This window comes from Gymnodraco acuticeps, unplaced genomic scaffold, assembly GCF_902827175.1.
Source record: "Gymnodraco acuticeps unplaced genomic scaffold, fGymAcu1.1, whole genome shotgun sequence".
NCBI lineage: Eukaryota > Metazoa > Chordata > Actinopteri > Perciformes > Bathydraconidae > Gymnodraco > Gymnodraco acuticeps.
This window is the reverse complement of record NW_022989937.1, coordinates 1,627,211-1,699,299: the sequence shown is the minus strand read 5'-3', so window position 1 is coordinate 1,699,299 and position 72,089 is coordinate 1,627,211. Positions and strand designations below refer to the sequence as shown.

The following is a 72,089-nucleotide window of genomic DNA, read 5'->3' as shown; positions in this document are numbered from 1 at the left end:
CAGTAGCTAGATTTTAATTACAGTTTTAAGAATTCTAGCCAAGCAAATTTGGCTCACCCCATTGGCAGATATTTTTGCTTGATACAGGAAGATCTGACTTGATTCAAGAATATCTTGCTTGTTTTTGGAAGGGCTGTTAATTAGTAATAGGGATTATAACTTGACCTGTGAAAACAGTTCTATAATGTCTTCTTTGAGTCTACTGTAGGTGGACGTTATTACAATTCTGCCATTGTCAGTGTTAACTGGACATACGTACTACACTCAACACACTAAATACCAAGTAGAAACATGTAGTGTGTTCAAGTGAAAACATAAAGTATGCCTGAAACGGTCTGTTTTATAAAACTATTGCTGTTGATGTACTGTACATTATTCTACAGAAGTCTGATCTAACTTGTTTTATGGCCTGTGTTTATGACTGAAGAAACAGGAGAACAAATGTTTAAAGTTGTTTTACTTTGTGAAAGCAGGTGCAAAACTGGATCATTTTATAAGATACTTTCTGCCTGTGAAGAATTATTTTCACTTGTCTTTCAGGGCTTATATATATACACACAACAGAAGGAAGTTGTTTACAGCTGGATATCAAATAGAAAATGGAAGACAGAAGTTCCAGGAACACCCTCAGGAAAACAATGTAAAGTTTCTTGAAACACTTTTTAGTAAGTAATTGTATCTGCAGTTGCAATCGAAGATGTAGTTTGAATGCCTTTGCATGGGTAATGTATTGTGTCATTTCCTGAATGAGTTAATGCATATTCATTATACCACTGTACAGTTTACACTTAGTATGTGCTAATAGGACACAGCACAGTAGTGTGTTAAGCTAAATGCTAACGTGCTTAATTAGCAGGTAAAATATTTACCTTAGTGAATTTAGTTGAGCATGCTAACATTTACTAATAAAAGTTCAGCTCTAATGCGTTTGCAGTTATTTGGACATAAACCAAAGCGTTTGACACCTTTTTGGTTAAATCAATCACATTATATTTATTTATATATATAAATATATATAGCCCAACATCACAAATACACATTTGTGGGGGCTTTACAGTGTAGAACAAAAAAGGACGCTCTCTGTCCAAAGAGTCTCACAGCAAATATGTAAAAACACCCAAAAACCCTATAATTAATGGGCAAACGGTTTAGAAAGCAACAGAGGCGGGACCCTCTGCCCGGATGGACATAAGTGCATTTTGTGGATGTTCTTTGTATTGATTAAAAAGATAATAAGTTTACCACACAGGCAATGCAATGTTAAAATTATCAGGTGAACGCATATGAAAAAGAGGGATCCAGTTGAATGTTAATTATCATCCAGGTGCCACTAAAAATGATAACGTGGGCGTCAGGCAGGACCACAGGCATAGCCACGTCTTGTGATCCAGAACTAGTGTTCATTTTGTCAGCTATTTTTTTATTTAGTTTTAGTCTTAGTCCTGTGTTAAATTTCCTTTTTAGTTTTAGTCATATTTAGTCACCTTCATCCTGTTGTTATTTAGTCAAGTTTTAGTCGACTAAAAGTCTGAGCATTTTAGTCTTATTTTAGTCAAAGAAAACTAATTATTTTAGTCTACTTTTTGTCTTTTTTAGTCATCAGATTATATAGAACATTTCAGTCAAACTAGTCTAGCCAAAACCAATAATTTGTCATTTTAGTATATATAAATAAATAAGGTTATATCTTGTCCTTATTTAATGAAAAACACAGGTTGAATGATTAAGAAGCTTTGCAGAGAGTATCTGGTCAGGTTTGTGGTGTTTTTACCAGCTGTGTTATGGCCACATTGCTTCCCTTCTGATGAAACAATGCATTCGCTTTTTTTCTCCGCCTCATTGTAGCGAAAATGGGCCCAAATATCACATCGTTTCTTTCTCCCAAGCAGTGGTGGCTTTAGTGGCTGTAGTTATGCAATGAATGAAAAACTTGGGTCGCAGGTTCCTAAACAGTGCATTACAAGACATCTATCAATATGTGTGTATACTCCACCATTAAACTGTCATATTCTGCACATTTCTTATACTATCTACATACATCTTAGAGTATAATACATATGTATAATATCAGTTTAATAATAAACAAATAATAAACAAATAAGTGCTTAAACATAGTTAACATAGCAGGAAAGCAATATATTAGACGTTAAGTACTTTGTCAGGCTTAATATTTATCTGTAGATACAAATGTCACTGTGTGTGCTGTGTGCTCTGCATGTGTGTGACCATTAAAGAATCAGAATCAGAATACCTTTATTAGTTCCACAGAGGGGAAATGTGCAGCGTTACAGCAGGAAAGAACCACAGACAGCTTAGTGTTGCATATCTTACATGCGTTAAAAAAGTACTAAGTTAGAATAAAATAAACAATATGCTAAAAAAGTACTAAGTTATAATATAATAAACAATATGCTAAAAAAAAGATCAAAAGTTACATAATTTTCAAAAATACAGATCAAAAACAAAACGGCACATATATTGATTTAGTGGCCAGATATAAATTACACAGTTATTAATGGCATATATATATTGCACATATAGCAAATATTGCACAAAGTTGGTTTGTATTTAGCAGCAAGGGATGTTATAGTCTGTGTTGTCGTGTGTGTAGGAGGGTCTACAAGGGGCAGTGCTGGTTGTAAAGTCTGACCGCTGCAGGAAGGAAGGACCTGCGGTTTCAAGAGGGTTTCATCCCTCCATATTCTTCTTAAAGCTTTTTTCTTATTCAAAATAAGACCTTAACCTAAAGTACTCTTTAATGTTTAAATTAAGCCTTATTAGTTTGTCTGTTTTGCACATCCTCCTATTAATATCTAATAATAAAATAATACAATTCAATAACGTGCTTTGACCACCAGGTGTCCCTTTCTATCAGCTCTGCACCGTTATGGTGTAAATACAGCCCATCTACCAATTGGATCAAATATAAAAGTCAGCCGAATTAGTGTTGATACTGCAAGGAGACGTATTGTGTGAAAATAAATGTAAGATGTTGTATAATTGCTTATATATTTATGATCAACGTCACGTATTCAGTTTTGGCGGCAGTTCTCCTGTTTGTCCAGAAGTCTTCTCATCAGGGCTCTATAAATAGAGAACTACGGCAGATATGTAATATTTAATGCAGCCGAACCGTGTATTACAATGCCGTTATGTGATGACTTTCAAAGAGAAAAGCAAGCACACTCGGAATAAAGTATTATTGTATTTTTAAAAAACGTTTTCAGATTTCACATCACATAAACACCAAATCCCAGCATGCATTGCGGATAACCATCCAATCATCGAGCTGAGGATCTTGCCTACGTCTGTTTCCGGTTTCGTTTAATGACCGATGTATTTTGTTATACACACATTCCTTCACATTTACATTTTAATGTGCATTAAAGTATTTCGTGAGGCCTTCTAACATGTTTTTAAATATAACTACGGTTGTAGTTGAATAGTTTGTAAATTAACATGAACCGAAGCTGTTGCTTGGCAACTCAATCGCACAACGTCACGTCTGTTAATTCCACATCCACACGCATGGATTAACATCGATTTAATACATTAATGTAGCCTTTGTTTATGCTAAAAGAGGTGTCGACCAGCTGGGGCAACAAGAAAATCGCTGTAATCGAGTGTGACTATTAAAAAATAAATCATTACGTCGGGGTAGCATTTGCTTGGTATTTCCGGTTATTTCTCCACTGGTTAACATGGCTTAACAATACCGTGTAGCTGTCACGTTTGAAGGGGACGAAACCGTGACATGTTCACGTCTCCCAGCATGGTAAATCGTCACATGTTCACGTCTTGCCGTGATACCGGGTTGGCTTTAGGAGCTGTAGGTGCGTGTGGTACAGTGTGTAGGTGTGTGTGTGTTGTACACAGTGGCGACTGGTCATTAGGGGCAGGTGGGGCACAGCCCCACCTAGTGTCAGCAGAAAGTATTAAAAAAAATGATTAAGAAAAAATGCAAAAAATTTATTAAAATATATATAAAATATATTTTAAGATCATGTTCAATCATCTGATTCGTCTGTACATTGCTGTTTTAGTCAGTGTTCTTCTAATTAGTGTCTACAGTGTGTGCCTATTGAGCTGTTTAGAGCCATGTGGGACAAAACCCGATCCTGCCCCTCCCTCTCCCTGTTTAAGTCAATGGTGACTGTAAAAACTACACTGCGCATGCTCAGAGTATTGTCCTATTTAATGTGTGTGGCAAAAAAATAATGACCATAGGGGCATAGAGCTGCCATCCCCACCATACGTCATCTCACATAATTCAGAGCTGATTGGCTGTAAGTACGTGTGCCGCGAAAAGTGTGGTGTGTGAAGAGGAGACGAGAGAGCTGCAGTGACGCGTCCTAAAACCAGGAAGTAAACTGCGCATGGCTTCCCTCGACAAAAAAGCAATGATATTTCTCCATAGGAATTTAGAAAATAGCTCAAAATAAGATCTGTGGGAAACAAACCTGTTAGATAAATGCACGTTTTGTTCAGCCGGATAATATCCACATGTCTACCCTACTTTTATAATTTTCGAATCATAAATCTATTGATTAGATAGATTAGATTTATGATAGACTTTTGAAACTACAAGAAGATAAGGAGGACTTTTACAAAAAAGTAATAGAGATTTTTGTCCAGAGGGATAGGCAAATGGACTTCATCTTCATGTCAAGGTAAGACTGCAATTTTATTGAAAATGGGATCTTACTAAGAGAGAACAATTAAATATTTAAATGATAAAATTACATCTTTTGGGTATCCTTTTGTTGAACTGTCTGTTTAAAATTAATTGAAGCATCAGATAAAAAAAAAGCTTTTGAAAATAATATTATATTTTTATTTAGGTCAAAATATAATATTTGTAAACCTGAAGAGTCAGAGTCAGAGCCTCACCAGCCATGAACCTCACTGCAGAAGCTTATATATAGACATCTACGTTTTTTGTGCCCCACCACTTTTGTACATATAAAAACGCCACTGGTTGTACAGGGTGTAGGTGTGTGTGTTGTACAGTGCGTAGGTGTGTGTGTTGTACAGTGCGTAGGTGTGTGTGTGTTGTACAGTGTGTAGGTGTGTGTGTTGTACAGTGCGTAGATGCAGTGGACAGACAGGTCTCAGTTGGTTTGGTTTGTAAATAAAACTTTTGGCCGTAATTTATTTCCCTCATTGTAGCGACCAGAGAGGGGGGGGGGGGGATATATCCAGTCTCTGATAGTGTTGCGTTATTATGAGAGCGCTCTGTTTGATTCTGAAATGGTATATATTTATATAAATAAATATATGTGTGTGTGTGTGTGTGTGTGTGTGTGTGTGTGTGTGTGTGTGTGTGTGTGTGTGTCCCCGCCCGCATCCGCAGCCTGTTATTGTCTCATTATACCGCACTGTGAATGAATCAAAGTAAATATATAAGTCATCATGAACACATCTGTCCATCAGACAGAGGGCTGCTGTCCTGTCATCATTAATGGACGTCTCTTTAAAATGACCGCTCAGAGGAGAGGAGTTCTCATTTCTCTAACCGCCTGCTGCTTCCCCTCCTCTCTCCTCGGTTCCCCTCCTCGCAGGGCCGCCCCTCCCTACAGGCCAATCACGCAGGCTGCAGGGGGCCCCGCCCAGAGGGCCTCAGCTGCTGTGTGCAGTTCTCCCTCAGTTCTCCGCACACCCCCGCCCCCGCAAGAGTGAGAGTGAGAGGTGACAAGGGGATCACGTCTGTAACCCGACACCATTGCAATGAATCAACATCTGACCAATCACGGCTTTGATACGGCCACTAGTGCAGGTGAAGAGATGTCGGTGAAAAGACAGTTTCAGTCCAGCGCAAGCTAGAGGGAAAAAAAACAAAACATGAAGAAACTAGAGCATCACTCGAAGGTGGGTTATTGAGTCAAATGTACAACTTGCGAATGTTGTATAAGTCAAATTGCCAATTGCCATATTAAAACATCAGCTGCATCACGACATGAAGAAGGCAGTCTCTGCAGAGCATACAGGCTAATGGAGATGCAGTTATTTCCAGCATTTTATTTACCATTCATTCAAGTATGTTATGCCTTTTATCTGCTAATGTACAGGAGGAAGAGTGATACACTGTCTGTCTAGTTGGCTTACATAACAGTTAACGTTTACAGCCTAAAAAACATGGAGGATTTTTCCCCCTTTTATTCATTTTTATGTCAATTTGCACATTTCATGGTGACGCTCAGCCTCTCCCCTTAACTCCTAACAGTCATCATCATGTCAACCACAACACAGAGAAATACTGATAGAAATGTGTGTGTAGTTGTTGACACATTGCTGACAGAGGGAACTAGAATACAGATTTAAGAAATATCATTTTTTGAGCATGTCATAAGCATGTTTTGTCTTGACTATTACAACAATATTACAATACAATAATATAGTATTTATATTATTGAATTGATTATTATTATGATTATTATTATTAGTAGAAGTAGTTTATTTGCATTAATTATATTGTAATCTTTTTGAGGCTAGTATTTGGCAGGAAATGCAGACGTATTCACCTGTTAACGCATACTGAACGACATACATGCTGTTAGAGATTAAAAGGGATATCTGATCCGCTTTTCAAATCTCCGCGCGTCCCTATCCAGCTGGTTATAATACAGGAAGGAATCCATATCTACAAAGTAACCGTTAACAATAATCTACTTTAATGGCAATATGACAATGCAATACAATCATTACAATACAACATGATATATTACAGTTATATTGTAATGCTTAAAGAGTAATGCCGGCTTACTCCTGCACTGGTTCGCATACTGCAGAGATACTTTCACCCGGGGCAGCATGTGAAGAAGAGACCGAACGCCAGGGATCCACCGGAGATATACCAGAGCAAGAAGGAGGGGTTAGGGTTTAGGTCAGCTGGTCATCTTTTCAGGTCATCTCATTGGGAGACGCAACGCTGGCCAGCAGGAAACCAAACAGGCTCACTTTCCAACAAAAGGTCTCAAGGCCTGCATACCTACACCTCCCCCACAGAGCAATAAAACCCTGTTTACTCCAACCAGCCCAGAATGTTTATAGCCATTTGTAGTCCTTACATTTATGAAAGGATAAAACAGATAAATCAATATAAAACACAAACACAGGTATTGTTTGAACAGTATTCACTTAACTGCTACTATTGATAACCACCAGAGAAACCCAAGGGACCTCTCTTAATATCACAACCACTGTAGCTCGTTCTAAGTTGAATGCAAATCAGGACATGCTCTCACCTTCCCCCATCTTCCTTTGTCCTCAAAAACACATGTCAACAGGCCCCATATCCAGCTCACAGTTTTACCCAAATTATTCCCATTTTAAGCTTATCCATAGTTTGCTAACATGAATAAATACAAATATAACTCTACAATGCACATTTACCATTTACCTCACTGTATAAAAAAGTAACTGTATTGATAATGATAATAAACAGGAATTATATTTGTAAAGTAGCCTACTTTGTTTCCAAAAACTTTTTTTTTACTCCTATCGGTAGGGGGGGGGGGGCTCATCTCACAATGTCGCTTGGGGCCCCAATTTGGCCAGGGGCGGCCCTGCCTCCTCGGCTCCTCCGCTCGCATCTCCTGTGGGCGGGACTAAGTCTCGAGGATAGGTGTCGAGGAGGGGAGTTAGAGAAATGAGAAATAGGCCATAAGGTGAACCCTGTTATCGTTTCAACCCGCTCCACAGAAGTGAAACTACACAATCTTTAGTTCATAAAAAAGAACGAGTCATGCTTATCCACCAAAAAAAATATCGTCGCTAAAATTCCTGCCAATTCTTCTAGGCACGTAATTATTGGCTGAACTAGTCCCTTCGAAGCGTAATAATATCTTGGTCCAAAGTCGTGCCACGGTTCGTCACGTGATCGTGCTACACCAATTGGGTAGCTGCATATTGTCAACAGAAGTGAAAGATGGCGGCCGCCATGGTTACGCTAAACCAGACCAAATGGATTCTAAACAGTGCTGTATGCTTGTTTTATGTCATGTTTTGTCATATGTCTTAATACATCACTAAGTCCGAGGTATTTGCGTTATATACGCGGTATTTGTGAGAGGTTTTACTATCTGGGAACAGAGTTGACCATCGAATCAACATTGACTAGCAGCGTTTATCAGCCAACTCCAGCTACAAACAATTTCCCCACGGGGATTAATAAAGTATATCAAACTCATATTTATCAAACTATCATTCCTGGACTGCCATGTTCACATCGCTAGGTTCATTGGGATTATTCCATTAGACTGAGGACTTTTTGTCTGTCTGTTGTTACCCTGTACACGTTAAATGCACTCTTAAAATAAACATGACTTGATTTCTGCGTCCAAGAAGAAGGTTAACTTGTTACGTTAAGTAATTTAGATCAATAAAATGCAGTACTTCCAGGCTGAAGACTTTTCTTTTTGTTGCTGCTTTTAATTGAACTATTCATATCTTAGACTGCACTGTAACTTTTATCCATGTATTTTTTCTTTTAATGTTTCTTTTATTAGCTTTTCTTTTGAATGACTGATTTTAAATGCCATTTTCTTAATGTCTTTAATTTTTTGTAAAACACTTTGAATTGCCTTGTGTTGAAAAGTGCTATATAAATAAACTTGCCTTGCCTTACTTATACCAATGTCCATTGATTCATTTATTTACTCATTCATCCCTCCACAAATGAAAACAACACTGATGAACCATAAAAACGAGATTTATTACAAATATAAAAGGTATGACATAGAAAACAGTAGAAGGACATGTAATGTAGTATAATTGATTGGTGTCAGGCTGGGCGGAGCGGCTGATTGGTGCTGTGATTGCCTCAGCTGGTTAAAAGAGTCCTGCTGATTATACTCTGTTCTAGTACCAAAAACAAACGTATCTATGAGTGATGTGTGAGCGCGTCGGCCAGGCACTAAAACCAAAAGAACAGAAAAGAGCTTAAGAAAGATGGAAAGAAGGCTCTTTTATTCCTATTCCTCACTGTCAGTGTCAGGGCAGTCATCGTTCTCTTCCTCTGTTTCTTTTTTATTTGCACAATTTGAGCAACGACATAAGTCTGTGCAACAGAGTCCTGCAGAGAAGCATGAACATCTGCCTTTCTCACAGGCAGACTCTTTGCAGCTGCAGTGTATCACATGCAACACACTGTCAGGGGCAGGATTTCTTGTCATCCAGGTGACGTGTAAGTTCCCATCCTCTATTTCCCAACCATATCCAGCAGGTGATGGAGCATTCATTTCTCTTTTGAGACAGGACCTCATTATTGCTGCCTGGTAATTTGCCCTTTTGCAGTGCTGATGGAGGGCATCATGAGTAGGGGGAATGCTTAATTCTGGCAAGGCCGATGATGCCATACAGAAAGCCTTGTACCTAGCATCATTTACATGTTCGGCTGCTGGCTGATCATACAGGTGACATACATACCGGCAAAGAAGTGCAAATGTTGATTGCTCCAAGTCAAAGTTAGTACCTAAACTTCTGAAAGCCTTAAGGTAGTCATCTTTCTCACATGCAACAGCAAATGACTTTCTTTTGCCTTTGCCATAGAAAGCGCTTGTGGAGTCACACCCAGAGAACGTGTGAATTCCAATCAAGGCTGAACACACACTGGTTCCGAGAGCTGATGACACCATGGCAATGTCAATGATCCGTGTCCTGTTGCCAGTCCCTGTGAACACATATAAGCTGCATGGCAAATCTGCCTGCAGACTTACAGCAATGACTGCCACATCAGTGTCCGAGCTCTTGATGACGACAGCTTTGTGCTCCTGTGCAGCATGTTGGGCATGTAAAAACACCCGTGTGTCACATTCCTCATGATCACACTGCAGGTCTTCAACAACATCAACAGACTGTACACCCTCCATGACAGTTACACAGTGGCATTGATTTTGATGGGCAATGTACAAGCTGAGGTTTTTACCCACTGTTGTGAGGTCTGCATGTGTCCATGCCACATAAAGGAATTCGGCCAGTGCTTCCTTATTTTTTCCGTCAGAGAGAAACTTCTTCCACTAGGTTGGAGTTCTCTGATCTGGGCTGAAGATTGTTATTAGTTGTGACCCTGCATCAGCTCTACGGGACCGTTCTAGGCTTTTGATGCTGATGGGTGGATACCGGTCAGTGACAAAATCAATGCGTGTACACTTGTGATGCAAAGCAAGTTGGAGTATGCTCTGCAGTATGGTCTCTGCAAGCTCTCCAAATGTTGCTGGTCTGGATGGCATGGCCTGCATGACTGCCATGCCATCAAAAAGAATGGCACCACCTATTGGAACTTTGTCAACCAAGCACTCTCCACCTTTGCTCTGCAATAGATCCATGAGAGCTGATTTGTTTGTTTTGGCAAGTGAACCATCAGCACTTGCTAATGGATATGACACAGTTCCCAAGGAATATGACAGAATTTCCCTCATTTCAATTTTCCTGCTCTGGCCAAGGATGAGGAGCCTGGAAAATAACTTCTTGTCAGCACGCAAAATCACTTCCTTGCCTGCTGCAGATTTTTTGGGGGGCTTTTTCTGATCACTGAGAGTCTTGAGTTTTTGTGATATTATGGGGGCAAATATGTCAACTGTTTTGGATAACAGTCTCTGCTCCATAAACTCCTTTACAGCATTTTCACCCTTTTCTGAGGCAACAAGCAAATCCTTTGTGATTTCTCCTGTTGCTACTCTTCCAGAGCTAAGACACACAATGCCGTCTTGGTGTACATCAAAAGGGTTGAGCATGGAATCAATAGTGTCCAAGATTCTACTCACAGCCTTTGCATCAGCAGAGATGCGTGTCTTGTCCAGGTCTTTTCTTGTCCGTAGCTCAGGAGATATCCCTGCCATTGATTCACACTGTCTTGCTATCGCGGCTCTTTCATGCTGTGACAGTATCCAGCGATACACTGCAGACCGATTTTGTGTGATCCCTGTCCAGCCACCTTTGGTCTTGGCATCTCTGTTAAGCGTTTGCTCAATAGCCTGGTCGCAAGCAATGGAGGCAAATCCATGAACACTTTGTCGCTGGACAGTCCACTGGCCTTTCACATTCATGTCACTGTGGTAAGAGGGATGTGTGACAGGCAGATTCATCATTTCCAGCCAGTATGCAGGTAAATATCGAGCATAATTTACTCTATCGTAGGCAAAAAACCATGGCATCATTAACCGGACGGTTGACAGGTGAAGCTGCCAGTTTGATTCTCGCGTTGCTCTCACAAACAGGAGGAGTAGCTGCATCATGTCAATGTATGAGCTCCAGAAAGCAAATGTTGCATTCTCTGTACTCCTCCTCTGCACAAAGTCTGCATATTTCGAGCACATATTATCAAACCTCTGATCTGCACTCAAAACATCCATCAATCTGTCTGGAAAGGCACATTCCATCTCAGTGATGACATCCATGCACGCAGCTCTCTCTTGGGGTGGCAAGGAGTCCATGAAGGTGATAAACCGGATGCGCTGCAGACTCTCATATAGAAGTTTATGAGCCCTCATGCTGCGATTGTAGTGATGGCCATTGAGTACCCCATTGATGGATCCTGGGGCAACAACTTCAGATTCAATGAGGATATCTTGCAGACAACACTTTCAAATGTACGTCATCATCAATGTTGACATAATGATCCAGTGTTGGCTCCTCAGTGGAACCTATAATCCAGCTGAGCAGATTGTATAGTCCAATGGGGACAACAGTTTGAGATTCAGTGACATTTACATTTTCAGAAGTGGGAGGCCATGGGCATGACATGCCAGGAGTGTCACTAAGCAGTCTTTTCAAAAACAACGCTGCTGTATACAGTGTCCTTGTGTCCTCATGTGTTGTTTGGCACTTTGTTCTCCCTGTTTCATTGTCGCTGTCTGTCTGGCTCAATTCACTGGACTGTGTTGTTTCCGTACCGGATGGATCTGGTAGCATGTCCACGAGTGCATCCTTTGACAGAGTCTCAGCAAAAACCAGTTCGCAGACGTTGCGCTTGGTGGGCATGTGAAACGCTAGCTGAGGGAAATCTTGAGCCAGCCTCTTCTTCAACAGATCCTGTCTGTAACACAACAAAACAGTGACAATTACGAGTCACAGGAGTACCATCAAAAGCAGAGTGGTGGAGGTGATACAAGACATTACAGACTAGAACCTATCTGCCATACAGCACATTTAACACCAAAGAAGCCAAATAAAGGCCCACATCATCACAAACAACACTACACACTACACATCATGGGGGTTTCTCCAAACAGGCCTGTCATACACATTTTGTTTAAAGCTGGCCTTGCACATGATAAATAATAAGACTTTAGTTTGAAGCATCAACACCTTCGTTTGCTTTCACCATGTCAATGAAGGCCTGCCTCAGCTGGCCCATTCTAAGCACCTCATTGTTGACAAGCAGCCTCTGGCGGATGATCCTCTCACAGAACAGCTTGTAACTGGCATCAAACATTGCCTCATCCCTACAACACATGAATGAGAAGTAAATAAATGGATAAATGAATAAGTGTTGTGATTGTGTGCACATATAACAGAAGGAAATTGGATGTTTACTTATAATGTTAAGTATGTGTATGTGTATATATATATATAGCCATCGCCGACACACACCTGGACTTCAGTCTGGTGGTAGTGCAAATAGGTAAAGCAATCCAAGGAGAAATAACTTACTGTTCTGTCTCTGGTTTGTCAGGTCTCAGCAAAAACATGGTGTACTGACTGTAACAGCTTTTGTGGTACCGCACCTCCAGAGCCACACAGTCTTTGTCTTTTATATGTAAAAGAACACTTTGGTCATCTTTCTTCTCAGCAGCTTTCTGCAATTTGCCTAAACGGGAAAAAAGGACAACTCAATGAGTTTGTTGACGTATCTCTCACACATAATTGTACCTTTCAGTTATTCAACTACAGAGAATGTGTGTGTGTGTGTGTGTGTGTGTGTGGTGTGTGTGTAGTGTGTGTGTGGTGTGTGGGTGGGGGAGGGGGTTTGCTTACCTGCTTTTAATGTTTCAGCCTTACACAGTTGATCCCTTTGTCGCTTGCCTGCTTTGATGATCATTTTCTCCTTCATCTTGCATATAATGCACAGGGCAGGAAGGACGGGGCCAGAGCCTGCGATTGGCAGGCCTGACCTTGATCGTAGCTTCTCTGTTTGGCTTCGGTACGTGCTGCGAGACGTCGATGGGATGGGCTCGACCTCAAGGTCCTCCCTAACGTCTTGATCTCCCTCACGTGCGAGCCGTCTTTCCACCTTCGTCATGGCCTTTGTGTCGGTAAACCTTATGTAGCATGTGTGGTGGAAGCCAGCGTCCTCAGGAATATCTTCGAACTCGAAATCAAGACAGTGCTTGTGGTTTTCAGCCACCACGTTCCGAGAGTCTCCCTTCAAGCCGAGCGACCGTTGTAAGCTTGTCCTGTACGTATTCCATCTTGTATTGGTAAAACAATCAACCTTTTCGTGCTTCACAGACGTAATATGCATGTAACAATGTTTGTGTGTTGACAATTTTGACTTTTTGAGACTTTCTGGTGCGTTTTCCTCGTCTCCGCTACTCGATGAAACCATGGCGGCCGCCATCTTTCACTTCTGTTGACAATATGCAGCTACCCAATTGGTGTAGCACGATCACGTGATGAACCGTGGCACGACTTTGGACCAAGATATTATTACGCTTCGAAGGGACTAGTTCAGCCAATAATTACGTGCCTAGAAGAATTGGCCGGAATTTTAGCGACGACATTTTTTTTGGTGGATAAGCATGAATCGTTCTTTTTTATGAACTAAAGATTGTGTAGTTTCACTTCTGTGGAGCGGGATTTCTTTTCTAAAGGACTTTTCGAGGTTCACCTTGCGGCCTAAAAGGGCCCCGGTGTAATTCAAATGTACCGCCACGCGCAGCACAGACACACAGCTGCTGCCCTGCCGCAGCACCGGAAATGGATCAGAGATGTAACGTTATCTTTGATAATATTTTGTCTCCTCATTTTTCGTCAACGAAAGTAAAGAGAGATTTTGGCATAGTTTTTATTTAGTAAACTACATTTTCGTCTCGTCACTTTTCGTCAACGACATTGCATGATGATTTTGTTGCAGTTATTGTTTACTGCCGTCGGTGCCGTCTCGTCATCGTCTCGTTTTCGTCATGGAAAAAAAGGTCGTTGACGAACATATTTCGTCATTGTTTTAGTCAACGAAATGTAACACTATCCAGAAGCGATCTTTAATACAGGAACCTGCAAGGTGAGGGACACAAAACCTCCAAGGATGATGCCCCGGATGTCAAGTTAGTAACATGCATGTATGGGACATAAAGTAAGTCCATACAGATGAAGAGAGAGATAGCCGCTTGATAGAGCCAGAGCCAGCCCTAACATACTGTACCTATTTACCACTCAGAACTGTTATTTGTTGTATTATCCAACATTGTTGTACTAAGGATTAAAAATCAAGGTACCTACTTTCTGTACTCTGCTTTATTTTAATGCTGGTTTAATAAAGTGCCATTTACTTTCATTTGTTCTGCATCAAACCAACCTCAGAAATGTGCTAACCTGTCAGGAATATTCATGCAGGAGCTGGTGCAGAGGGGGAGTGAGCCTTACTTCACTGTGGGCTGTGAGCTTAACTGCACATCTTAAAATCTGTACAGCAAGTCATTACATGGCCTTGCACTCTATTACCCGACCAATTTACTTCAACTTTACACTCAGATCCGTCGAGGCCAGGCTCTTAACTGTCGCTGTCATTTCTGACAATGTGAGCAGGTGGTAGGTCATTCCATTTTGTGGAAACAGTCTGCCTTGCCATGTTTAAGGTATTAGGAGCAGAGGAGTTTCTATTTTTAAAACCAAAAGGCAAAACCCATTTCCACACCGTGTCCTGTATCTGACCCACACACACATCAGGCCTATGCGTCATTATCATTAATGTCTCAGTGAGTGTGAGGGTTTAGCTATGCCATCTAACTGGTCATTAAAAAACCAACAGTGTGCATATGAGTAGGAGTGTATAGAGGGAAATAATAGAAATGAACAATAATAATACTCAATCATTAGCTATGTTTATTCAAGTTGAATTTCTGATAGTTTGGGTTTGCACCTGCATGTATGAGCTGGTGAGCCAAAAAGCAGCAGGATTTGAAAATAATGAGCGCATAATGGGACATAAAATTAGTTAAAATGCTGAATAGATGGAGCAGGAAAACAGATGGCAGAAATTGTCCTCTTGTCTGTCTACGGATTATTTAGCAACGCAATGACTCGAGGAAATTAAGCCAAGTGACTACGCTTGGAGCTTTACATTGATATTAACAGGCAAAAACTAATTAACAGTTGTCTAATAATGTGGAAACTTCTGTAGTGATCATAGCGGAGGGTGAAGGCTGGTCATTGTGGATAGTCGTGTACTCTAGGTTTTTTTCACAAACCACAATAGCATTAACAGTGTTTAATTGCCTAACTTCACCCTTACATTAACAGTACTGAAAATTAAGAAACATTATATGGATACTGAACAAATACATAAGAACAAATGCTCAAGCCAAAGATCGAAGTGTCAGCTATTTAAGTGTAAGTTGTCTTTTTTAAATTAACTTCTGTGTTAAAGAGGACATACAGTATCATGCTCATTTTCAGGTTCATATTAGTATTAAGTGTCTCTACTGTGATATGTTTAAATGCTTTATTGTTCAAAAAGCTCTTTATTTGTCTCATACTGCCTGTGCTGCAGCACCTCTTTTCACCCTCTGTCTGAAACCAGAGCCCAGTCTGCTCTGATTGGTTAGCTGGCCGGCTCTGTTGTGATTGGTTAACTGCTTAGAGATGTCCCGTCCCTTAGCCTAGGGGGGGGGGGGGAGTGTTTTGGAGAGAAACTTCCTCTGGAGGGAACACAGGGATTGTAGTCTTTGCAGACCATTTAAATTCACAAAAACCTATAGAACACACTACAGGAGGGGACACCAAAAAAAGCATAATCGGGAAATAAAAAGTGACATTTAAGAAAGGGTTAGGGGTTAGGGTTATATAACCAAAACACATCACATATTACAGGTTTTCTGGATATTTGGTGCCTTTTATTGCAACATAGCTTGCCTTTTTGTTGTGAGTTTGAAAAATATCTTATTTAAGTAATATCCAGGTAAAGGAGCAAAGTTCCATTAATTTACGAAACATATTGCTCAAAACAAATTAATCAAAGTCATAAGCAGCAGAGGCTTATATTATCACCATATGTATCAAGGAAGGGTCAAGATCAAAGCACTACATTTCCCATAATGCAACCAATTACATTGTTTTATCCTGCAAGAAAAAAATCACAATTGCATCGTTAGGAATTTAGACAGATCCACAGAAGACATTATACCACTGTATCAGAGACCTTTGTTTAATTCCAGCACACCTGTTAGCGCTCTCTGATGCAAAGAGACTGTTAGTGAGTTTATTATTGATGAGCATCTGAAACACTGTTCTGCCTGCAGCATGCCACCTGTCTGAGAGAGCTGATCATTACTGCAACATCATTGAAGGCAAGAAAATGATCTTGATTAAAAATCATCCTTGACTGGATAATCACTCATCATAGACATGCAGAGGCTGTCAGTCCCCTGAGTTCATCTCTTCCGCTCACAACTTTGCCAACTATCTTATTGCTGTACGTGGTTCGACTAATGAAAACGTTATGCAGCGTTCACAGCTATAGACGGTTCAAGTATTACGCTGTTAGTCTGAAGATCTAAAGCACTGAGGGCTTTGGATTCTTTATAACAAAGGAGACGTCTGGAGGGTATGATCGGGGGAAATTAGCTGCTCTTAGGCCCACATAGAACATGTTCTGGCAGGAAGGCGCAGGCAGGGCCTCCTCCCAGTGTTTAATAAAAAAAGAAGAAGCTCCAAGCACTTTTGAAAATGTGCTTTCTGACTGGGTTTGCACCCTCGCCTTTTATTATCTATTTCTGCTTCTTTATAATTGTTTGACATTGTTTTCTCCCAATGATAACCAAATGGATGTTTATTGCCATCAACAATGTGTATGATTGATCTTTGTTATCATAGTTTCCATCTAAAAGAAATGGCAAATACAAGCTTCTTCTCCAATTTATATAGTGACGTTATTTGCTATTTTTCTGAAAAGTTGAAAAATATTAATCTTGGAGTGCTCGGAGCGGCTGCACAAAAAAAGCCAAGTGTTAAAAAAAAAACCTGGATGCAGCACTTTTTCTGGAGAAGGCATATCCTCATTGAAAACAATTGAAAAAAGACGTTGGCTTTCACAACAAGGCGCTATGTGCGCAGAGTCCCGAGGCACTACAGCCAGCATGGCAGAATAAACTTTGTGAGGGTTCATCGCTGCAGGGGAAGGCTGACTGGACCCGGCCATAGAGATGAGGAGGAAGAGAGCGCTCTGAAGAGTCAGCACTCACAAGGAGGCGAGGCAGTGCAGTGTGTGCCCGCTAACAGGAAGGCTGCATATTCTCACTCATCAGCACTGCGGGGGGGCTTGTTCTCTGTGCTGGTTATGGCGGATAGGGTCTGGAAATGGTGATCATCTGACATGTACAGTGCATGTATGAGATAAGCAGTTAGTAATCCTCACAGGGAAATGGAGGTGTCATGGCAGCAACAGCAATGATGATGAAACAACCCAAAAAAAGATCATTTACACTTTTATCTATCTACTTAAAATGCCTGTATGCCTAGAAGAGCAATTCAAAAAGTAAGCTATCTTGTTGACTACTGAGGTTTATCAATGAATTAATGAATCAAATGTATATCATGTATTGTTATAATATTCATAATAATTCACATCTGTATTATATGTACAGGTACTATTGTGTTTTTTTTTTCTTTTTTACTGTAACCTAGATTCTTAATTTGTTTTTTTAATCTTATTACCCTCTGATTTCAATACTGACATTTCGTATTTTCTTACCTTTTCTTTCCTTGGTTTCCATCCTATTCCGGCGCCGTCTTAACACCTGGATTTATCTAAGGGGTAAATAAAGATTTATCTTATTTTAATATAAATATGTCATTTAATAGTTGCATCCAAATATATAAATGTGCTTACACAATGGAAATAGAACGACGTGATTTTAAGTACAAGTGCACCAGATTCCAATTAAGTAATTATACAAAGATGTGTTTATATAACACATTAACAAGATTGTTAGCAAACTAAGGGAAATAATAACTGTGAAGACGAGCAGTTTGGAAGAGAAGATAACAGAGAAAATTGATCAAAGGATGTAATGAGAAGAAATGGCTTAATTTAAGAGTAGAAAGGGGAGAAAGGAGCGTTTGGCATGAGAGTAGAAAAAGAGAAGATAAAAAAGAGAACATTCACAAAGGGACAATGAGATGAAGATTGAAAGAGTGAGTAGGGGAAATATGGGCTGAACGAACGCTATCCATCTCAGTTCCTGTCCAGCTGCTTAGGAGGGACTGCAGTGCCACACACACACACACACACACACACACACACACACACACACACACACACACACACACACACACACACACACACACACACACACACACAAGCACACACACACACACACACACACACACACACACACACACACACACACACCACACACACACACACACACAGGCACACACACACACACACAAGCACACACACACACACAGGCACACACACAAGCACACACACACACGCACACACACACACACACACACACACACACACACAGGCACACACCAGACTGCCTATTCTGCCGATGGCTGACAGAGATACTGCAATGCAGAGAGAGATGAGGGGAGGGAGCGTGAAAGGGAGGGAGGCAGCGAACAAGGAAGCAGGGGGGAAAAAGCAAAGAGAGGAGGAGACGGGAGAGCGATGGAGGGAAAACATGAAGGAGAAGAGAAGGGCGACTGAGAAGGTGAAAAGAGGAGAGGAAGAGTTGTGAAAACATTAGGATGAAAAGATAGAGAATTAGGGAGGGGCCGGCATATGAAGAAGAGGCGAGAACTGAACGAGAGACAGAGAGATGCTGACACGGAATAAATGTGCTCCGTTAATTCAAAAGCAAACATATGGTAAAGTAAGATCACTGCCAGAGAATACCATTTAAGAAGAACTGCATGTTTTTTTTTGGTGTCACGTTAATCTATCCACATATTACGTGAACAAAAAAACTCAAGTGGACTGTACGACTCTGTTGACTTCTATTGCCCCTTTTCTACCCAACCAGTTCTAGCTCTGTGCTTGTGCTTTTCTGGTTCCGAACTGGTTCTTCTTTTTAGCCCCCTTGTGTTTCCACCGCCCAGATCCTGATTGGTGCTGCGTCATGACATCACCGTTTACGAAGCCGATTTTCTCCCCAACGCCGCTCACAACAACAATAATGGGGGTCTGCGTCAGGTCGATGAATGTGTTGCTTTTTTAAGCAACTACTTAGATAAAGATTACTTGTGGTTTCTGATTCTAAATTAGAATCCGTTTGGCATAGACTGTAGTGTGCATAAATACATTGGTCTTTGAATGGAAGTATTGTAGTCAAACATTTGCATTTATTCATAAACTTTGGTGTACATTGATACACTGTGTATTTTAATCTTTCATAATTAATATACTTAATATTTGTATTTTCAGATTGTAATGTTAAAAGCATTACACATAATATTGTTTCATAAACACTAGTGTACATTAATACACTGTTTATTTTTGGATTTTCATTATTCGTATTTTCAGATTTAAAAAAAAGTTAAAAGCATTACACATAATATTGTTTCATTAACACTGGTGTATATTAATACACTGTGTATTTAGATTCTACATCATTAATACATTATTCATTATTCATATTTTTCTAACTCAACTCAGATTTTAAAGTTAAAATTCATTACACATGGTATTATTTCATAAACTTTAGTGTGTATAAACACACTGGTGTTTGATTTAATGTATCACATTTAATACATTCTGGAAAGCTAGAAAAGTTACATTTCAATTCATAGTTTTTCGTAAAATACATTGCCCATCATATTATTTCAGAGACTCTAGAATACATTTGATACACTGTTGTTTGAACTCATGTATTACAATTAATGCGTTTTTACCAAGCGGCAAACTGTGGGGTAGAGCCGGGAAGCCAATACGGAAGTGCCACACACTGCAGTTCATATATTGGCCAATAGGCGATGGCTGCAGAAAGGAGCAATTTCCATAGACCCCATGTTAAAATGCCCAACTTTACAGCAAAAAAAAACATGTTTCTACCCCTGGCTCCATACATTTTATAATCGATATAGTTAGATTCCACCTTCATGATTATGGATCTGTGAGTGAATTGTTTTCTAACGCGACCCTTTTATTTATATTAGGTCTTAAAGTTTGTGCATAGATTAGGGCGTGGTCACATTGAGTGACGGCTCTGTCAAGTGCCTGCCACTGTTAGCTTCTTGTCTCTCTGCTAGCTGCTCCGTGAAGCTAGCTACAGGGACTCTGCCTGCTCAGCTCATCCAGGAAACAAAACTTGTAGCCGGCCGTGGTTGTTTGTTCTTCATGCTTATATATCGGACTATTGTGACTCGCTCTGCGGTTAAAACAGACGGTGCATGAATGCGGTTTTGCGGTAAGTGAAATTCGAGTGCTTTATTTATGTGTTAATGATTTTAATCGGCTACGTAATGAATGGTAAGGCTTGGGTTAGTTAGTGGCTAGTGGTAGCTACATCGGTGCTAACGATTGTAATCGTAGCCTCCAAGTTAAAATCATAGACTGTATATATATAAAGGTTAAAACTAAATAGACAAGTGTTAAGTGGGATAATACTGTTGAACAAACGGCTTCCGTTTGAGTTTGATAAAATAAGGTTACATCCTTGTAACTTAGACATATTTTATTATATAGGTAGAACTGTATGCATCTAAGGTTAATTTAAATTGGCTATGCTCAAGTATGTAGACAAGCTAATGTCGAAGTAGTGTATGTGAAATCAACCTCACAATAAGATGTGTGTATATTACAATTATTAATGTCATATTTCAAGATGATTACTTAGATATTACAATATGGTTGGTTGAGCTGCAGTTCATTATTGAGCTTACACGTTAATGTCACAGTCATCTGAAGAACGAACCCAAACCTTGTTGTTTTTATTAATTGCATTACCAAATGGGTATCAAATAAACAGTAAGCCTTGGTAACACAATTTCCAAAGTTACAGTAAAATAAAAAGGACCCTGACTCGGACAATACACAATCCAACATGTTCAACAGAAGAGAATCAGTGATATTGTTTGTACACATGGTACTTTACATATATATCTGTTTGTTTAAGGTGTCCAGGTGATGCAGACAGGCTGGACCAGAGAGTGAGAGACAGAACTGGACTCCTCACAGCAGTGAACTTCAGCACAGGTACAAAGACTCTTTTTTCATACTGTACAAAGAATCAAGAAAGATATTGGTTTAAATGAATGAAGTATTGACTTGAATACACTGATATACATTCCATTAAACAATACTAAATACTAGATCACCTACACATCAGTTAAGTTGAGGGTTTTTTTCCATGCAAAAAGTTACATTTAGATATTTAGCAATATGACTTTGTCAGCTTTCTAATTTAATGTATTGAAGGCAAAGATATTTAACACATAGTGAGAACTGCTACTATTTATCTCTCAATATTGTCTGTAAAAACGTGGTAAAAGTGATTCTTTCAGTGAGACAACAGAGCAAGCTTCTATAGCTGCACTACGTTTTGATAACAGTTAAATATTATTTTGATAATAACATATATTTCAATGTTGATGAACTTCATACTGTTCATTCATAATCTGATTGTCTTTGTAGCTCACTGTTGAAATAAAATAAAAACATTACAATTACAAAATAATTATATCTACAGCCCCTAAACACACAAACACACTGCTTTCATAAATAACACACTTGTTCTGCAATAATATGTTTTATGTTTCCTGTCATTTTTGTTAGGAAAGGACATGCCTGACAGACAGGACATTTTCTCCTTCTCTGAGGGTCAAGAAGAACATCCAAGAGGAACATTAAAAGCTTGATGTTATGAGATTATAAGACCAGTACAGGACATTCACTAAGAAACTACTTTTATTGTAAAAACAGTCAGCTGATCGAATGCAGCTATTTCCACATCTACACTCCATCAGCTGATTATTTCTATTTGCCTCACTTTATGAGCTTCACAACATGTACCTTGTTTTGCAACGTCACAAATAAATGGGGCCAATCTTCAGTCAGATGTGAATGTGTAATCTAACATTTTCAGTAAGAATAATGGACAAAAGGAGTGCAAATACATATACAATTTATTGAAATGTGAACCAAAAGCACATATGGACAGAAGGTGTAAACCTATTAAATATATAAGTAAACACATTTTGTCAAATAAAGTGACCGACTAGGCCTGTGCAGTTGGTATCAGCTGTGCCCAGCATGGGCTCCTCCATCAGGCCTGGTCCTCCTCGCAGAGGAAAGACCCTCAGTCCTCCTCGCAGAGGAAAGACCCTCAGTCCTCTCCAAACCAACAGACAGGACGTCCATCACACAGAGGTTTCTCCCTGAAGTCTCTGCAGCTCTCTGGACACCAGACTGTCTCAATCCGTCCACACTGAATATGAGAGGGGGAAAATGAAAATAATAAATGCTTTAGACAATAAGAAACATAAAGTTGACTGTTGAGTTGCTCAGTTTTTTTAGATTGTCAATACTATTACTGTATAACTAATATCTCAGGTTAAGAGGCACATTCAAATAAAGATTGGTCTTTAAATACATTTTGTCTTTTGAATTGTTTGTCTAAAGTCAAGGATCTATAACTGGTACTTAGTTTTAATGATACAGTCTGGTTATTATGCTGTTTGGAGGAGGCCTCACAGGTAAGAGCACTAACTAGCTACCATCACATGTACCTTAGCTTGACTTAAATGTATTAAACGTGTAATTAAGTGATATCAAAATATAAATAACTAATGTCATGCAAACATATTAATATTTGCTTGATTCCAGTGTTGAATTTAGCACAATTGCATACAAACGTTAAGGGGTTTTAAGATTCTGAAGTATTATGCTAAAAGCTCAATAACTTAGATTATTATTTATAGTTTCATGTCCGCTTACCTTAGAAACGTAAAATGCGACGGCAGCGTGCAGATGGGGAGCATGTTAGCTTAGCTTGGTAGCTTTAGCTAGCTCTGGAACTTTCAGCTCGGTGGCAGGGGGTCCCGCCTCGGCTCCGCCTCTTTGCCCTTATTTGGAGCGGGCTGGAACAGGCGGGAGTTGAACTCTGACGTCACTGTCGAGCCGTTAGTGGCCGACTCCGCCTACTAAGGGCTTCACGGCAACTCTGCAGAATCCTATGGGTGACGTCACGGACCCTACGTCCATTTATATATACAGTCTATGGTTTTTACATTATAAATTCCATTTGATTTCTAACAGTTAAAAGCACACACATAAACATTTTCAGAAAACTCTAGTGGACACATTGAAGCATTACACATATCATATTTTCTATAAGGAGTACAAAGGTACTATTCAATGGTTTAGTAATTCATCTTTGATAACTTAATAATTCCATCCAAGTATTTAAGAAATATGCTGTTAACAGATTCCAAGTCAAGAGCATTCTCAGTACCAGGCTCAACTGCAGATATTAAGGAAAGGATAAACATAAGATCAGTTGCTATAACAAAGCCCAGTGAAAGACAGAAGGCATGGAATCAAATAGAGGAACTGTGAAATCAGTGGCAAACGAGAGGATTGATTCCAGCAGATGATCAACCAGGACCAACGAAAGCCCATAGAAAAGCTGTAATTGAATATGAGAATGGAGAATACCCAAGAAAATGCAAGGATGAAAGCCGGACGACCCTCTTGGTATGGATCTGCAAAAAACGCTATGAACAAAGCTGAAACAAGAAAAACAAGAGTTACAAGTCTACTACTCCATCTAAAATAGTTTAGCTAGTTTAGGATTGACAAGCAGCATATATGTGGTTTAAGAAGCAGATCTACCAGTAAAGGAAGACAGTAGAAAAAGAGGCTGCAGTTATCCAAACTCCGAAGCTGTATCCAAGCCTGACCGAAGCGCCACCTCCCTACATGTCAGAGAACAACCCTTTTTCCCAACCTTCAATTCAAGCCCCAACTTTTGGTGTTCTGGGAGGAATATTGGATTTGGAGGGAATCCCCACAGCTAGAAGTGTCAAATAATTGGAGTATGAGGTGAGAATCCTAACCCGTAAATCCAACCAGCTGATTGAGGAAAACAAACGCAACAAAGAAATGAATGATTTGGCAGCATCCATGAGAGACTCCCAATTTCGACAAGTGGGTTTAGGAGCGTTAGAAACACCCATGTCATTCCAGTTACCCAGGAGGAACATGCCCATTAGAGATGCAGGACCACTGACAACTCATGCAAATCAAGCCGAGCCATCTTTTCTTGATCTCCAGCAAAAAGAAGACCAATAACTCAATAAAAGTACAGAAGAGTGACACATGGAAGAGAGACACAAGGAGGAACAAGAACTCATGAGAGAAATAGAAGAGAGACGCAAACAAGTGCATTAACACTGAATGTAGTATAAGAACGATTTCTGTGAAAGGAGGGAGTAAGAAATGTTCTAATACCAAGCTAATTGCTGCTATTTTTAAGAATGACATTGAAGGTTTAAACTAGAAGTTATGCACAATGAAAATACTTTTGTTTGATGATGAACCAATGTTTTTTCTGTATTTTTGACGAAGGTTATGCATTTTTCCATTTTTGATTGTATATTTTTTTATATGAATTATGTACTATGCAATGTTCAGATGAAGAACACATTGATTTCAGTATTATTTTACATACCTTGAAAGGTATGTAAGGAGGGATTGTAAGAAATTAAAATCAATATGATACTTGAATATTGAATGGATCTACCTTTTATTTTGAAAAGCTTTATTTTGAAGGACAACCTTGTTGTTTACATGATGTCACTTCCAGTTTTACATGATGTCACTTCCGGCCACACGTAACCTATGTTTTCAGCTTTTTAGAATGTATCAAATAAAAAGTCATGAATGAGAATATGAGGAGAAAAGGCATGTGGGGTTATACAACAAACACACAAAGTCTAAATCCTCTATTTTTGCGATATTAATCACAGAGGAACAAAGGGGAGGAATACCCGCCCATCGTCGAACATATACACACGCAGCACGGAGACTCGGCTTCTCTTCTTCTAGTCTAGTTTCCACCTAGTTTTACAATTTGTACCTAGTTTACCACCTACAGTAGTTGTTGAAAAGTTATTGAAATAAACATTTCAATGTGATTCAATGAGTGAGTCCGTAGTTTAGACATTGCGACAGAAATGTCAATGTGAAGGACTCACTAGCCGACTAGCTAACTATCGCTAAAAACCCTCAAAGAAACTTGGCGGCAAAGATATTAGCATTCCCAAAGTTGAATGAGTTTGGTGAAATTGTATGCACAATACAGACATAGTTAACATAGTTGAGACAGTTACTGTCAATCTGCTACACAAGCAAAATATATAATTAAATACCATGTGCTATGGAACGTATAGTTGATTACATTAGCTTAGTTGCTCGGAAGTAATGCTGCTGCTAACTTCAAAAATAAACATAATACAAAAGTAGTTATACAGTTTGTCTGACGATGATAGGATCAGACAATGCATTAACTGGCAGGAAAAACAATGCACATGCTGACGTATATAAATAACACAAATAAACCTGGCTGTGCTACCAAATATATTAACTAGCAAAGTTTGGTGACACAGGAAGTGGATACGTAACGGAAATATGTTCATTCTCACAACACAAGGTGGTGCTACCACAGCTTAACAATAGAACATACAGTATATGATAAATTAACTATGAGGGCCAGAACAGTCAATACCAACTCGGTAATATCCACAACAGCGAGAAACTATCCATCCTCTTATTTTAATGTCCACTGTGTTTGTTTTGGCTATTACTGAAAGACAACATTAGCAAACGCATTTCTTTGTGTTCGTCCCTAGACAGAAGAACAACAGTTGCCAACACAAGTTGACACTGTTATATAAATAGTTGCTCAAACATTACCTTTAATTAAAATAACTAATTAATAAACTCTGACTGGAGCAGATGCGCACATAAACACAATCGCAGTCACTTAAAACCAGAGCTAGGTCAACGACGCAGCAATTAGCGATTTCACACACCATCACCTTAATTAGAGTGGAGAATAGGGACACAAAAAAGTGAACACACACATTGATGCCCTCACAATGACGCAGAACAAAACATTAGTATCTGTTTTATATGACCAAAGATGATAAAATTATGTTGGGAAAACTGGGTGGAATAAAAAGAGAGCACAACAAAACATGGGAAACAGGAATGGAGGGAGGGGGGTGAGCTGTGAGCTATAATAAAGGTGCCCACACCAGGCACAGGAAGTCACAAACCTACACGGTAATGAGGGTCTGTGTTAATTGAGGGTAGTAATTAATCAGTCCTGCTGCTAAATAATCCATTTCAAGCCTCTGTGTCATTCTGTCATAATATAGGCTTTACAGTCACCCACCCACACCCTTCACACACACTGCAGAGAAACACAAAAGCGAATAAATGTTGAGTCGCAATGACACATCTTTTCATAATTAAATAAAGAAGAAGCTATTAGTCCCCAACACACAACTTAGTGGACACTCTGCATTTTGTCAGAAACAACTTTTAAATTGTAGCAACTCTTGGAATTAGCAAGTCTTCATCTATTCTTTAATTTCTTACAAAACTAACTCTCTGTATGAATGGCTGATGTAGATTTGAACACAATGTATCTCTCACTAATGTCGGCTTTTAATATTCAGGGTGAAGACAACCACACTATGGTAGTCTACAACTTTAAGAGACTTGCAGCCTATAGGAATCCACCTTTCATGCACACATTGAATTTGCGCCAAAAAGCGGAAACGTGGAAAAATAAGGATAAGCAAATAAATTAAGCGTGTAACGTCCATTCGAGCTCCGAAATAACGAAATAAAAACATGTTATTTTAATAATGTTAAAACATCTTGTTTCGCACCTCTTCTTCTGCAATTATATCATGGTTCTCCGAAAAATTGCCGCCACCTACTGCTTATCTAGATATCTTGATATTTTAAAAAAAAATTGGTAGAATTGGGTATACAATTGAATGTTAACCTGGCTTGACAGCAGAAGTAGTACTGTAATATGTTGTGATGTTTAAAGATTTTCTCTTTTTCTTCCCAACGGATCACATTGTCGAGGTCATTCATCCAATGGATATCATCGATTTAACCGTGGCTATAGAGTGGTGCAGTGACGCATCCTAAAACCCGGAAGTAAGCTGCGCATGGGTTCCCTCCAGTTCCCTCGACAAAAAAGCAATGCAATTTCTCCATAGGATTTAGGAAAATAGCTTGAAATAAGGTCTGTGTTTGACACACATTTACAGTAAGAGACGGATCACGTTTTGTTCAGTCTCCACAAGTCTACCCTACTTTTATAATTTTCTAATCGTAAATCTAATCGCCAGAAGCAAAATGCTAACGTTATGCTATAAACGAACTACAGCAAGGTTGCACGACTTCAACGTCACGCCAACTTAAGATCGATATTCAAAAATACAGATTCTAAATTGTTCAAGTTGAAGCGTTTGTTTGAACAGTTTGCAGGAGGCAGGAACTTGCTTTCAAGCAGAACAGGAGTAAACAAACTTAGCGGGAGTGTTTACGTGTTTGGTGTAATGACGTACAACGGCCTCGACAACTTCTGTAGTCCTATTCAGCCACTTGTTAACAACCATCGTTTTTCAGACACGTCAACTCTTCAGAAATCACCAGTGGGGTCACTGCTGATGTATTTCATGTTGTAGAACAAAACGTGATCCGTCTCTTAAATGTGTCTCAAACACAGACCTTATTTTGAGCTATTTTCCAAATTCCTATGGAGAAATTGCATTGCTTTTTTGTCGAGGGAACCGGAAGTGGTAAAATGCTAACTTACGTCCGGGTTTTAGGATGCGTCACTGCACCACTTTATTGAAACTCAAAATAACTGCATCTGTTTTTTATTTTGTACTTTTTTCAGATCGAGCACACACAATAAAATACAGTGTACAGAGAGTATGTAAAACATTGTTCTCCATAATAAAAATAGATGTACATACTGTAGGTCTCAGTTGTCTGTCAGGAATGTGACAATGTTAACAAGTATACATTTACTGTATAAAACCTTATAAAAGTCAGAATATTAAATTGATTACTAAAATAGAGATTCATCTCTATTTTGTATCATTTTTAAGCAAAAAAACCCCAACAAGGTTGACTTATACTGCACTTTTTATTGAAGGTATTGTTTTTACCTCTAGCCCTCTCTTAGAACTTTACATTGTGCTTTTTTCCCTCAAATTCCTGATATTGAGTTGGATTATGAAGGATTCTCCAACACTATCAGTCTAACATCATCTCAGAATCATTGAGAGCATGCTGACAAAAATAAGTATTTCACTATTTGAGGCTGTCAACTATTGTTAGAAATGGACTAGAAAGTTTGATTCGATAGATGTCAAGACTTTGAAGAACGAGAAATCTTCATGGAGACAGATGTTACAGAAAGCAGATGGGGAAACTTCTTGAAATACTTTGAAAGTGTCACTGTGCTGTACTGTACCATGTGCAATATCCCATCACAGCGGGGGACATCTCGGCACAAAACTGTTGTCAACGCTGGTGCATTATATAACAGATAATGGAAATCCTTTAAATAAACAAAAAGTCATTGTAAGACAACGTGCGTCAGAGCAACCCTGTCTCCTAAAAATAACGTTCCCACAGAACTAAACTGCATTCTCAATTACGTTTAGCTAGAAACGTATTTTCTCCCACGTTACGTTCGTTATGAACGTATCTCAAATACTTTTATTTTCTACATATCTTGGAGAAACATATTTTCTCCCACGTTACGTTTCTTATGAACGTATCTTCAATATGTTTATTTTCTACATATCTTTGCCATTTATTGTCTTGCTTATAATAATGATAATAGTCATTTATAAATATCATTTTAGAGCACACATTTTAAATCAGTAGGCGAGGCTGTAATTTCGCCAGCTGTTACTCTCATGAGCGAGGCAGAAAATAATAGTTTTAACATGCCAAAAAGCTGCTGTGTTGTTTATTGCACCTCAAACATTGAAACAAATCCAGAGATACGTGTTTCTGTACTTCCTCTAAGAAGAAAGGACAGTAACAGAAGATCTCTGTGACGCCAGATGTGGTGTTGTTAATGCGATATGATATCCAGTTTAGGATGGCCGAAGACACTACACTACCCATAATCCCCAGCTATCGTTTGGGACTACAGTCCCGTTGACAAACCCTGTGATTAATCTTCAAGCTCTGGGATTGGATGTTGGAGTGGCAGTGCGCCAAGGTTACGCCGAGCGTCAAGCTCTTTGAAATGGAACGAAACCACGGCAGACTATTCAAAACTGGACTCGAACGCCCCCCGAGAAATACACATGCTGGCTATTGTGTTTCGCAACATGTTCTCTATGGCACGTCTCTACTGGGAATTGTAGTTTTAAAAGACGTTTTCGTTTTCCCCAAAATTAGAAGTTGACAGTATTAAACTGTGTACAGCCCTGGAGGTTTAGGCGATAGGAAACAAATTGGTGTGTACACATTTAAAACATGTAATTACTACATGGGTGAAAATCGCTTGTATCCATAATGGGCAGCATTAATATATACCCACACGACAGCTCATTGTTACTTTGTAATTATACTCCACTACAATTCAGAGGTTAACCTGGTATTTTTACTCCACTACATTTAGTTTAGTTACTTTGCAGATTCTGATTAATGATGTAAAATATAAACAACCCTTAAAGCAGACTTTAGTTACACCTGAGTAAAATTCAGGGAAAGGTGATTGTCAAGTGCCAACAATCAGGAGAGATATTTGATAGTTGGTGCTTGAGAAGACTAAACATTTATCTGCAGATCTCTATAAAGTATATCCATTACTCGTTATTGTCTACTAATAGTGAATTAAAAACTGTATAATGGCTATTTTGCACATGCCTTTCAAGATTTTAAGATTTTCTAAGGTTTATTGACATATCATATACACAACTACGGTGTAGTTATGCAATGAATGAAAAACTTGGGTCGCAGCTGAGGTTCCTCAACAGTGCATTACAAGACATCTATCAATATATGTTAAACTGTCAAATTCTGCACATTTCTTATACTATCTATATAATATCAGTTAAAATAAGTGCTTCAACATAGTTTTAGACGTTAAGTACTTTCTCAGGCTTAATATTTATCTGTAGATAGATACCCCCAAAGCTTTTTTCTTATTTGAAAGAAGACCTTAACCTAAAGTATTCTTTAATGTGTTAATAAAGGTTAATTAGTTTGTCTGTTTTGCACCTCCTCATATTAATATCTTTGTAGGCTACATCCAGCACTAAACTGTTTTATTGTAGAGATCACTACAGTATCTTCTTGGTTTTTTATATTCTATATTTCTATCATTGACCTTCTACTTTCCCCCTATGAAGATATGTAGGCCTACTCTTAATATTGTTTTCATCAAATAACATTATTCAACAAAAATAACATTATTCAACAAAAATAATTCAATAACGTGCTTTAACCACTAGGCGGTGCACACAAGGTACACACAGCATACTAATAATAACTTTGAATTATTAGTGTAGGACACTTATGTATGTATAACATCTGAAGATGTGTAGTTTTATTCATGTTTTTACATAATTTTACAGGATATTGCTATACTATTTCTCATGTTTTACTTCTACACATTAATATCTGATTTGTAAAACATCACAGACAGAAAGGCATATCCGTCATTTAATGGTATGCTATTGAAATTGTGATTCCATAGATGTGTCTCCCATCACCCAAATCCCCTGACTATTCTCTCAACTCAGTATTTACATTCTTATATTCAAAGAAAATCAGGTTCTTGGGTAATCTGTTCAGTGGGTTTGTGGTGTGTTTCGCTCGAAATGTCCCTTATAGGCCTACGTCTGTTTCCGGTGACTTTATTTACGGCTAAAAAGCCCAAGATTATAGAATTTAAACGAATAAATAAAAACAAGGATAATTGTGTGTTATTGTTGAGTAAATAACAGTGTGTTATTTAGAAAAGAATAACAAATTAGAAGGAAAAGATTTTTAAAAATACAGATTTCAGTATTTTGAGGCTCTAAGCCCCATTTATTTTCCTCACAGACGGGAAAAAAAGTCTGACATTATACGATTTAAAATAAAAACAAATAAATCAAAAGATAAAACACTGGCATGTAATTTACGTTACAATAAATAGAATGGTTTTGAATAATAGATGAGAGTAAAATCTAAGTCACTTTACAGCCCCGCCCACTTTTGGGGAAACCAACGCTGTCATTTGAATGGCGATCAAGCCTGAAGCCACAGAGCTCTTCTGTTACTGTCCTTTCTTCTTAGAGGAAATACAGAAACAAGTAACTCTGGATTTGTTTTAATGTTTGAGGTGCAATAAACAACACAGCAGCTTTTTGGCATGTTAAAACTATTATTTTCTGCCTCGCTCATGAGAGCAACAGCTGGCAAAATTACAGCCTCGCCTACTGATTTCAAATGTGTGCTCTAAAATGATATTTATAAATGACTATTATCATTATTATAAGCAAGACAATAAATGGAAATGATATGTAGAAAATAAACATATTTAAGATACGTTCATAAGAAACGTAACATGAGAGAAAATATGTTTCTATAAGATATGTAGAAAAAAACGTATGAACGTATCTCAAATACATTCATAACGAACGTAACGTGGGAGAAAATACGTTTCTTGCTAAACGTAATTGAGAATGCAGTTTAGTTCTGTGGGAACGTAATTTTTGGGAGACAGGGTTGGTCAGAGCTGGTTACATTCTGCCTTTGCTTGGGACAGGTTGGGTTGCTCTGCAGCGTTATGCTAAAGACCTACAATATAATTTAATTGGCTACCAATGTGACAAAAATAACAACCTGAAACTGTCTCAGTCAGAACAGAAATTCCCAGAGAACATCCTGTGAGACTCTCTAATGATTCAGTTTGCTCTTTGTCAAAGTTTTCAAAAACTTTCCCATGACAATGTAATAATGTCACAATTCATTTAAAGCCAGAACATTCAGTACACTTTCAGAAATGCAGAGAGAAGGGGCTGCTACAAGGGCACTTCTAGTGTAGAGGCAATTATAATGATTGTTTTCCTTTAGCTTAATAGATGTATCACTTAATGCAAGGTAATGAAATAGAGTGGACTTTGACACTGAATAACAAATCCTAGTAACAGGGTTCGTTTTAGCAAAGCTCCCCAATCTGCTACAGCAGGACCTTAATATATTTGCTACATATGCTTCAGGCTTTAAACACAGTTTTGCATTACTTTCATGATTATTTTTCTCCAAATGAAACCACAAATACCTATTTCAAGTTAAAGCACTAATCAATATGTTTTAAGTAACACCGGGCAGAAGTGTAGAGTTGTTTGTTAGAGTGCATGTGCATAGTTAAGTTGTGTGTTGTTTTTTTAAGATAGGGCTAGGGTTAGTATGTCAATTACGACTCTACAGCCAAAATAAGCCAAATATAGGAGTCAGTTGTCTATAACTTGATTATTCTTTAAATGAATGTAGGTGTGTTGCACAGATTGAAGTGTTGGGTTAGCATGTTCGTTACTTTCTTTCCCTCATCAAATTCGGGATTCCCCCCCCAAAATGTACCATGTAAAACGAGGCAGAGGAGGGCCGCAGCATTATCGGCTGGAGGAGAAAGGAGGACGGATTTTTTTACATGTGCACAAGATGACAGAAATGTGAATAGTTTTTGGCAGTTAGAACCCATAGTGATATTATATATCTTAAGGTGGAAATGCAGACTTAAGTAGAATAGGAAAACCCCAAATGAAAATCAAAGGAGGAAGGATTGAGACGGGAAGAACAAACCACTACAGATGGCTAGTGATCTAGTGATTCTAGAGATATAAAAAAGGATAAGACATAAAAATGCATAACTGAAAACCCTAATAGAATACATGAAGCACATATTAAATGAGGTTGCCAATGCAGTCACATTGACCATGATGCAATGAATGAGGTCCCAATAGGCCTGAATTGACTAGTTCAGTCAGACAACTCACGTGTTTCAACTTTCTTCATATGTTTATTATAAGCAGCATATCGTTTGAGTTTGGCGTCTAGGCTCGGGCCTCATCACTCCACAGATTTACAAAGAACATTGAGTGATGATTAGATAACTATTCTCCGAGCCTACAGGTGGAAGCTGGGGTGGAGCGGGGGTGGTGGTGGGGCAGGCGAGCAGCAGCAACATGAAACACAGCAGCAGGAACATGAACACAGCAATAGCAAGTGAACACAGCAGTGGCAGCAGCAGCAGCATAGCGAGGCAGAGGCAGGAAGACCTGGCAGCTTGAATAGAGCGGCATGTTTAGGATAATGTGTTTGGTTGGTTGTAAGAGGGACGAGGTGCGTCACGTGTTAATGTATCATTGGTGCTCGAGTTGACTGCCTGAACTAGCTCGCAGGCTTTGCCCCATATATAAGGAAAATTAGACTTATGAATCCCTGTAAAAATGATGTGTCCTTAATACCAGAGTCAAATCAGGTCGTAAAGCTGAAGTAGAACATAGGTCAGAAAACATACATTTCTCAGATTAAAAAAATAATAATTTCAATACACTCCTCAAGGCTCCATCTTGGGGCCTCTTCTCTTTAACATCTACATGCTACCACTGGCTCAGATAATGAAGAACAACCAAATAAGTTACCATAGCTATGCAGATGACACACACATTTACGTGACAATTTCACCAGGAGACTATGCTCCAATTCAAACACTGAGTAAGTGCATTGAACAAATCAATGACTGGATGTGTCAGGACTTTCTCCAATTAAACAAAGATAAAACTGAGGTAATGGTTTTTGGAGCCAAGTCAGAACGTATAAAAGTTAGCACTGAGCTTTAGTCTGCAATGTTCAAAACAACAGATAAAGCCAGAAATCTAGGTGTAGTCATGGACTCTGACCTGAGTTTCAACAGTCACATTAAAACTGTTACTAAATCAGCCTACTATCACCTAAAGAATATATCTAGGATTAAAAGACTGATGTCACAGCAGGATTTGGAAAAACTTGTCCATGCTTTTATCTTCAGTAGACTCGACTACTGCAATGGTGTCTTCACAGGTCTCACTAAAAAATCTATTAGAAAGCTGCAGCTGATTCAGAACGCCGCTGCTCGAGTCCTCACTAACACTAAGAAAGTGGATCACATTACTCCTGTTCTGAAGTCTTTACACTGGCTTCCTGTGTGTCAAAGAATAGATTTCAAAATACTGCTGCTGGTTTATAAAGCACTGAATGGTTTAGGGCCAAAATACATTTCTGACCTCCTGCTAAATTATGAACCATCCAGATCTCTCAGGTCTTCAGGGACTGGTCAGCTTTCTGTCCCCAGAGTCAGAACTAAACATGGTAAAGCAGCGTTCAGTTATTATGCTCCAAATATCTGGAACAAACTCCCAGAAACCTGCAGGTCCGCTACAACTCTGACCACTTTTAAATCCAGGCTGAAGACTTTTCTTTTTGTCGCTGCTTTTAATTGAACTATTCATATCTTAGACTGCACTGTAACTTTTATCCATGTACTTTTTTTCTTTTAATGTTTAATTGACTGCCATGTATTTTTTTCTTTTAATGTTTATTTTATTAGCTTTTCTTTTTAATGACTGATTTTAAATGCCATTTTCTTAATCTCTTTCATTTTTTGTAAAGCACTTTGAATTGCCTTGTGTTGAAAAGTGCTATATAAATAAACTTGCCTTGCCTTGCCTTGCCTTACACTAATTTATTTTTTCATGATATTTTCAATATAGTATTCTATGACTTTTTTCATATTTTTCCGCATAAAACACTATTAATGTTCTATTACTTTTGACATACTATACTCAGATTTTTACATAATTTGACAACCAATAACCTATAATATATATATTTTTTCCAAACTAGACAATGACTTTGCTACAGAAGAGGATTAGGGCCACATGATTTTTTTTTTTGGAGGACTTGGAAAAATGTATGTTTTTTTTTTTTCCTGAGAAAAAAGTCAGAATATAATAATCATGTGGCCCTTACGGTGGCCGTGAAGTGCAAGACACCACAGCATTTCACAAAACACAACAGCATTTCACAAAACGCAACAGCATTTCACAAAACACCACAGCATTTCAGAAAACACCACAGCATTTCACAAAACACAACAGCATTTCACAAAACTCCACAGCATTTCACAAAACACTACAGCATTTCACAAAACACAACAGCATTTCAGAAAACACAACAGCATTTCAGAAAACACCACAGCATTTCACAAAACACTACAGCATTTCACAAAACTCCACAGCATTTCACAAAACACCACAGCATTTCACAAAACTCCACAGCATTTCACAAAACACCACAGCATTTCACAAAACTCAAAAGCATTTCACAAAACACCACAGCATTTCACAAAACACTACAGCATTTCACAAAACACTACAGCATTTCACAAAACTCCACAGCATTTCACAAAACACTACAGCATTTCACAAAACTCCACAGCATTTCACAAAACACCACAGCATTTCACAAAACACCACAGCATTTCACAAAACACTACAGCATTTCACAAAACACCACAGCATTTCACAAAACACTACAGCATTTCACAAAACACCAAAGCATTTCACAAAACACTACAGCATTTCACAAAACACTACAGCATTTCACAAAACTCCACAGCATTTCACAAAACACTACAGCATTTCACAAAACACAACAGCATTTCAGAAAACACTACAGCATTTCACAAAACACAACAGCATTTCACAAAACTCCACAGCATTTCACAAAACTCCACAGCATTTCACAAAACTCCACAGCATTTCACAAAACACTACAGCATTTCACAAAACACAACAGCATTTCACAAAACTCCACAGCATTTCACAAAACACCACAGCATTTCACAAAACACTACAGCATTTCACAAAACTCCACAGCATTTCACAAAACACTACAGCATTTCACAAAACACTACAGCATTTCACAAAACTCCACAGCATTTCACAAAACACTACAGCATTTCACAAAACACTACAGCATTTCACAAAACACAACAGCATTTCACAAAACTCCACAGCATTTCACAAAACACCACAGCATTTCACAAAACACTACAGCATTTCACAAAACACCACAGCATTTCACAAAACACTACAGCATTTCACAAAACACTACAGCATTTCACAAAACTCCACAGCATTTCACAAAACACTACAGCATTTCACAAAACTCCACAGCATTTCACAAAACACCACAGCATTTCACAAAACACCACAGCATTTCACAAAACACTACAGCATTTCACAAAACACCACAGCATTTCACAAAACACTACAGCATTTCACAAAACACCAAAGCATTTCACAAAACACTACAGCATTTCACAAAACACTACAGCATTTCACAAAACTCCACAGCATTTCACAAAACACTACAGCATTTCACAAAACACAACAGCATTTCAGAAAACACTACAGCATTTCACAAAACACAACAGCATTTCACAAAACTCCACAGCATTTCACAAAACTCCACAGCATTTCACAAAACTCCACAGCATTTCACAAAACACTACAGCATTTCACAAAACACAACAGCATTTCACAAAACTCCACAGCATTTCACAAAACACCACAGCATTTCACAAAACTCCACAGCATTTCACAAAACACTACAGCATTTCACAAAACACTACAGCATTTCACAAAACACTACAGCATTTCACAAAACTCCACAGCATTTCACAAAACACTACAGCATTTCACAAAACACTACAGCATTTCACAAAACACTACAGCATTTCACAAAACACTACAGCATTTCACAAAACTCCACAGCATTTCACAAAACACTACAGCATTTCACAAAACACTACAGCATTTCACAAAACACTACAGCATTTCACAAAACTCCACCACAGCATTTCCACAAAACACTACAGCATTTCACAAAACACTACAGCATTTCACAAAACACTACAGCATTTCACAAAACAACTACAGCATTTCACAAAACTCCACAGCATTTCACAAAACACTACAGCATTTCACAAAACACTACAGCATTTCACAAAACACAACAGCTTTTCACAAAACACTACAGCATTTCACAAAACTCCACAGCATTTCACAAAACTCCACAGCATTTCACAAAACACTACAGCATTTCACAAAACTCAACAGCATTTCACAAAACACAACAGCATTTCACATTGGACGGAAAGGGTATTCCTTTAGGGAGAACACATCTTGTTTATGATTGGACAGAGCCAGCCAGAGAAGCACTGCTGTGATTGGTTGTTTTTGCTGCCAGTCAAGAAATGACGCTTCGTGATTGGTCAACGCCCGACAGCAATATGTCCCAACCGGTCCCAACACATCAGACGTTAGCACACACTCAGAGCTCACAGCTGAAATGTGAAATGCTGTTGTGTTTTGTGAAACGCTGTGGTGTCTTGCACTTCAGGGCCACCGTAGACCCTAATCCTCTTCCGTATTTTTCCATATATTCAACATACCATACTGTGACTTTTTTCATAATATTTTCAACATACTATATTATGGTTTTTAAATATTTTTCAACGTAGGAAACTATGACTTTTTGCGATAATAAAAAAAAATTGACACACTATATAATGACCCGTTTGAACATTCTTTACTGTGATTCTCATTATTTTAAATAGTGCAATTTGACTTTTTAATGTTTTTGACATATCATTTATGGTATCTTGACATAAGTTGTCAGCAAGTTTATCAAGTGCTTGATTATAGTAACAACCTGATGGCCTCAATCAAAGCTTTAAAAGGTCAAATGAATGTGCTCAAGGGGTTTCTCGACAAACTGCTTGATGTGTAAATCGGCACCTGTAAGGCAATAAAAACTTCATGAGGTGATAAAATGCAAAAGTCTTGTTTACAGCTTGTTCTCTTGCCCGAGAAGCACAAATAATCAATGAATGCTGCTTTGAAGATTTCATTACATGATCAAAACAGCGATACCACGGGAGAGGAAAATCAAGGATGTTGTGATGTACAGTGAAATGTGCTCTGATGTTTGTAACACTTTGCTTCCGCCGACAGAAGATGATATAATAAACATCCATGTAAATTGAAGCTCCGAATGTCAGAATCAGAATCAGGTAGGTTGAGACGTACGAGGAATTTGACTTGGTGAAATGTGATTGGATAAAAGAGAGCACCCATGATTAACTGATTAATGCAGCTGTTGAGTGAATGAATGTTTGTATCAGCATGGGTGTCATTCCCACTGGGGACAGGGGGGACATGTCCCCCCCACTTTTCAAAATCCCATTTGTGTCCCACCCACTTTTAAATGTGTTTATTATTATTTTTTACACAAGCGGTCATCTTCACGGAGTAGCGTCTGTGTGGCACGAGCGCATCTTGTGAGAGAGAGATAGAAAGAGAGAGAGACAGAGAGACATTGAGAGTTATGTTACGGGGGTTGTTGTTAGAGATTAGTAGCTGTTTCAACAATAAGGAGAGGGAGAGCTCTTTCCTGTCGGACTTTGAGAGGCTGTGGCCGTGTCTCAATTCAGGGGCTGCACCCTTCGGAGTACGCAGCCTACGCGGTCCACGGAGGACCCAGCCCAAGTAGACCGGATAGGCTGGACCTAGCGGCCTACGAAATGAGACGGTCTAGCCTACGGAGGGCTTCGTATTTACGTCACGTGATACGCGCTGTTCGGTTGCGCTGCTCCAGCAGCCTGCTAGCAAATTAGTTTACAAGCTAACTCAGCTGAAAAGGATCCAGAATCTTTACTTTTACATTTTACATTTTTTGGAGATCACCGTCGGCGATGAATTAAAGAGGACCATGGCCAGGTAAATACGATGAAGCTGTTCCTTTACCCCCCAGTAATGTTACATTAGTAAGTTAACAAGTAAATTATATATAGCTGATGTAATTTAATCACATTATTTCATATCTAAAATAAGTCTTAATTTGTCTGTACTAATTAAACATGTTTTTTAAATGAACAAAAGCATGTTGTAGCTATAGATTGATTCTTAACAATATTAGTGTTCTAATCTTAATAGCTGTGGTTATAACAGTTTATATTCTCCTTCTTCCCCTAAACCTGCCCAGATGATGTCCCACTGACCCCAGGTCCAGCAGCACCATGACCCCCCGCTCTGCTGAAATACACAATTAAGGCGAGACACCCCAGGTGAATAGGGTAATTTTTGTAACTTAAAGGTATCAGCTAGAAATTTCTCCAGTTAATTACTTACAATAAGGCAATTGTCTTTTGTATTACAAGTTTTCTGAAATAGCATGTTTAAATATGCAAATTATCCATTATCTCATAAAATATGCACATATTTTAACACATTTCAGGAATCGAAATCTGAACTTTGGATATAGCCAGATTCAAAATTCTTGTTTCATTTTGTAGTCATATTAGTATCTAAGGCTTTTACTTAAGGGATATTGGATATCTCTTTTTATCACTCCATAAATCAGAAAATACTGTCAACAGCCCTAAAATATCCATTTTCGCCATGTTTTTAGGTATACAATGTTGTATAATTCAGACTATGAATTATATATGAACAAACCCTTCTGTAAAAGCCTTCATAATATTGATAGGAATATAACTGGAAGGTTTGGTGTATGTACGTGCTACTGAAGTTGAAATTTCGAACTCAGAGTAGGAGAAAAAACTCATTTTGAGAAAACGACCTTTAAAGATTGCAGTGAGGCGCTAGCTAAACCCTCCTGTTCTTTGGATGACAGCTTGCTTATCTACGCACTCCGTGAAGGTATTTCATGTTCAGATTCATTTTTTTTTTTTATAACCTTGTTTCGTGCAAGTGACAATTATTGTCGTCTTCTCTGTGAACGTTTTTTTCGCCGTTCTTTTGGCATTTTGAGATTTCAATTTCTAGCTGAAAGCTAACCAGGAAGTGTTTTAGCACACCACGTGACGCATCTGAACGAATCACGTTGTCAGAAATTGACACCAGCCAATGAGATTTTGTTTCTTGGTTTAAGACCCCTTTGTGCTTTCACGATTGGTTGCTGATACAAAGGAAATGACCATATTTGGATCCGATGAGATTGTGCAGGAGAGACACAGCTTTCCAGCGATACCTCTGTTGACATGGTGCACACAGCGGTCGCGGTACTTTATGTTACGTTAGAATGCTAACTTTTGGTGAATTTAGGAGAAATCTACAGACGCAAATAGACAAACTATAGTAAAATAAACACTTAAATGTGTATTTTGTACGTTTTCCTTCCAAAAGCCTGAAAGAAAACATGTTCATGGAATCAAAATAGCACAAAATCTCAAAATTGACCAGTACTTGAAAAACGATGTTTTTGCCTGCCGTGTCTCGCCTTAAACATTTTCTATGATCTATTTTTTGTATTAATAACATTCAACTGAAGACAGTTTAATGGCCTAGAGATTTCCTATTATTCCACTGCTTATGTACACATGTTGTAAAAAATGGTTAAAACCTCAGTAAATGAAATAAACAATGTGTGTACAATTACTATTTTAATTTAATTTTGTATTTTCATCTGATCACAAAGTAGAGGTAAGAATATATCCATCCCTCTCTCTGCAGCTTCATGTCTTCTATTATTATAACTTTCATCATTGAGACAGAGGAAATCAATCATGTTATTTAACATCACCGGCAGTAAAACAAATATCAGCAAAAGTGTGTTTATGGAGTTGTTTATTTTTATTAGATGTGCAGCAAGTATATAGAAGCAGCTGTTTGGGGAATCAGACAGACTCAAGCTATAATCGTTAAATATCTATTAAAATAAAGGACACATACAAAATTAAACTCTGAAACTAAGACACAAGTCTGTAGGACGGCAGTAAGCAGAAGTCTGGGTGGAAGATGTTCCTGATCGCCGTTTTGCTTTCTCCAGCACCTCGGGGGGTCCAGGTGGATGCAGCTCCGTCCTGATGATCCGCTGGGGTTAGGGGTCGTTCTCCAGCACCTTGGGGGGTCCAGGTGGATGGCAGCTCTGTCCTGATGATCCGCTGTGCACTTTTCAGATTAGGGGTCCTTCTCCAGCAGATCAATTTCTCCAGAATTGTCCTAATTACAGAGAAAAACAAGAGTGGAATAAACCGAGTGCTGTCAAAGCACTGTGCGGGTTGAAGAGACGCTATTGCCGGCGTAATGTTGTCAGAAAACACACCTTGCCTGGTATAATAGCTCCGATTAATGCATTTCACCGTTGCAATGGGAAATACAGCGTTAATACGTGGGCGCGCGGCCCTCGTGAGAGTGGCCGCGGTGCGTTCAGGGACCCCCGCAGGAGAACGGTGGTTTACGTTTGTAAACTCTAGTTCTGGAGTGAGGTGTGTGTGTGGGAAAAATGCATTCAGTAAAGACTATTGCATTTATCCCAGAGTAAGAGTAATTTCTCTCCACAATTCCACTTTTCCCCATAATGTCCGTTTCAAAGAGACGGCATTGTGAGGGCGGGCCACGGTGCGTTCAAAGACCTTAGTAGAGAGGTGAGATGAAGGGAGAGGTGCCGGCACGGAGATCCCGTGCCCGCGGCGCCCTCCACCTCTTCGGCCCACCCCGTGGAACCGGCGTCGGCACTCACAGGGACGGGCTTTCCGTCTTTACGGATCTGGCTGGCGGGGGGAGAACATCTCTCCGCCCGGGACGAGGGGGCGAATCCCGCCTCCTCCCTGTATAATGCACAGATCACTACGTTTTCTAATAAAAATGAGGTTGATCTGTATCCAAATCTAAGTGTCTTTTGTTTCCACAAAGGCTACACTTAGGCCTACACACAATGTTAACCGTACAAATTCCCCATTCGCTGCCCCAGCTGTAGCTCCTGTAAAGGAGGTGGCTAGTGGGCATGCGCAGAGAGGGATGAACCGCAGGGAGTGCTATCTAAAGGAGAGCGCTATGCGGTTACAGGGACATTATGGCCGGCGTATTGCTGTCAGAGAACACACTACGCCTAGAGCAAAGACTCCAATGCAGTTTACCCGTAGTGGTAAAGGCTGCATTATGGCGGAGCCTGCACTCACACAAGAGTGCGTGGCGGTGCGTTCAGGGACCTTAGTAAAACACACTACGCCAATAAAGACTCCGATTAATGCTGTTTACCGTAGTGGTGAGAACAGCATTAGGGTGGAGCGCGTGCTCTTGTGTGCGTTCAGGGTCCTCAGTAAATAATCGGTCCTTTTTCTGTGTCAACCCTACATGGGCAAATCTTCCCTTCGCGGGGAGTTTTTGCGGCGGAACGGGTCACCAGAGAGTATCACAGCTTCATAGCTGCTGCCCCACAGCTGAGGGCCTGTCCATTAACACAATGTTCTGGGGAATGGAAACTCAGCTGTGTGCTAACAAGGTGGAGGGACAGGAGGACTGTACCACATGTCTATACACTGTACCACATGGACCACTGTCTTGTGGGTGTCCCACACTCACCTCTTTTTAATGGCATGCGAGAGGTAAATCTGTTCTCCCAGGAGGAATTGTGTTTCCTCTCAGCAGAGATTCAGGCTCTGGTGCAGAAACAGGCTGTGTCTGTTGTGCACCCTCAGCACAGAGAAAAGGGTCTTTATTCCATGTACTTCCTGGTTCTCAGGAGGACAGGGGAATTCAGACTGTAGAGTTATATTTGTATTTATTCATGTTAGCAAACTATGGATAAGCTTAAAATGGGAATAATTTGGGTAAAACTGTGAGCTGCATTTGGGGCCTGTTGACATGTGTTTTTGAGGACAAAGGAAGATGGGGGAAGGTGAGAGCATGTCCTGATTTGCATTCAACTTAGAACGAGCTACAGTGGTTGTGATGTTAAGAGAGGTCCCTTGGGTTTCTCTGGTGCTTATCAATAGTAGCAGTTAAGTGAATACTGTTCAAACAATACCTGTGTTTGTGTTTTATATTGATTTCTCTGTTTTATCCTTTCATAAATGTAAGGACTACAAATGGCTATAAACATTCTGGGCTGGTTGGAGTAAACAGGGTTTTATGGCTCTGTGGGGGAGGTGTAGGTATGCAGGCCTTGAGACCTTTTGTTGTAAAGTGAGCCTGTTTGGTTTCCTGCTGCGTTTCCTGCTGCGTTGCGTCTCCCAATGAGATGACCTGAAAAGATGACCAGCTGACCTAACACCAAACCCCTCCTTCTTACTCTGGTATATCTCCGGTGGATCCCTGGCGTTCGGCCTCTTCTTCACATGCTGCCCTCGGGTGAAAGTAGCTCTGCAGTATGCGGACCAGAGCAGGAGTAAGCCGGCATTACTCCTTAAGCATTGCAATATAACTGTAATATATCATGTTGTATCGTAATGATTGTATTGCATTGTCATATTGCCATTAAAGTAGATTATTGTTAACGGTTACTTTGTAGATATGGATTCCTTCCTGTATTATAACCAGCTTCATAGGAACGCGCGGAGATTTGAAAAGCGGACCAGTTATCCCTCAAAATCTCTAACAAAATGGTGACCCGACGTCTATAACGAAGCTGAGGAAGAATTCAGACGCTTTCAAACATCTCAGACAATCAGCAGGACTCTGCAACTTTGCAAATAAGGTAAGCAGACGATGAAAGTCGCCTGTCTGTAATTGGATACGCTAAAACTTTAGGATTGTCTGTAGGCGTTTCACAGTGTTTTTATAGTTTAAATGGAATATACAATGCATATTTTACTATGTTAGGAAAGTTATATACAAAACGTAAACGTTGATCGACAGGTAGACGAAAGTCCTGCGTGACGTAAAATAGAGCAGTTTGGCGCGGATCTGCAGGTGTTTATTCCTGAGTGGCGTAGAAATGGTGCAGTTTGTGTGAATGCGAGGTTTGAATCCTGCACGGCAAAACCTGAAAACTCGATATATCAGATCGAGTCGCCGTTTAAAACTGGGGTTAAATAACAGACCAATGCTAAAAGCTTAAAGCCAGAGGTCTGTTATATATTAAACCAAGGTAGAGCGTTTCACTTTGTCTGGAAACTTCTGCTGCTGCCATCTAGTGGCTGAAAGGGGGTATCACACCCTTGAAACTTCTGCTGCTGCCATCTAGTGGCTGAAAGGGGGTATCACACCCTTGAAACTTCTGCTGCTGCCATCTAGTGGCTGAAAGGGGGTATCACACCCTTGAAACTTCTGCTGCTGCCATCTAGTGGCTGAAAGGGGGTATCACACCCTTGAAACTTATGCGAGCTTAGAGTTTAATCATTACATTGCTGGCCGGTATTGAAGACGGGAAGCACGTTCCCAGTATATTAATTATAACTGATTTTGGTAAACTGGTACAAAACAATAAGGGATTGAACATTTTTTACAACGACAGCACCAGGAGATGAGTAAACTCAAGAATCTGTAGAGTGTAAATACATTGTGCAAAACACATTTTACACTCGAACTGTTTGCAAATGTAGACAATATAAATAAATGTTCAGAAAGAAGACATAGGCCTACACTTGATTCAAAGTTCATTACTGTGATCCGATTGGTGTGCTCTGCAGGTTTACTATTGTTCGAAGTAACAGTGGGATTTAAAATGAGAGAAGATATGGAGATGTTCTTTCATAGTGTGTGGAATATGTGATGCTGAAAACATGTAAGTATTTCAGAGTTGTGTTGGGTAAATATGTAACAATGGATGAAACAATTTTTGGAGTGAGTTTTTGTAATATCATAAGTAGACATTAATTATGTTGTTTAGATGGCATTTAACAACTAAGACAGATAGTATGATTAGAAAGAGACAGAGTGGAAAGGGTTGGATTTATTTAACATCAGTGTGCTAGACTTCTTATAGGTAATGTGTACCGGGACCTGGACTCCCCCTCTGAGTTAGAAAGGCTTTGATCCCGACCCTCCAAGCAGACAAAAGACCTAACCCAACAGGAGACTCCTCCTTCTCCATCGTACAGACAGAGAACCAGAGCTGAACCAACAACAACAACAAGACTACATCAAGACTGCAGCCAGAACTATCTCCACCTGTGGCATCCAGAACCAAACCAGCATGCTGACAAAGAGGCAAACTCTCATCGGTCCCTCAAACAGGACATGAAGTTCCAAACTGCGCCGCGAGATTTGGCACAATAGACATGAGAGCAGAATCCGCCCTCCATAAAAACAGCAGAGAGACTGTAAAGGAGGAGTGCAACAACAGTGGCATGATGGGGCTGCAGATGTGACTGGGCCAATGGCTGCCTACAAAAGTTACAGCGGATGGATTCAACAGCTGATGGACTGAAGAGAAGACAGAATCAGAGGAGTTGGCATGGTCGATTAGAAGTGAGGAGGCCGGGGTCACGGCTTGAGAAAACCAGGGGAGGAGGAAAGGAGAACGGGAATGAGTGAGTTACACATAAACACACTTATTCACGAAACGCACATTTAAATAACTTGAATTAACTTCATAAATACAGAAAGACAGAAAGATTTATTAATCATTTGGTAAATTAAAAATAGCAGTAAAGAGGAAACTATTAAAGTAAAATGATAATCATCCTAAAACACACTGACAGAGTATAACCATATTCTTCAATATTTTCATCATGTTAACAATTCATTCTTTAAGACATTTTTATTCACGTGTGAATAAAGTAGTGATCTCATTGGTTACAATATTGATCACCATTAAAAGGATAGTTTTAGGAACCACTTTATAGGACAAATCTTTGTTTGTATTAATGGCTAGTGCCAAGCCACATATTAAATTCCAATCTAAAGTGTTGATTTCACCATTGTGGCATAGTTATTACCAGACTTCGGTTTTAAATCCTTGATAAAGGAGGGAGTAATTGTTGCATGTTCGGACACCCAAGGTTCCACACACTGCTAAAGAGTTTAACATCGTTTTTTAAGTAGACCAGAATTATAATGAGCTATGAAATGCAGAGCGACACAGATCCTAGTAATGTTTTGACTCAAGATAATAGTTATTGTACAAAAGTTTCTGAAATAGATCATTAGACATTTTAATTAGTAGTGGTACTCGAAGGAAGTGAGTTTTGTACCAAGTTTCAGGAAAAGTGGGAGGCGGAAGTCCCAATGACAAGTGAGAATCATCTTGAAAATGATAGTTGAAATCGTGACATATTTTTGTAGACAAAGGATACTGGCCTATGCTGAAATGTCAAAGTCTCTGCAGAGCACGACACATGGCCAAAAAAGACGGAGACCAACTGACCTTTGACCCTGACCGACAGTGTAACTTGACAAGGCACTGTGGATGACTGACTCTGGGGTGGACCTGACCAAACTTGACATGACAACCAGACAGTGTGAGTGTGAATGAATGCCGGCATGTGATCAGTGTAACTGCATGATTCTAAAACAATAACTAACCAAGCATGTTTTTGGACTAACATATTATTTTGGAGCTCCAAGGGAAACGAGAGGTTTCCTAAAAATTCCACAAAAAGGGGAAACCGCACATGTGATATTTTCCTATCACATGAGTTGGCGGTTTGCAAATGTAAAAGCTGAAGATTCTGTTTCTTTTAGGCCTGAAGGACGGAGAGGAACACTTCTTTTCACTGAAGTGTTCACTGTGGAAATAATGATAATAATGTTCGTTATGTCGCTAACCAATTACCTGACAGTTTTTGTTCCCCTCCCATTACAGGGTTTTGTTACACATGATTTCATGTGTAAAAGGGGGGAGTGAGTATAATGTATAAATGTCAACATGGCTGTAAAATTCACAATTTAAATTTTTCTTTTAAGGATTGACAGAAACCTTCCGCCCCAACCCAGATGTTCAAACTGAGCATTGAATGTAATTAACCTGCTCCATATCTGGGGATAAGATACTGTTTGATGAATGTTGAGATGTTTCTAAATATTGATTTGAATTATAACAGGTAACAAAGAAGCAGTGGCCAAGGGGCTACTGTGAAACCGAAGAAGTTGACCTGTGATAATGAAACAATTTTGTAATATTTTAACAGACATTAGAGTAACTGAGGTTTGAAATGTAGAAAGAACATATTACAGTTAAAGCTAAAACATAGGAGTGTATTGAGACAGAATTTAATTTAGACAACATCATGTAACTAGCCTGGTAAAGAAGTAAGAGCCATATACTTTATTATTTAGGTCATTATAGGGATATACATTTCATCTAAATTTATAATAGAAAGACATTTGATGACAGTTTGTTGGAATTCTGTATTCATTTTTTCAGCGTGATAATATCTAAGCACTGACAGGTAGAAGCAGTATCACCAGGAAATCATTCACTTTGTTAGCATCGTGATTTTGGTTGTTTTTGAATCCATAACATTAGTGTGTTTCTTTACCAGAAACATTAGCAGTTCATATTATATTTGGATTTTAAATAGGATTTCATTTAAAAATAAACACGGATGCTTGTCAGAAATTCAGAGCTATTGAAATATGTTATTTAGTTTACCTAAAGATGTTGAGGTTCTTATTTAGTTGGCACAGTCCAAGTATTAAGATTCTGAAGCTGCACTGGCAGATAGGAGGGCTACAATTAATTTGGAAAACCTGTTCACAGACGGCTGTTGTTTCAAGACACCCCACCAACAGGCTCCAAGTGGGTCAAAACAGCTGAGCGTAGGCTTGAGGGAGTTGTATCAGATTTCTCCACACAGGTCGCTGGCGCCAAAAGGGGGACCCGAGAAGCACGAGGACAAAGTGGCTCAACCCCAGGCTCTCCGACCCCGACCGAGTGACCCAGCGGACCTCTTATGCCGTCTGCCTGGGAGAAAAGGGGGACAGCTCGTACCACGGGAGCCAGTGTGCGGCGGGGAAACCACCTACTAGGACCAGGGGACGACATCAGGACGGACGTGGCCCTGGCAGACGTGAACTACTCGGAAGCAGCAGACTGGAGGAGCAGGACCCTGGAGACATCTCTACAGCATCGACCCGGAAGCCGCCATCAGCGGGCCGGAGGACGAGGAGGAGGAAGACATCTCTCTAGCAGGCAGCCCAGAAGCTGCCGTCAGCGGATTGGGAGACAAAGACACGGCAAGCCAGGACGGCACAGGGAACTTGTCGAGGCAGCAGAGGAGTCTACTTCGCTCTGATCAGTTCTACCCGTGAAGGGCAAGCTGCATCTCCCCCTCCCTATTAGCTGTCCTTGTGGGCTATTCCTCCGGGGGGGGGGGGGCTGATGATTCTAGCACTCAGCTACCCCCTCATGGTTCCTTCACTGCCATGGAAAGTGGTGTTCGGTCTCCATGAAGGTTTCAAGTACTCTGAATACCAGCTTCGGATGGATTTACGGACACAGTAGAAAAGAATGACCGTGGGTATATTTCAAAATGCCTTGTCTAAGTTTATCTCTGGAGAAGGAGATAAAAAGGGGGATTTGTAGAGTTATATTTGTATTTATTCATGTTAGCAAACTATGGATAAGCTTAAAATGGGAATAATTTGGGTAAAACTGTGAGCTGCATTTGGGGCCTGTTGACATGTGTTTTTGAGGACAAAGGAAGATGGGGGAAGGTGAGAGCATGTCCTGATTTGCATTCAACTTAGAACGAGCTACAGTGGTTGTGATGTTAAGAGAGGTCCCTTGGGTTTCTCTGGTGCTTATCAATAGTAGCAGTTAAGTGAATACTGTTCAAACAATACCTGTGTTTGTGTTTTATATTGATTTCTCTGTTTTATCCTTTCATAAATGTAAGGACTACAAATGGCTATAAACATTCTGGGCTGGTTGGAGTAAACAGGGTTTTATGGCTCTGTGGGGGAGGTGTAGGTATGCAGGCCTTGAGACCTTTTGTTGTAAAGTGAGCCTGTTTGGTTTCCTGCTGCGTTTCCTGCTGCGTTGCGTCTCCCAATGAGATGACCTGAAAAGATGACCAGCTGACCTAACACCAAACCCCTCCTTCTTACTCTGGTATATCTCCGGTGGATCCCTGGCGTTCGGCCTCTTCTTCACATGCTGCCCTCGGGTGAAAGTAGCTCTGCAGTATGCGGACCAGAGCAGGAGTAAGCCGGCATTACTCCTTAAGCATTGCAATATAACTGTAATATATCATGTTGTATCGTAATGATTGTATTGCATTGTCATATTGCCATTAAAGTAGATTATTGTTAACGGTTACTTTGTAGATATGGATTCCTTCCTGTATTATAACCAGCTTCATAGGAACGCGCGGAGATTTGAAAAGCGGACCAGTTATCCCTCAAAATCTCTAACAAGACCTATTCTAGATCTCCGCGGCCTGAATCGCCACATTTCCTGCAGGAAATTCCGCATGTTAACTATGAAACAGTTACTGGGGCTTGTGCAGCCAGGCAATTGGTTCACCACCATCGACCTGAAAGACGCGTACTTTCATGTAGAAATTGCTCCAGAGTACAGAAAGTGTCTGCGTTTTGCCTTCCAGGGAATAGCCTACGAGAACAACAGGCTGCCGTTCGGCTATTCCCTATCCCCACGCACATTCAGCAAATGTTTGGCCACAGCGCTTCAACCGCTGCGCGCCCACGGCATGAGTTTTCTTTTACTAGACGACCTCATAGTCATGGCTGGGTCCCGGGAACAGGCAATGTTTTGCACAGCACAATTGATCACACACCTAACCAAATTAGGCTTTGCGATCAATTGAAAAGAGAGCACCCCCATACCTCACCAACAGGCATTGTAGTTGGGAGTAGTGCTCGATGCAGGCGTGCTACGCGCCACCCTGTCAGAGAGCAGACGTGCGTCCCTTCTCCGGGCGGTTCACAGGCTGCGACAGGGGGCGACAGTGACAGCTTTAACTGTCATGTAGACTCTGGGTCTCATGGCGGCTACTCACGTTGTGGTCCCGCTGGGGTTACTGCATATGCGCCGCCTGCAGAGGTGGTTCTCCAGCCTGCGTTTGGATCCCAAGAGGCACAAACAGCGGCTGATGACCATCCCCCCCCTCAGTGGAGGGCAACCTCCGGTTTTGGGGGTCCCCGGATCACCTCCGGAGGCGGTCTCCACTGGGACGGGTGACCTCCTACATCACAGTGTTCACGGACGCATCCAGAACAGAATGGGGAGGGACCTGCCTGAAGAGGGCTATAGGTGGGCGCTGGGCTCTAACAGAGTTTCTACACAGCAACCTCCTAGAGCTACGGGCGGTAGTGTTAGTCCTCCAGCATTTCATGCCCCTAATGCAAGGGAGACATGTATTGGTCAGGAGCGACAACAGCACCACAGTGGCCTATATCAACAGGCAGAGCGGAGTCCGCTCCGCCGCCTTGTTGACCACAGCGGAGAGGCTGTGGTTATGGGCTTCAGAGGTGGTGTTAGCCCTGAGAGCCCTCCATATCCCGGGACTGGAGAACAGGGGGGCCCACCTCATGTCGAGGGGCGGCCCCCTGCCAGGCGAATAGACGCTTCACCCGGGGGTGGTGAAGCAGATCTGGGCCCAGTTTGGGAGAGCGGAAGTGGATCTGTTCGCCAGCCGGCGCAACAACGTGGTTCTCCATGGCCCTGGGCGACGACCCGCCCTTGGGGGTGGACGCGTTTGCACACGAGCCATGACCAAGGAAGCTGCTATACGCCTTTCCACCGCTGCTTCTCATTCTCCCTCTCCTGGGGAGAGTGAGGCGAGAACATCTGTCAGTCATCCTAGTGGCTCCGGACCGAGTCGGGGGGCCGTGGTACTCAGAGATGACACAGATGAAGGTGGGCCAGCCCTGGGCGGTTCCCCAGTTCTGGGGGGCGATGTCTCAAGAGGCAGGTGCAATCGGGGCGTTACCCACTCTGGGCCGTCCTCTCCAGGCTTAGCTCCTGAGAGGGACAGGCTGAGACAGGGTGGATTGTCTGACAGTGTTATTCAGTCTATCCAGGCAGCTAGAGCTGGATCCACCACAGCCTGTTACAGGCCAAGGTGGCTAGGATTCCAGCGATGGTGTGAGGAGCGGAGAATAGAGCCCCTATCTTGTGAGTTAGGCTCTATTTTTTCCTTCTTACAGTTACTGGTGGACAGAGGACTAGCTCATTCTACTATAAAAGTGTATGCAGCAGCCATCTCGTCCTGCCATGAGGGATTTGGCGGCAGGTCAGCCTTTAGTCAACCACTGATGTCGCGGTTTTTACAGGGGGTCAGGAGGCTGCGCCCAGTAGTGCACGCCTCCACCCCACAGTGGGACCTGCCCCTAGTGCTCGAGGCTCTGGCCTCGGGGCCGTTTGAGCCTCTGGAGCTCTCCTCTCTGAAAGCATTGTCGTGGAAAACAGCTTTGCTTCTTGCCTTAACGTCAGCCAAAAGGATGTCCGAGTTAACTGCTCTGTCGGTGCACCCGAGCTGTTTACTGATTCGGGGTGACCGGAGCAGCGCAACACTCAGACCGAACCCCTCCTTTGTGCTCAAGAGCCTAAGGAGTGCGTTCAGGTCGAGGGCTATTCAGTTAGGGGGTTTTAGTCTTACCCCCCATGGTGGGGCCAGGGAAGCTAAACTGCACCTCCTCTGCCCGGTGCGTGCGCGAGCATGTTATGTGGAGCGCACGGCTGCCCTTAGACACACCGAACAGCTGTTCGTGTGTGTGGGGGGCGGTGTGATCGGGAAAGCTCTGTCCAAGAAATGCCTGGCAGGCTGGCTCTGCGAGTGCATTGCACATGCCTACGGACAGGCAGGGAGAGCCTGCCCTACGGGGGTTCGTGCGCACTCCACACGGGCTGTGGCTGCGTCGATAGCCTTATTCAACGGTGTGAGTGTGGAGGATATATGCACAGCGGCGTCTTGGTCGACGCCAGGCCCCTTCATAAGATTTTATCTCTTGGACATGTCGGGCTCTTTCTCCTCGTTTGTGCTTGCTGGGGCAACACAGGACTGGTAGGGGGGGGGGGGGGTTGTGGGTCAGTTGGCATCTGACCCCCTCCCCGGACATAATGCGCCTTCGCTGTTCTTGGGCCCTCTGAGGGTCCCGGGATGGGCGAGGGGCGCGCTGGGCCCTTACAGGGCTGGAGGGCTGCTCTCCTCCTGCCGAGAGGAGAGCCCTCCACACTTTAGTCCACACACTCTGCACGGGGTCAGTGTTTGAGTGTGGGGCATGGGCTCTGGCGCTCTCCCTGTTATCCTTAGGGATTCAGGGAAGCAGGCGTGTAGTAAGCCCATTCGGGGCCGAGGGGGCTCTCCCCATCCGTCTGTGGGCGGGGGGGGGTCCCCCGGCACTGTTTTTTGAGCACACTTTCTGCGAGGTAAGCGCAGCAGGGTGTGCTCTGTCAGCCACAGCCCAGATTTCTCCTCGGTTATAACCGGGTTAAAGGAGAATGTGGGGCAGCAGCTGCTGACCATAAAAGCCGGTCAGGGGCAGTAGGGTGGAATGTTGTTGTTGGACAACAGTGCGCGTATACATCGCGGCTCCACCCACTGTACCCATAGAGTCCAGTAGAGGGCGGAGCCTGTGAGAGATATAACGTTGGGTTGCGTATTGTAACCCTTGTTATATTAGCACAGGCGGAGCCCTCTACTCAGGGCACTGTCTGTCCTATTCCGCTCGCTGAAGAGAGGTGTAGGATGATAGTCAGGAGGCGAGGCCTCCTTTTATACGGTGTGATGCGCGCGCATTCAGGTAGGCTCGCCCAAGGCCGGCTACGTCTATAGAAGTCTCAGTGGGAGAATGCTTGCATAGAGGGTAGTACCCATAGAGTCCAGTAGAGGGCTCCGCCTGTGCTAAGGGTTACAATACGTAACCCAACGTTTCATAATAGCATTCTACATGAGGATGAAAAATTAAAGAAAATAAAACTAAGTTTAATACTTCAAAAGGAGTGACCCATCTGTACGTAGACTGGGCATCCCATATAACCTGGCTGAGCCAATATAAAATAATCAGCCAAATAACTTTTCAATACATTATTGATTAACATGTTTGAGGTCCTTAGGTTGGCAGTAAACATAAAGCTCTCCCAGGTTAGGCCAAAGGGTGCATTATATGCACACATGAACTGTATCAACTCAAATGGGAATTTTCCTTCACATTGAATCAGCAATCAGAAATTGTGCAAATCAAATCAACTTTAAATCAGTCTTTGAGCTGCTTGAGTTGAAAAAGCAAACAGAAAACCTGCACAGAACACTGCACTGAATCATTCAAGGTAAGGCTAAACAGCATACGGCCTATTAGGGAGTGTCTTTCAGTCCCTTCAGTTTGTCCGTTAGCTGTCTCTCTAAAGTCTCCAGATGTCTTTCCTTTCCCTTAGCAGCTCTTCGAAGGCCATCGGACTTGGAGATGAAGCTTAGTTTTCCTTGTGACTCAGCTTTTTCTGCGTTATGATCAGCAGACTTCATGAGGACCTTATGTCTTCCTCCATTCTCTTGTTTGGCTTTTATCTGTGTTATCTCCTCCATCAGTCCTTTCCTCTTCTGTGTCTTCTTCTCATCTTGCTTTAGACATCTTTGGTCATCAAGACACATGTGATACTTCTGCCTGGCAGATGCTGCAGAGAGGAGCAGCTCTTTTGTGTAGGCTATGTTGAGCAGCCCTCCAACACTGTGCACATGGTGCATTATTCAAGTGTACTACTTCTACTCCACTACAGTTCAGAGGTAGATAGTGTACTTTTACTCCACTACAATTTAGAGGTAAATGGTGTACTTCTACTCCACTACATGTATTTAATCCCTTTAGTTACTTTACAGATGTGGATGATTGATGTGAAATATAATCAAGTGTTAAATCAGACTTTAGTTCCACCTGGAGTAAATTCACAAGCTACCCTGCAGTATACAAAGTCATTCAAACTAGCTGCACCTTTACCAGCTTTGAGAACACTTTCATGATCAATCCTTATAAAACATATCATATATATAATTCTGAAATGGACCAATCTGCACAACGACTACTTTTACTGTTGCTACTTTCACTATATTTTGATGAGAATACTTTTCTATTTTACTTACTACTATTTAACATTTTGAATGAGGGACTTATTCTTGTAACAGAGTATTCCTACAATCGGGTACTTCTACTTTTACTTAAGTACAATATATGAGTAGCTTACTCATGGGCGTAGGAAGCATTCTGAATGTGGGGGGGACATTTTTAAAGGGGGGGGGGGGGTGTGTGGGGTTCCTCCCCACGAAAAAAAAAATAGATTTCCTGTATTTTGGTGCATTTTAACAGGTGGTTTGATAATTTGATGTGGCTATACTAGCATGAGGAAAATGATGGGTACATTTTGTAATTTTATCCAGTAGTAAAGAAAGGAAACATATTTGATTATTAATTCAGAGCCGTCTTTGAATTAATAAAAAGCAGTTGAAATGCCCATTTGTTGTACATTTATATAGAACAATAAATATGTGTGAGTGCATTGAGAAATATTGTTGTGGAGTCATAAATCGCAAAATACATTTGTGAATCCTTCGGTGAGCATTTATTAATATTGAGACTGATCTGACTCCATACAGATTAAGTTCACCTAGGAATGGTATCATTGACTTAAATGTTGAAATAAATGTTGCTCTTCTGTCTATATTGGTCACATGATGCCCCTTGACTGAAATGTTTCCTGTTCAATATCCCCACTGATTTCCTTAACATTCTGGGATGAGAGTCCACATCACAATTTACTCTAAACTGTCATTTCCCTTTCATCACTTACCTCAGCAATGGACCTCTCTCCACTGTCCCTGTGTTCTGCCTCTGACTCACTCTCAAGCGCCTAGATGTCAAGAGAGGTGGTGAGGTGATCATTATTCATTGAGCAGTATACTCTTTCACATTGAATCATAACAAGTCATACTGAATGTAAATACAACTGACTCTAAAGTAAGTCCCAGTCTGTGACATTGGACATTTTGAAGACTCAAAGTCCCAAGCAGGTAGAATATTACCTAGTCTATGTAATGTGCACAGGAAATAAATAGTTAACTGAACACTGGGATGGAAATTGCCTATCAGTAAAACATAAACACACACAAAAAGCTTCTGAATGATAAGTATAATTAAAACATAATACACATTACCATTTTGAGAGAGAGTACTACGTTAAAGAACTCAGAAAATAATCTCTTATCGAACCGAGGCTCCAGTAAAACACACTGACTGCGTCTCTACGTGGACATCATGGTGTTTAAATGAGCATAGAGAGATCGGGTTATTCATGTTCCCTGTTTACATGATAAATACTAGTAACCTGGCATTTCGATGCCTTTTCTCATCTAAACTATTAAGTATTTAAATCTCTCTATCATGACATAAAGACGAAACTCCTCTCCAGAAGTGAGACGCTTTTGCCGCCGCCATCACTGTTAACTGATTAACTGCTACCAGCTGATGACTTACTTTCCTCTTCTTTGAAAAAAATGTTCTTATGTCCATGTTGTCTGGGGGAGAAAACATATCAAACCAAGAGATCGTCAGCTTTGATGTTCGCTGTATTAACCATTTCCTGAACATTTGGTGTGTGTGCCTTACCTCCGCTACCGGCATCGCTTCATACAACAGATCTAAGCTGTCCAACTATGGCAACACTCCTTGAACATGCTCGCGCTATGGGAGAATCTGCCTTGGTACAAAGTAGCAGTGAAAACATGGTACGGAGTTTCATTGATTTGGGCATTCTCTCAATAAGCAAGTGGAATGGATTTGACAGTGAAGCACTGACACAGCGCTCTGCAAAGTGCGGCGAGTGGATAGACCGATTCACGGACTTTCCACATGGTAAAAGTGGGGGGGTCTAAACTAATCATTTGAAAAGGTGGGGGGGACTTGTCCCACCCTCATATAATGGCTGTGAGCCTACTTATTCCACCTCTGGTAGCGTATTAGTCTGAATTGTAGCCACAAAATCACGCAGAGATGCATAAAAATAGACTCACAATGGTAAGAAGTGGAAAATAATATTTACAAATGTGTACAATGATTTGTAGGTAATGTTGATGTAACCGGTCTGGTTTGACGCCACATGTGATCTCTGCGTTGTGTTGTGTTGTGTGAATGCAAACGACTTATTTCTTGCCAACAAGGATTTATTCCCTGTGCAAAACAGAATATAATAATTAAAGCAGGAAATGGCTTCATCAGCTTTCTAACTTCACACTTCTCCTCAGTGGGGCCTGAAGCTAACTCAGGAAAGTATACAGAGTTCTAAATAATACAATTAACAGATATACATCTATCCATGGTGGCAAACCGGCTTTTCTTTGTAAACCAATATACACAAATATAACCATTAATTTACACTTACATAACAAACAATACAATTTAGTTACAAAACACGAAAAGAATACCCACATACCTGTGCAAAACAGAATATAATAATTAAAGCAGGAAATGGCTTCATCAGCTTTCTAACTTCACACCTTCAGTGGAAGAAAACACGCACATGTTAGGTTAGCATATAGCTAAACTTTAGAAAGCTCCCAAACACTGTTTGAAGCGCTGCACATTATATAAACTACAGTCACACACGGCAACATATAGATATTAACTGCAAATAGGTTTGGCTTGTGTGAAGTGTAACATTAAACAATCTATTAACATATAAAATACAACATTTATGACACCACTCGTCCCACTTACTTCTCCTCAGTGGGGCCTGAAGCTAACTGAGGAAAGCAGCATGTGCCGGTGCCAAGAGTACCAAAATAAAATGTACTTTTCAAAATAAAAGCATCTAAAAAATAAAGTGACAGTGACAAGTTTTACAAATAAAGTATGGACAAAAATGATTTTACTGAAATATAAACAAGTGAAGTTATACATTGGTTACATTGACTACTCAAGACACCTGTCTTATACATCTTCAAAGGAAGACTGTGTTTCTTCTACAATTACGTGGGATTAAAGGAACATGTAGTTTTACTTGTATAATACTACAAGACTTTATATAACAGCCTGTTTAATACAATTATCAACCATAGCGACGCAGTCAAATCCTCAGTTTATCATTTATAGCAACATACTAACAAGCTAATGTCTAATTACAACAGTGAGTGCTTCCTCCTCTGAACACCACAGGATGGTGACTGTAACCATCCTGTGATGTACTGACATAGGTACGCTCCTCTGAAATGATTGTCGCCTGCATAAGCAATTATCCCTCATTGAGTTCGCTATTCAGCTAGCTAACATTACTATCTTAAACAAACGTAACATGCAACGTTAGCCTAATCCAAAATGCTCTACTACGGCGTACCTTTCAAGTGGCTCGTCAGCGCAGACTCGCGCATCGTGAATAACTGAAAGTCTTTTTTGCACACTTTGTTTGCAGGAGGCTATTCGTGGGGTTGATCCACGTCTTAGTCATGGCTTGTATTTGTCTTCTGCTAGCCAACGCTCGTTGAAACGGCAACTTCCTGGCATACTGTCATCTATCACTCTCATTAGAATGCCCAGGTTACACGTAAAAAAAAAACACATAGCATAGCGCGGGAAGGACGGAGCGGAGCTGTTTTATGTAGAAGCGAAGCAATTAAGCGCTCTTCGACTTCTTTCTTTTCTTTTAATCTAAAAAGCGACAGCAATTTCTTGTAAAAGTAAAGCATTTACAATTTCAACAGGGTTCATACACTTTTTCACCAATGATTTTCAATGACTTTTCCATGACTTCTCAATGACCTTTACCTAATTTTCCATGACCAAAAAAAAAATTACCACTGAAAATGGTTTATTTTAACATGGAACAGGAACATAAGGTCTGCATATGAAACATGTAGTGCCTATCTACAACAAATCAAATAGTAGGCTTACTAGCTTCTACACGCTAAAGAAACTGTAGTCAGGGAAGCAAACTCAGGTATGAAAAAGGTGACAAGGATCCGAGCCCCCCCCCCCCCGACCCCACGGAATATCGGCTTTAAAATGAGGAATAACAGAGGATTTTAGCAGTCAGAACAACTAAAGCAGCAGTCAATAATAACAGAAACGCCAAAGAGTCACATCTAATAGAAATATATTAAAGCATTTATTTGAATTGTGTAGCAGTCAGTTTATAATTCTGGCAGCACTGTTGAGTATTTTGAAAATGTATTTTCATGCCTCTGTGCAAGGCTTAGTCTTTCTATCTGTATAGCCATTGGTGTAACTAAATTCATAAACTCAACAAGTACTATACGTGGGTACAATTTTAAGATACTTGTACTTTATTAAGTATTTCAATGTTTTGCTACTATGTTCTTCTACTCCTCTACAGTTCAGAGGTACATGGTGTACTTTTACTCCACTACATGTATTTAATCCCTTTAGTTACTTCACAGATGTGGATGAATGATGTGAAATATAATCAAGTGTTAAATCAGACTTTAGTTCCACCTGGAGTAAATCCACAAACTACCCTGCAGTATACTAAAGTCATTCAGACTAGCTGCACCTTTACCAGCTTTGAGAACACTTTCATGATCAATCATTATAAAACATATCATATATTATTCTGAAATGGACCAATCTGCACAATGACTACTTTTACTGTCGCTACTTTCACTATATTTTGATGATAATACTTTTCTACTTTTACTTGAGGAACATTTTGAATGCAGGACTTTTACTGAAACAGAGTATTCCTAAACTCTGGTACTTCTACTTTTACTGAAGTACAAGATCTGAGTACTTCTACTTTTACTCAAGTACAATATCTGAGTAATTTTACTTTTACTCAAGTACAAGATCTGAGTACTTTTATTAAGTACAAGAGCTGAGTACTTCTACTAAAGTACAAGATCTGAGTATTTCTACTTTTATTAAGAACAAGATCTGAGTAGCCTACTTCTACTAAAGTACAAGATCTGAGTACTTTTACTCTAGTACAATATATATACTTATACCACTTCTGTTTATAGCCTATGAAAAAAACGAAGGCTAAAGCTAACGTTAGCAGATGCTAGATAGCGACCATAGCATTGCGACAGAAAAACGTTTCAGTTCACATCACGCTCTGCCGCTCTGCTCTGAACACCTGAACGGCCCGTTCTAACAGCTGTTCACCAGCGGCTCAGTCTGTGCCACAGTGACTCCGCACAGTTAACGAACACACCGTAGATAATGTAGCTAACCCTCATCCCGGAGCAGCAGAGTTCAGCCGACAGGCAGGAAGACTCGAGCACACAGCTCACGCTTCATATATTAAAAAATAACACCATGCGTGTCATGATGGCCCATACTGTAACAGCTCGCGACCGCGGCGGTTAGATAAAATGTAAATTATATTTGACGCAACTTTAGTTACATTTCCATGACTTTTCCAAAACTTTGGGAAAAATATTGTTTTCCATAACTTTTCCAGGGCCTGGAATTTGCATTTTGAATTTCCATGACTTTTCCAGGTTTTCAATGACCGTACGAACCCTGTTTCAAGCACTTTGTCCCAAATCCAAGCACCATTCCCAAAATCCAAGCACTTTTCAAACCTTGAAAACACCACATTACATTTCAAGCATTTTCAAGGATTTCCAGCACTCGTACGAACCCTGCATTTTATAAATCCCACCGTACTTTAGGCTATACCGGTCTAAATATGTTCAATGTGGTCTATTTATGTAATATAAAGTATAACTTATCTATAACAGAGCCAAGATCTCTGTAAACTTCTGAATGTAATTAAAAACAAGTGTAAACAACAGTGCAGTACGTCCAGCTAGCTAGTTAGCGTCACATATTTATCCGTATTATTTAACGAAAATGTACGTTTTAATGCCTCTTGGGTTTGACGTGTGTAACGTTAGTTAATTTAAAGTAAGTTAAAACCCAATACTCACATTTATTAGTGATTCCTCCGCTTGCTGCTGATTTTAAATCCACTCTGCTGGGGAGACCGGAAGCCATTTCATTTGAAAAAAACTCACTCTTCCCTGCGCGCATTGCACCCTGGGATATGGTAGGCCGCGGAGTGTACATCAGATGTATCCTTCAAATTGGGGATAAGTAGGCTGCATTCGTGGGCCGCATTCGGAGTACACATGCTGCAGAGCAACTATTTCAAGAATACTACGTCATAGAGCAGGGGTGGGGAACCTTTTTCCTCTCAAGGGCCATTTCAATGTTTTCAACATCTTCCGAGGGCCGTACAAATTATTGACCTAGCTTAAAAATACTAAAATCACAGCCCACTCATTTCACCTTTCTTTCATGCTGTGCAAAGAAAAAGCAACCTCTTAATCCAGATATCTCACCATGACTCATGCATGCACGTGCACAGTTGTGGCATGACCACCAAAACAGAAAAATATGGACACAAGATGTGTGCAAATGTATTTAGACTCCTATCCATGTGAACATGATTTAAGTGGGGGTCCGGGGGGGGACCTAACCTCCTCTAGGGGGGTCCGGGGGGCATGCTCCCCCGGGAAGATTTGTTTTTTAAATGTTGAAGTTAAAAAACCCTGTGTAACCCTAACCCTAAAAGCATCAATCTGGTGAACTTTGAGAGAGATATATGGATACATCTCTCAACACCCAGATGAAACACAACTGAAAGCAGATTTTCTTTTTCTTTATGGGTATTTTACAAATCACTCTCCTTTCATCTGTATTCTTGTTTATTAATAACAACTTTTTTTTACTGTCATATAGTATTTTATACCTGCTTACTTTATTCTCTTATTTGTTTTATAACTATAATGATCATATAAAGATGTGCCTTTGCCTCACTGGTTGTAGACAAAGCTTCTTATATTCGTTAGCATAGCTAGCTAACCAGATGCTAATAACAACAAAGTTATTGACTGTATGATCAGTATGACAGATCGCCACTGGGCTTACAACTAAGACACAGCCACGCAAAAACTGCAGCATGTGTACGACTCCTTTGGGTACTGCAATGTTTGGAAGTGCCGGAGCGGAGCTGCGTTCTGGTGCTCTCCGTCAGAACTACACCCCTGTCAGACGAGACATATACCACGTGATGACACGTTAGGCTTGTGTTGTGTTCAAGGACCCTGACCTTGGCCAGGAAAAACAGGCACTCACTTGTTTAATTATTTTGCGGTCTAGATTTCTTTAATTTTTTTATTTTTTGCGTGTGTTTATAAATTACCTCGAGGGCCCAGGGTCGGCGTCATGGGGGGTCATTCGTGGGCCATGCCCCCCCAAATGAGTCCCTGTGCCCCCCCAACGCAGGGTGGGCAAGCCTTATTGCCGCTTTGCCGTTTTTTTTTTAAATTATATAAGTTAAAACGTTTCCACCAAAAGTTTTTTGTGTGAAATACATCAGAAATAAAGAATACACATTTGTATTCTTTATGTATTCTTTATATGAAACACAGCCTGAGGTGTGCTCACTGCTGCTCTCTGATTGGTGTGTTGCTTGACCAATGACCCCGACTTTTGTTTTGTTATCATTACGTGGCTGTGTGTTTAGATGAAAGTCCAGTGGCGATCTGTCCATCTGTTACACTGATTATACAGTAAAGCCATCGAAAATAATATGATATACAGTACAGTACAAGTACATGGGTCTCTGTGTTTCATTCAAGCTCGGCTCTCTGTGTGTGGCACGAGCGCATTTTGTCAGTGCGCGAGCGGTAACGTGGAATATTGTTGTTAGCATCTGGTTAGCTAGCTATGCTAACGGATATAAAGAGCTGTTTCTACACCAAGGTGGAGGAGAGTCCTCTCCTGTCAGACTGAGAGGATCTTATAACGTCAGCTCAGTGAGGTAAGGACTCTCTCAGTGTTTAGATAGTTCACTTTAGTGTAAGTTATCTCAGTGGGTCTCAAACGGTTTGGTGACCATTTATGTAAACAAGTATTTGCGAGGAATAGGCTACCTTTATATGATCATTATAGTTAGCCTATTAAAGAATAAGAGAATAAATGAAAAACGGGTATGAAATACTATAGGACAATAACACAAGAATACCATTTAAAAGGGGAGTGATTAGTAAAATATCCATAAAGAAAAAGTAAATCTGTTTACAGTTCTGTTTCATATGGATGTTGAGAGATGTATCCATAGATCTCTTCATTTTGCTCTCAAAGTGCACCAGATTGATGCTTTTAACTTTAATATTTAAAAAATAATCTTCCCGGGGGAGCATGCCTCCAGACCCTCCTAGAGGAGGTTAGGTCCACCCCCCACCTAAAACATGTTCACATGGATAGGATACTAAATACATTTGCACACTTTTCATATGGTGGCCTATGTCCATATGTTTCTGTTTTGGTGATCGTGCCACAACCATGCATGCACAGGTCATAGGTGCTCTATAAAATAGCACTACACCCCTGCAATGTGTGTGAGAGACAATAGCTTTACAGCATGTTTTTTTAAATTGAAGTTGCGTTGGTGTTTGTGTGTTGGTTGTTGACGGCAGTGTGTGCCCCCCCTTGGTAAATGATTTCCCCCCCATTTGATTTGTTCTAGAGCCGACCCTGCGAGGGCCACACCAAATGGTATCGCGGGCCGTATACGGCCCGGGGGCCGGAGGTTCCCCACCCCTGTCATAGAGTGACGCAAAATGCTGGGCCTTTAACATGCATTTAAATAGTCTTTCGGCGCCACTCGATGACGTAGTATACTTGAAATAGTTGCTCTGCAGCAGTTTTACTCGCGATTGAGAAACGGCCACGGCCTGAGAGGAGAGAGAGAGAGAGAGAGAGAGAGAGGAGAGAGAGAGAGAGGAGAGAGAGAGAGAGGAGAGAGAGAGCGAGAGCGAGAGAGAGAGAGAGAGGAGAGAGAGAGAGCGAGAGAGAGAGAGAGAGAGAGAGTATCAGAGAGGAGAGAGAGAGAGCGAGAGAGAGAGAGGAGAGAGAGAGGAAGGAGAGGAGCGAGATGAGAGAGAGAGATTGAAAGAGAGACTGAGAGAGTTACGGGGGTTGTTGTTGTTAGCATCTGGTGCTAGCTCGGAGCTAACGGAGATCAGAAGCTGCTTCAACAATAAGGAGAGGAAGAGTCCTCTCCTGTCGGACTGAGAGAGATAACGTCAGCTCAGGGAGGTAAAGGACTCTGAGAGATTAGGTTGTAAACTTTAGTCTAAGTTATCTCAGTGGGTCTCAAACGGTTTGGTCATCTATGTAAACAAATATTTCCATCTATGTAATATTAGTTGTATATAAAATAAGTTAAGAAATCCTTCCAATGTGTACAAAATAAAAAAACAGTTTGAAAGGGGAGTGATTAGTCAAATATGCATAAATAAAAAGAAAGAATGCATGTAAGATAAAGATAGGAGAGAGGAGTTTATCAATGATGTGTTATTGCTTGTGAGCATGTTCTAATTGTTTTTTAATTATTGAAATATATACAGTTCTGTTTCATATGAGTGTTGAGAGCTGTATCCATACATCTCTTAATGTTGCCCTCAAAGTGCACCAGATTGATGCATTCAAGCGTGTTCAATTTAAAGAAAAAAATCTGTGCATGCCCCTGTACCCCCCTAGAGGATGTGAGGTCATCACAAATAAAACAGGTTCACATGGATCGGATACTAGATAAGTGTACACACTCATTATATACACTACACATTTTTCTTGGATTTGTTAACACTATAGTCCCAAATATATTTGTAGAAAGGCAGGAAATGGAATTAAATTGAGAAAATGTTTCATCACGGAGGACCCCCTGTTTTGTGTTCCCCCCACTTCACAAACCAAAATTACACCCTTGTGTATCAGTCTTGTTGCAAAAAAAATCCTATATGGTACTTTCTGTCATCATTACAGTAGCTGTACAGTCACATGTAGAAAGATATTCACACATGTTTTGAATAAGTTGAACATCTACAACCCTGTTGGGTTTAAAATGATCAAAACAACTAATTATTTGACCTAAGAAGTCCCACAATCCAAGTTACTGGGTTGAAATGTTGTATTTCAAACTATTTTGAAGATCAATGTTAATGGCATCTGGCTACCAAATGAAGCTCAGCGCAAGTTCCTTCAGGAAAACTGGGTGTACATCCATTCACTCCACAGCTGTATATAATAGGCTCATTATGGGCGTTCTCTTTTAACCAATCACATTTCACCACAATTTCCAGCAGCCAATCATCGTGCTGCAGGGGGGGGGGGGGGGGGTTATCTAATCGCCAAAGACTATTAACATTTATATAATATGCCGTTTGTGTCAATAAATGTTCTTTAAGCAAAAAATGAGTCCCTCTGGATTGAAATACTGTCTACTTTGCAGATGGTAGCAATTTTGGGCTTTCACAAAGCTTAAACACATTTCTGTTAGGCACACTGGGCTAAAATTGTTCCTTTCAAGACACAGACTGAGAAATTACCTTTTGATTTCTAATTTTTCTTTGATTTCAATACCTTCAAACCTTTTCATTGTCATATCATTGTTGGAAATGAAACAATTATTATGAGATGCAGTATGGTCTGTGTAGAGCTGACATTTAGACGTTTTACTTGAATTTGTAACTCCCAAACACAGACACAAATATTTGGATATACCTGGGCCTATAAAGACCGGACAAGTCCAATTTATCCACTATCAACTATTAAGAAACAACACAAACATTAGATCACCAAATGCTGAAGAAATAAAGGAAACCAAAGTCAAGATAAATAGGAACCAGCAGTATCTCAGTGACTAATTTTTCCCTTCCGTTTCGAAGACAGTACCCAAAAAAACTAATGATTTATGATTGATAAATAAAGACATTCAGAATTTTCGTTAATGGTGAATGTTATTTTGATGATTCAGATGATTTTGTCATTTAAAGTGATTAGAAGTTGAACAACTAGACTGTGCCTTGAGTACAAATCAACCTTTTTCAAAGCACTTTTTTAAAAGCAGGGTACTTTGGGGACCATCATTTTCTCTATTCTTACTTTCTTTTTTAAAATCTCTTTGAACTCATGTTCCTACAAAACCACACTCCTTTTGAGTTTAATTAGAACTGACTAAAATGATTCCCATCTCATAATGCTTTTAAAAGCCCTTAACAAACGCATGCATACAAAGCACGCAAACAGCTCTCAGACTGACGAATCATACATGCACTCTACATTCTACTGTCAACATCTTATAACTTTCTGAAGTTACATATTGTATGCAATACATTCAATATTTACATTCAATTTGCTCGAAACACGCATATCAGCACTTATCCTACCAAGCTGCAATACACTAATTAATTAATTAATGTACACACAATTAGTGTAACACATTGATCATAAAGCATAATGGAATTGGTTTAATTGGCAGAGAGAGATATTTGAAAGGTGTGTATTTGCACATACAGTTATATACATAGATGCAAAGGATGTTACGCTACACTACATAAGTTTCAAGTGACAAGGAGACACGTAGATGCAACTGGATTTTGTCAACACTGATATTCCCTTGCATGTCTGGTAATTGGTTCAGGCGTCTGCAAGAACATGTTTAAACAAAATAATGGGGACATGTAATGTGGGAGGCTTCCATGTACAGAATCAAACACACACACACAAATTATTCATGCACTTTCATATTGTGCAACCTGTGCGTGTCTTCTGTATGTGTGGAAATTGTACTTGTCGCTCTCAATCTCCTTTTCTAACTATAGCCGATCAATAATAAAGGAAGCACTCACTGCTTGGCACACACACACACACACGCTCTGTTGTGGTTTTCCCAGAATGACTTTTCCCCAATTTGCATCATCGTCTTTCTGACATCTCCGGGTTCTTTGTTTGAGGTCTTTCTTCTGATCTCTTTCTCTTCATCTGACTTGTACATTACTTTATTATGTATACACTCATTACACTTCTTGGGAAAATGGGTTTCCAGGGTAAAAATATCCATACTTCAGAGTTTTACAAACAGAGTGGTGCGGTGATGACATATTTTTGTAGGCCGGCCCAGAAGTTAGCATAGCAAGGGCTCACTTGACAAAAAGCAATGAAAATTTAAGTAAATACAACTTTATGATACTTACATGTTTTGTTCAGCAGGATCATCTCAACATGTTTACACCACTTTATGATTGTTGAAGCATAAATGCAATCACCAGTAAAAAGCTGACTTTAGGCTATAAAGGAACTACATCAAGGTCGAATGGCTGTGTATCACCACGTTAAGCCAAAGGCGGACTTGTGTCCGTTAGTAGTCTCATTTAGTCACTTGTTAGTAACCGCTGTTTTTATATAGAATCTTCTGACTGCAGTTTGTGTTTTCACTGACAAATGTTATGTTGTAGAACAAAATATAAAAATGTCCTAAGCTTGTGTTAACCTTACAGCCCATCTACACTACAGGCATCGAAAAATGCTTTCAACGCTTCGCCCATTCATTTGAATGGGGTGACGTAGAAGATTTTTAAACTTCGCCGAACTGCATTGTGGGGAGCATGGCATGGCTTTGCAAGCATCACGAGCATCTATCGGTATCAAAAATTGAACAATGTTCAACTCTGGGGGTTGATGCTTGGCATCGGCCAATCAAATCCCGCGTATGCAAATCTGACAGTAGAAGCGCTAGCCAATAAAACTGCGTGTATGCTGGGAGAGACTACGCAGGTCATTTCCTCATATTCAAAAAAATGGAGGGAAAATTCATTATAGCGGTAGTGAATCACCCGGTGCTGTATGATCAGTCTCTGTTCATCTATCGGGATACAAACCGGAGGAGCGAGGCATGGAGGGAGGTGGCAGAGACAGTGGATGAAACTGGTAGGTTTTCGCCTGTTTGGGGATTTTATATCCAGTTTACTTCGTTTTAACATTGCTATTGCTTTGTATGCCGGGGGCGGGCGGGAGATTCCTGATTGGTTGTTGGTCGCCTTGGGCGCGAGAAATCGCCAAGCCTCAGACACGCCCAGCTTCAAGATTTTGTTATGCCTGTAGTGTAGACGGGCCGTTATACCTTATTTTAGGAATCTAACCAAAAACACACCCAATAAATGTTGACTTCGAAACGATAACCGGAAGCAAAGTTATTTCTGGGTTTTTTGGACTCATTCCTGCACCACTCTATAAGGCAAAGGACCTACGTTTTTAAACTACTGCGGGGCATTGAATAAGCATAATTCCCATTATGGCTTGAGATGCCTGGTGCAAACTAGAGGCTCAATGTCTTACTTTGTCTTCCCTGTCTTCTCCTCCAAATATGCACTGACATTTGCAGCTTTCATATAAATCAGCTTTACATTTTTATATATCTTTGAATGCTTTGCATTAAATTCCTAATTTTGTAACACACTCCGTTCATCTTCTTTTTTCTCACCTATTTCCTTCCTTGAATTTCAATGTGTACTCACAATTTATTTTCCTGACACTCTCAAAGGTCTGCGAGTGGGATGGTTGTTAATCACTGCATATGATTAAGAGAATTACAAAATTGGAAAAAAAGATCTGAATGAATAATTGTGTTAGCCTGTTAAGCCCTGAGCCTGTTTTTCAGGTCTCAGGCTCGAAAATGACATTCCCAGAACAAATGACCATAATTATCTTCACTTCTAAAAGGGGTAAATTAATAATCTTTTTTCTCAAAGCAATGATAAACCTGTGAGTTGGATGTAAAAGAGTCAGAATCAATATAGATTTGTTTTATTTTAAAGTAAATTCAGATTGAACATAATAAAAAAATGTAAATTATTGTGTTCGTCCAAAAAAAAGTATTACTTATAGTGAAAACCACCCTTGAAAAGCTTTAGGAATTCAAACTATAACATATCATAAGTACCCTGTATCAAGATTGATGCAAAACAAGTTCAATTTGACCTTTTTAGAGAGATTTAGCACAAAAAAATACTTCTGGGGTCATTTGGGTGGATTTGACCTATCTCTGGCCCCGCTTGGTCGATTTTGATGATTGACATCTCCCTCTTAAGCCCCACGGACCCGGTTCCGGGGCCAACATTGTGTCATTTGCAGGAGACAACGTCTAAGGAACCTTAATATTTAATAAACTATGAATATTTTATATCCATATAACGGGAAAAAACTAATTTAACTGATCTTTTTCATTTTTTTGACGATTTCCCTTCGATTCTATTGGCTCTAACGGTCAGAAAGAGATGTCACATGTCAAAATCGAGCAAGGGGGGCTAGAGATAAGGAAAATCCACCCAAATGGCCCCAGAAGAGGGTTTTTTTTGCTAAATCTGTTTAAAAAGGTAAAATATCACTTGTTTTGCATCAATCTTGATACTTATTATATGTTTTAATTTGGATTCCTAAAGCTTTTAGTCTACTAACCCATCATCCAAGGTTAGTTTTCACTATAAGTACAAAATATGTTTTGGACGGACACTATCATTTACAGTTTTTTTCCATGTTCAATCTGAATTTTCTTTAAAATAAAAAACATCTATATTGATTCTGACTTTTCTACATCCAACTCACAGGTTTATCATTACTTTGAGAAACATTTTTATTAATTTAACCCTTTTAGAAAGGAAGATATGGTCATTTGTTCTGGGAATGTCATTTTCGAGCCTGAAACCTGAAAAACAGGCTTGGGGTTTAACAGGACCGTTAGAGCCAATGGAATTGAGGGGTCTACGGAGCATTTCCTGGCACGTCACCGGCAGTTACTGCCCCTACCTTTTGCAGCCCCGTGGCCTAGCAACCAGCAGCAGTCACAAGTGCCGGTAATAATTTCTGACATTAGGCAAAATATTTTCAAACTGTTTTTTTTGTGTTGCTGATTCAATTAATTTCTGACGCCGCAACAGGCGCACTATCTATTTCAGATTAATGGAAGACCATTTCCAGGTAATGATAATATCTATTATCATATGATAATAGATATTATATAAAATATATATGTACTGTGTTTTTAGCTAACAGTAATGTTGATATTAGCCTATAATACAATGATTATAGCTTGTGTATATAAACATGCCTATAGAGATATATGTATACACAAACACAGAATATATGTATGTACTGTATTTTTAGCTAACAGTAATGTTATTAGCATATAATACTGATTCAGGTTGAGTATAGCTTGAGTGTATATATATAGGCCTATATATATTTATTGATATATACACACACATAAATATATATATATACATATATATATAAACATGTCAATAGAGATATGTTTATACACATAAACACAGAAAGAAAATATGCTCTTCACTTATTTAACCCTTTTCTCTCAACCAGCTAAGGCCCCTGTACTGCAGGATCTACTTAAGCGTCCCTGTCAGTGTTAATTTTGGCAGCTGTTTTTGATTTAGTCTTAGTCTTTAGACGAAAATGGTTATTAGTTTTAGTCACATTTTAGTCATTTCTATCCTTCATAGTTTTAGTCTAGTTTTAGTCGACGAAAACTCAAAACGTTTTAGTCTAGTTTTAGTCTAAATGTTTTCTCTCTTTAAACCAATTCAGTTAGGCAAATACAGGTTTCTGACATTGGAATCAAGGTGACAGCATCAAGTGTTGAAATTCGTAAAGCAACATTTCATTCTCTTAACACTTTACTTGAGTAATATCCAGTGGCGGCCGGCCCATAGGGGCGCCACTGGATATTACTCAAGTAAAGTGTTAAGAGAATGAAATGTTGCTTTACGAATTTCAACACTTGATGCTGTCACCTTGATTCCAATGTCAGAAACCTGTATTTGCGGCCGGCGGGCGGCCGGCCCATAGGGGCGCCGCCCCACCTCTTCCCACATACAAAAAAAAAAAATGTAATTAAAAAAAAAATATTAAAATAAAAAAAAATATATATATTTTATATTTTTATTTTTAAAGGGATAGTGGAAATCCGCGAATTTTGGGTTTAACTTATGTATTTTTATTAAAAATAAGCATAATAAACAATTTTTTTTAATTTCATGCGCCTAGTTTCATTTTATTTTCAATTTTACTGCGCCCTCTCAATGAAACGAAATACTTCGGGAATCGTCGGGAATCTTCGGGTGATGACGAGAGCATAGGAAGACGGGCACAAACAATGGCGGACATTCAATAGCATTTGCATGTGAATAGCCGACCTTTATTATGGTGAATAGATGTGTTTTGTATGGCTGTAGTGCGACAGCAAATGCAGAGAATGGCGTATCGACGCATGCGTTTCCAAGAAAGCCAGCCATTCGTCGTCAGTGGGTGAAATGTTTGTGCAGTTAAGATAGTAATAAGGGCATTTCTACCGTGTGTTGTGTGTAAAAAAGCGTTAGCATTAGTTAGCATTGTTTCGCTCAATGCTAATTCAAAGGCTTGGTATTACTCTTGTGTTTTTTCTAGCTAACAATTGTTCTTATTGTCAGTTAGCGGAGTTTCTTACCTTTAAAAGGGTATGAAACATTAATAGTTTCATAAATGTTAAGAAGCCCTGAGACATGTGAGAGAAAAAAAACTGTGGGAGGGGTCCACTGGGGGGACCTTCGGGCTTAACTGGTTAACAATGATTCATATTTGTAAAGGCTACAGGTGATCTTAAGATGCGTGAGCTATGCTTAGGGACCTACCAGTCAAGATTATTTGTGCGTAGGGGTGCATCATCTGGCGCCTGGTCCTGGTCATCCTCGCCATTGCCCATGCCGTGAACCATCACCTCGGGCTCGGGCTCGAACAAATAAGGACGTAATGGTCCATCGTCTGGCTCAATATTGTCACCATCGTCGCTTACTGAACCGGATTCAGATTCAGTTCCTAAAACGACATTTTCGTAGGAAAGCCGAGAGGATGTTTCTGACTCGCTATCATCACTGGATACCTCGTACAATCCTTCTTCTTTGTCTGGTATATTTGCCCTTCCACGTTCATTCTGCATAGACGCCATGGTTTGTTATCGTATCGTCTTCCTAAGTTTTCGTCACTTCCGGTTTGGCTGAGTCGAACATTTCGTTTCTAAAAAACTTCGGGGAAGCTGCAATAAAGTGCTTCTAACATGCGTAAGGCAATTATTATATTTTTTTAATCAGGTGTGATTGTTTTGGTACGTAATTATGCTTGTATATAAGTTAAAACGAAACTATTTGAGGTTCCATTTCCACTATCCCTTTAATGAACAAGGTAAATATCAAACAATTGGTATCAGTAAAATGTATAATCTACAATACAATCTCGTTTAAAATTGTGTTACGATGTCTAAAGTTACTGATAAGTCACATGTTTCCTGCCTGGCCTTGCCCATGGCATTAGTTTATCATTACCGGGCGGAGCCCCCGAGACAAACAGCAGCAACCAGCATGTTGCAAAAGTCTCAATAGTAAACTGTGTCGCCGAAACATAATTTCAGCCAATCAACGCCGTCAAATATTTTGGTCACGAGGGCGCTGACGTTGGCGCCCACGTTGCTTACGTGCCTTGACGTGAGTTTTTTTGTAGACTCGTGACTCGTGAGTGACCAAGGTGACGCATTATTTAGAATGGTGTGCAGGTGGAGTCGCCGGACCTCGGTCCGCACCCAATTCCGTGCAAGAGCTACTCTCCAATCCTTTCGAAAGGAGAAGTTTGGGAGATAAATTGATACTTAAAGCCCTTGGACCCGACCAGCCCGATTTGTATATATCACAGCAAGCTCGTGAAAAAGACAAGACGTATCAACGAGGCTAGCTGGATGCAAACAGGTAAATGCTATATTTTGTTTCCCATGCTTGCTCTTCAAACAGCCGGGGACAGATACGATCTGTTCAGAAACTGGACAAAAGTTAAACAAGTACAAACCACAGACTGTCTGTGTCATGGCGAATACAGTCGCTGGTTTATTTATGTCTGTATAGGCCGTTGTTATGAGTGTGGCGTGAGCATATACAACGTTAGCTTAGCCTGGTCGACCCAAGCTCCATTTAGAAAGCACGCATTTTAAAAGGGTTTTTCGCCTGCCGTCTGTCTGCAGACTTGTCAAGCATTAATTCATGGTTTTTACTAACCGGTATCAGTATGTTGTTACTTCGGCATCATTTTGAAACGTGTATTACAATTTAATCCCGGTAAAATATGTTCATTTTGTTGTAGTTGTAGCTCCCGAGCCAGCGCGTCTTGTTTGAATGATGCGAGTAAACACAGCTGGCAGCCGCGGTGAAACTCGAGCGACTAGAGCGATAGGAGCGTTTAGAGCGAAGCGAATATTCGCATTGCGTCCAGTGTGAACGCAGCATAAAGCGAGCTCCGCG

The 72,089-nt window shown here is 40.2% G+C and overlaps 1 long non-coding RNA gene across 1 annotated transcript; it reads right to left on the bottom strand.

The window, feature by feature from the left end:
- Positions 1-15,835: 15,835 nt before the first annotated feature.
- On the bottom strand, positions 15,836-59,898 carry LOC117542390. Its single transcript, XR_004568429.1, has 3 exons — positions 59,841-59,898; positions 17,909-17,964; positions 15,836-17,525 (listed from the first exon to the last, which is right to left on the bottom strand). It is a non-coding gene; the product is annotated as an uncharacterized LOC117542390 (long non-coding RNA).
- Positions 59,899-72,089: the final 12,191 nt, after the last annotated feature.